General features: G+C 45.3%; 1 long non-coding RNA gene and 1 pseudogene across 2 annotated transcripts; one reads left to right on the top strand and one right to left on the bottom strand.

Annotated features, from left to right (window-relative positions):
- The first annotated feature begins 28735 nt into the window (after nt 1-28735).
- Nucleotides 28736-30826, top strand: LOC123191661 (uncharacterized; annotated as a pseudogene).
- Nucleotides 30827-44848: 14022 nt separating this feature from the next.
- LOC123185243 (uncharacterized) lies at nt 44849-48406 on the bottom strand. Of its 2 annotated transcripts, XR_006493253.1 has the most exons (4): nt 48008-48406; nt 46098-46206; nt 45362-45482; nt 44849-45250 (listed from the first exon to the last, which is right to left on the bottom strand). It is a non-coding gene; the product is annotated as an uncharacterized lncRNA (long non-coding RNA). The 2 variants fall into 2 exon arrangements; XR_006493251.1 differs by having other exon boundaries at nt 46098-48405.
- Between the last annotated feature and the right edge of the window lie 23683 nt (nt 48407-72089).

Below are 72089 nucleotides of genomic sequence, written 5' to 3'. Positions count from 1 at the left end.
CAAAGATTGAAGCTATTGAGAGTTGGCTGCAGCCCAAAACGGTCACACAAGTGAGGAGTTTCCTTGGCCTCGCTGGTTTCTATAGGCGTTTTGTGAGAGATTTCAGCACCATTGCTACACCTCTCAATGAGCTTACAAAGAAGGATGCGCCTTTTGTTTGGGGTAACGCACAAGAAGAAGCCTTCACGGTATTGAAAGTGATGATGCTGTTAATGGCACAAGAAGAAGCCTTTTGTTGTCGTGGATAGATTTTCGAAAATGGCACACTTTATACCATGTGATAAAAGTGATGATGTTGTTAATGTTGCTGATTTGTTCTTTTGTGAAATTATTCGCTTGCATGGTGTGCCAAATACTATTGTTTCAAATCGTGCTACTAAACTTCTTAGCCATTTTTGGAGATGTTCATGGGCTAAGTTGGGGACTAAACTACTTTTTAGTACTACTTGTCACCCCCAAACTGATGGACAAACTGAAGTAGTCAATAAAACATTGTCTACTATGCTTAGGGCTGTTTTTAAGAATAATAAGAAAATGTGGGAAGAATGCTTGCCTCATATTGAATTTGCTTATAATCGTTCATTGCATTCTACTACTAAGATGTGCCCTTTTGAAATTGTGTATGGTTTCCTACCTCATGCACCCATTGATTTGTTGCCTCTACCATCTTCGGAGAAGGTTAATTTTGATGCTAAAGAATGTGTTGAATTGATTTTAAAAATGCATGAGTTAACTAAGGAAAACATTGAGCATATGAATGTTAAATATAAACTTGCTGGAGATAAGGGTAGGAAACATGTTGTGTTTGCACCTAGAGATCTTGTTTGGTTACATTTGCGTAAGGATAGATTTCCTAATTTGCGCAAATCAAAGCTAAAGCCTCGTGCTTATGGTCCTTTTAAGGTGTTAGAGAAAATAAATGATAATGCATATAAACTTGAGCTGCCTGCAGATTTTGGGGTTAGTCCCACTTTTAACATTGCAGATTTGAAGCCTTATTTGGGTGAGGAAGATGAGCTTCCGTCGAGGACGACTTCATTTCAAAAAGGGGAGGATGATGAGGGCATGAATACCATTGTTACATCCACAACCCCTGCTGCTATACATACTGGACCAATTACTAGAGCTCGCGCACGCCAATTAAATTATCAGGTACTTTCGTTTCTTGGTAATGATTCTAATGTTCATGAGAATACACTACTAGGGAAAAGCCTATACATAGAATCTTACCAGCAGTGCGCTTTAAAATAAGGCGCTGCTGCTAACTAGCAGTAGCGCGCGCCCACAAACCTCGTTGCTGAAATAAATGTATCAGTAGCGCGCCCACTATAAGACGCACTACTGCTATAATTGCCACGACGCCGTCGCAAGGCTAGTTCTAGCTGTAGCACGCTAATATGAAGAGCGCTACTGCTAGGGACCATAGCAGTAGCGCATTTACACAATAACCGCTACTGCTAAGTTTACTAAAAAAATTAGTCCCACCTCGCTTCGTGAAGAGAGTTTGTACCACCTTAAATATGTTACTTCTCAAACTTTCACAGCCACTTGGTCTTCATTGAACTCTATGTGTAGAATTTGTGGCCGTAATATGAGTCTTCACCAGTTCCTAAACTGGTGAGGACTCATATTGACAAATCAGATTGTACACAAAAAGATCATTGATGACCAATGTATTTTTGATGTCTATTTTTACATGCTGAGACATAGTAGTAGCGCGCTCTTTGTGAAAGGCGCTACTGCTAGGTCGTTTAGCAGTAGCACCTTTTGCTATAGCGCGCTACTACTAATCCATTCCATCTCCCCCCTCTCCGATCTATCTAATCCACTCACACTCACACTCACTCGATCTCCCCCTCAACCCCCCACGCCGGTCCTCCCCCGTCACCCCTCCTCCAATCTGCGCCGCTGCCACCTCCTCCTCCTCGCTGGACTTGGTACCGGCCTCCTCCTCCGTCCTCCCTCTAGTCTCCGCTGGCCGGTCCCTCCTCGCTCCGCCTTCCTCCTCCGTCCTCCCTCCACTCGCCGCCGGCTGGCCCCTCCTCGCTCCGTCTTCCCCCTCCGTCCTACTCCCTTCTCCCTCCTCGAGTCGCCCCTCCTTCTCCCTCCTCCCTCCTCCATCCACAACCCCTCCTCCCTGCTACATTTTGATTTAGTAGGCTAGTTGATTTAGTTGATTTAGAACATTTTAATTTAGTTGATTTAGTATGTAGTTGATTTAGTTGATTTAGAACATCTTGATTTAGTTGATTTAGTAGGCTAGTTGATTTAATTGATTTAGTAGGCTAGTTGATTTAGTTGATTTAGAACATTTTGATTTAGTAGGCTAGTTGATTTAGTTGATTTAGAAAATGGCGCCGCCACCACCACTATGTCGACTATGCAAGTCAAGGTGCGCCAACAGCCTTGCAACTGGCAAGCTGTTCGGCATCTACTTCCAGCCGAGTTTTCATCATGCGGCGGTAAGAAATTAGATGAAATGTAACAACTATTTTATTTTTAGTGTTGGCATTACTGCATTGTGTCATTTTGCTTTTTTTACACAGATCGTCCCATGCAATGTGAGATTGAAATTCAACAAGCTGATAGGAGACACTTTGACATTTGAGGCTCCTGGGGGGGCGTACACTATGGAGGTTGAGAAAGGACGCAATATGTCACAGATTGGAGGAGATGGATGGGCCCGTTTCCTTTCCCACATGCGTCTTACTAGTGGTGAGTTGATCAACTTCTCCTTCAGAGTAGAAAGACCCAAGTTGGCTGTCATTTATCTCAACCTAGTGGAAGATGACGAAGATGACGAAGATGATGAAGATAATGAGGACCCACTCGATGATGATGATGAGAACCCACTTCATGAAGCCATCATAGCTCAAAGAATGAGGCTGAGCGAGGAGGAGGTGTGCAACCTATGGGACATAATTCCGCCACGTGATGACTTTGTCGGGGTGCCATTCGTGACCCGCCTGACAAGTACCATGGTCGACCGACCTGAAATGGTATGTTATATGTACTGCCTGTAGTAATTTGATGATATATATATGCTTTATTGTTATACTTACAAATGCAAATTAATCGATGATATGCTTAGTGAATCCGATGATATGCTTAGTGTAGAGTCCAATGATATGCTTTGTGGAATCTAGTCGATGATATGCTTTAGTGTAGAGTCTGATCACATGCTCTTATTAGTGTAGAATCCAAGGAACTATTAATAGTGTAGATAATCTATATATACTTATTAGTAGAATTCATGATTAGTTAGTACAAATGCGTAGTACTGTGTCTTTTGATAGTGTAGAAATCTAGACTTAATAGAAATATACTTGCAAGAGTATGTGCGAGGATATTTATTAATTGATATGTTTTTCTTATTCAGGAATTGCCAAAGAATCTATCTGTGAGTTGTGGTATCGAGCCTGATGAAGAAGGCTCAGCTGGACTATGCCTTACCGCAAGGGGCTCCGTCACCACCTATACTTACCGCATGGACACAGACGGTCGCACAGACTTAAACTCGGTTGGGTGGAAGAGATTCCTTGTTGGCAAGAATCTTCGTGTTGGACAGACCATCCTAATTACTATCAGGAACACCCATCGCCCAGGCTTGATGATGATGATCGTCGTCGATATCATCTAGAACTACATATGTGTGTGTGTGTGTGTGTGTGTGTGTGTGGCTATATCATCTAGAACTACATATGATGATCGTCGTCGATATCATGTAGAACTACATAAGATGATCGTCGTCGATATTATCTAGAACTACATATGATGATCGTCGTCGATATCACCTTGTACTGCTTGAGGATGCATGTTGAGTATATATGAAATTATTATCTAGTACTCCCTCCGTTCCAAATTACTCGTCGTGGTTTTAGTTCAAATTTGAACTAAAACCACGACGAGTAATTTGGAACCGAGGGAGTACTACCTAGTACCTATAATGCTTTATGAAATTGATATTTAGTAGTACCTAGTATCTGGAAATTGCTGTTTATTGAAGCTGAAATGGGGTAGGAAGCCAGGGGGAAATGATGAAAGATATAGCAGTAGCGCGGGGCCAGAAAATCGCTATAGCTAATTAATAGTAGCGCGTTCCGGAAACGCGCTGTTGATACAGTCCATAGTAGTAGCGCGGGTACAGACCACGCTACTACTAGCAGTTAGCTGTAGCGCCTTATTGGTAGCGCGGCTGCCCGCGCTACTGATAGCCTCAAAACCCGCGCTACTACTAGGGTTTTCCCTAGTAGTGATATGATGCTGCCTAAATTGGATAAATTTTTTTGCTTACAAATGCATGAATAAGAGGGATGAACACTGGAGCAAGACCAAGCATGGAGATGATGGCATGCGCAAGGGGATCAAGAACGGAGTTACAAGTGATGATTTCAGGACTTTGAAGCCACCATAAGGAGTGCATGAAGCCTTGGATGAAATATACAAGATGCCACTGCATAAATTTCGTCCAGAGGTTATTCTAGGTGTTGCGTCACCTTATTATTGGGCCAGGCCCATGTATTTTCGAAATACTTAAGTATAGGCTCTTTTTAGAGTCCGTATGTGTGGGGAAACAAGAGTTAGGGTTGGTTTCGGACCCCTCCTCCAAGGGCCACGAAATTTCCCCCCTCTTCCTCCATATATACAGCCCTTATGGCGTCATTTAGACTTTGGGTTTTGTTTAGATTAAAGTTCGCCATAGCTGCAACTTCGCGTACTTCGTTTGTGTTCAACAACCAGACAAAGGCGTCACAGAACCCCACCTTGATCAATAAAGCTTTCCTCTTATATTCGCAACATCCAGATTGCAATATTAGTTTCTTGTTTGTTCTTCATTTGCATGCAGGAAACAGACCTTCGTGATCAGGTTGATCGTGCTCCGACATGGTCAATAACCTCTCGGAGTTGGTTTAGCGATTGCTAAGGCGCGACGTCCTCGCACGTTTGTAGTCCGATCATCAAAGTCAACTTCCTCCAGAATGATAGCCACCATCTCATCGAAAGATGGGACACCTTTGCCTCTATCATCATTGGAGAGACGCGAAGGTAGACATGGTCTCCGATCTCAAAAGCCAAGTCACGGTGCTTGCTATCATAGTAACTCTTCTGGCGCGATTGCGCGGCTTTGAGATTTTCACGGATGACTTTACACATTTCTTCAGCTTCTATGATCAAGTCGTTGCCAAGAAGTTGGCATTCACCAGTCTCTGACCAATTGAGAGGAGTACGACACTTTCTGCCATAGAGAATTTTGAATGGGGCCTTGCTCGAACTCGCTTGGAAGCTGTTGTTGTAGGAGAACTCGGCATAAGGAAGACAATCTTAACACTTCATACCGAAAGAGATGACACAAGCCCTGAGCATATCTTCGAGGATTTGATTGACTCGCTCGACTTGGCTACTAGTTTGAGAATGGAAAGATGTGCTGAAGAGAAAGTTGGTGCCCATGGCCTTCTCGAAGGAGTCCCAGAACTTAGAAGTGAAAATGCTTCCGCGGTCTGAAGAGATCAATTGCGGAATACCATGCAAGGAGACAATCCTGGAGGTGTATAGCTCTGCGAGCTGAGCTGCTGAGATAGATTCTTTGATTGGAAGGAAATGAGCCACTTTTGTAAGCTTGTCAATGACAACGAAAATAACATCATTTCCACGCTTGGACTAGGGAAATCCAGTAACGAAGTCCATCTCGATATGGTCAAACTTCCACTCTAGAATAGCAAGAGGTTGGAGGAGACTAGCTGGTCGTTGGTGTTCTGCTTTCACCCTTCTGCAGACATCACATTCATTCACGAATTGAGCAATCTCTCGCTTCATTCGAGTCCACCAATACAACTACTTGAGGTCATGGTACATCTTCGTACTTCCAGGATGAATGGATAGAAGGGAATTGTGCGCTTCATTCATAATGACTTTCCTTAGATCACCTTTAGGAACCACAATCCGGTCCTCGACGAATAGAGTGTCTTTGTCATCAATGCAGTAGCACTTGTATTTGGGTTGGCTCTTGGCAATCCCATGTTTCACCTTTTTCACCATGGTATCCATGAGTTGTGCCTCACGAATTTGATCTTCCAAAGTAGGAGATACTTGAAGATTGGCAAGAAAGCCTTGAGGAACAACTTGGAGGTTTAGTTTGCGGAAAGCTTCACAAAGGTCCGGTTGGAAGGGCTTGAGAATTAAGTTGTTGCAGTAAGCCTTCCTGCTCAAAGCATCTGCAATGACATTGGCCTTGCCTGGAGTATATTCAATACTCAAATTGTACTCTTGAATCATTTCGACCCATCGAGTCTACCTGAGGTTGAGGTTGGGTTGAGTGAAGATGTACTTGAGGCTCTTATGATCTGTGAAAATGTCCACTTTCCTTCCCAACAAGAGATGTCTCCACGTTAATAATGCATGGACAACTACCGCCAACTCAAGATCGTGAGTGGGGTAGTTCCTTTCATTGGGCTTCAATTGACGAGAGGTATAAGCCACAACTTTCTTCTCTTGCATTAACACAACGCCGAGACCTTGCAAGGAAGCATCACAAAAAACTTCAAATGGCTTGGATTCATCAGGAGGAGTCAAGACAGGAGCCGTGACTAGCTTCTCTTTGAGGTTGTTGAAAGCAACGTCACATTCAGGTGTCCAGACATACTTGACATGCTTCTGGAGGAGGTTGGAAAGAGGCTTTGCAATCTTAGAGAAATTCTCAACAAATCTTCGACAATAGCTTGCAAGTCCAAGAAAACTGTGGAGCTGTTTGACATTCTGAGGAGGTTCCCAATTCACAATTGCAGACACCTTCTGGGGATTAACAGCGATGCCCTTGGCGGAGATGATATGACCAAGGTAGAGAACCTCATCAAGCTAGAACTCACACTTGGAAAACTTCGCATAGAATTGATGCTCTCTGAGCTTGTCGAGCACCAATCTCAAATGCTTGGCATGATCCTCCTTATTCTTGGAGAAGACCAAGATATTACCGAGATACACCAGGAGAAAATCATTTGTGTAAGGGTTGAAGATGAAGTTCATCATGCGAGAGAACGTTGGAGGAGTATTGACAAGGCCGAAAGACATGACTGTATATTCATAAGAACCATAGCTTGTTCTGAATGCTGCTTTGGGGATATCTTGTTCATGAATGCGAATCTGATGATAACCCATACGGAGGTCAAGCTTGGAGAATACTTTAGCACCTTTAAGTTGCTCAAATAGATCATTGATGTTGGGAAGTGGATACTTGTTCTTAATTATCTTCTTGTTCAATGCACTGTAGTCGACGTAGAGTCGGTCCGTTCCATCCTTCTTCCGGACAAAAAGAACACCACAACCCCATGGATATGAACTCGGTCTGATCAGACCCATACGCTCTTGTTCATCGAGCTGTTTCTTCAATTCCTTCAACTCCTCTGGTCCAAGCTTGTAAGGACGCTTACAAATGGATTCCATACTAGGCTTAAGATCGATAACGAATTCAACTGGCCGGTGAGGAGGCATTTCCGGAAGCTCTTCTAGAAAGATGTCTTGATATTCACAAACGACTAGTATTTGAGATATGGCATTCAACTCACCCTTCTCATTGAGAGAAAATATTCGAATGGTTTCGTCACGAGCGGCATAGATGATCACATCCTCAGAAGAGTGTGTCAATTGAATCTACCTGGCAGCACAATCAAGCTGAGCCTTGTGCTTAGAAAGCTAGTCCATCCCGAGAATTAGATCAATATCTGAGTCACCAAGAAAATTTGGAGAAGACAGAAACTTATAGTTACCCATCTTGATAGAAACGTCCGGGACGCAATTATTAGAAGTCATTTGCTTACCCGGGGACACAATCTTCAATGGGAAAGGAATCTTTTTGGTCACAAACTCATGCTTGGCAACAAAAGGTCTTGAAATGAAAGAAAGCGATGCACCAGTATCAAACAATACTTTTGCAGGAAAGGAGTTAACTGAAAGGTTACCCATGATCACTTCTGAAGAATCCTCTGCTTGAGTTGCGTTCATCATGTTCACCTTTGCAAACTTGGACTTATGCTTGACCACTGCATTGCTTGAAGATCTCATAGGAGGAGGAGGCGGAAGGCGCTTTTGGTTGAAGCACTTGTTTGCATAGTGCCCTTTCAGCTGACACTTGTTGCAAGTCACCTCTGAGAGCGGACGATGATAAGGAGCACTTGACCTTGGAGCTTGAGATTGAGCTTTGTTCTGATAATCTAGTTTGGGTGGGTGGGAAGATCCATTGCCACCTTTGCTCTTCTGTTGGTAGGGATGAAGAAACGGAGGAGGAGGCAACCAGAACTTCTGTTTCTTAGCTGCCACTTGTGAGGAAGAAGACTGAACTGCATCCCTGACTCTCTTCTTAGAAGCCTCACACTTGAGCTGAGCATCTTCTTGCTTTAGTGCCATGTTATAGAATTGATCGAACTTAGTCGGCTCAAGAAGCACGAGAGCTAACTGCAGATCTTCTCTGAGGCCATCAGGAATGTCTTGTTTAGCGAAGCGAGCAAGTTTCTGAAACTGGATATTGTATTGATACACAAACATGCTGCCTTGCTTGAGATTGCAGAACTCCTCATGCTTACTCTCAGCAACACTTGGTGGGATGTGATGAGCTTTGAAGTCTCGGCGGAAATCATCTCAGGTAATCACACGACCTCCTCTGGAATCTCTGTATTGTTGAAACCACTCAGCAGCTTGGTCCTTGAGTTGAAATGAAGCAAACTTGAAAAAGTCCTCAGGCCTGACATTGCTACATTCAAAATGCTTGCATATCCACGAGCCAATCGTCGGCGTCTATGGCCTCGACACATTTGCTGAAAGACTTCAGCTGGTTTGCGAGGAACTGGTTGAGGGTAGCAAACTGAGGCTGATTGTTGGAATTCCCTTGGCCTTGATTTCCTTGGTTGCCTCGACCTTGGTTGCGCTCTTTCAAGAGTTGCAAAAGCATCTGAGTGTTGGCGTTGGTGGCTGGCATGACAGCTTGCCATGCCTCCAGAGGTGGAGGTGCTGGCAGAGGGTTCGACTGATCCCCATCATTGCGGTCAGGATTCTGACGCGTTGGAGGAGCCATCCTGAAGAGGATGACATCCAAATAAGTGGTAAGGATTACCCAATCACAAACCAAATATCCGCGGGAAGAAATACTAGAGCTACTTGAATTCCCACCTATAAAACTCCCAAAACATTCCAGTTATGTAATCAGGTGTTGGGGATACATGGGAAGCATAATATCTCACCCAAAACTAACAATTCCTACGTCCAGCTATATCCATCCTTCAACACATAACCAAGAAACCTTCGAAAATCATGTACGTCAACCTTCAAAAAGCATCTGTTATACGACTTATGGCAATACTCCCGAACTCCCGCCCAATACTGGGTGGCGTCGAGGTTATCTCACCAACAACTGCATAAAAGAGATTTTCGATGTCGGCGAACTCATGTATTCCAGAACTGTAACGATAAAAATGTGACGAAAACACCTCGGAGCTCAACTCCCCGGGACACTGCCACAACCCCTAAATGTCAGGAGGCACCAAGAACAATGTTCTCGTCACAAGACTATCAGAACGATTCCAAGATACCCGCATGATCCTAAATAAAAATCGTGAAATTTGAGGAGAGAAAAGTCAAAACTTCTACGTCAGGAGGCCTCACTAGACCGACAAAGGGACTGAGGAGTAAAAAGAATCCTACTCTCCGATATATATAATCCTAAGACTCAAAACATTTTGTTCTAGACTCAACAACGTCAGTGATTCGATCAAGCAGGGGGGCTCCTAAGTCGGGGAAGGCTCTGATTACCAACTTATAACACCCACAGTGCGGCTATATCTCCCACGTGCCGGGGCACGACTTAGAGGCATAGCCGCATGGTAGTTTTGTCGCAAGAGGGGTAATCTTCACACAATCCCATGTATTGAATAAGAAAGGGATAAAGAGTTGGCTTACAATCGCCACTTCACACAATACATAAATAATTCATACATCATCCAAATACACTCAAAGACCGACTACGGCCAAATCCAACAGAAAAGGAAGATAAACCCCAAATGCTAGATCCCCGATCGTCCCAACTGGGCTCCACTACTGATCATCGGGAAATGAAACATAGTAACAACCCAGATCCTCGTCGAACTCCCACTTGAGTTCGGTGACATCACCTGCACTAGTCTCCTCGGCACCTGCAACTATTTGGAAGTATCCGTGAGTCACGAGGACTCGACAAACTCACACCCGCGAGATCAAGACTATTTAAGCTTATGGGTAGGAGAAGGTAGTGAGGTGGAGCTGCAGCAAGCATTAAGCATATATGGTGGCTAACATACGCAAAGCAGAGCGAGAAGAGAAGCAACACATGGTCGAGAAGCTAGAAGTGATCAAGAAGTGATCCTGAAAAACTACTTACGTTCAAGCATAACACAAGGTCGTGTTCACTTCCCAGACTCCGCCAAAAAGAGAGCATCACGACAACACACACGGTTGATGCATTTTAATTAAGTCATGTGTCAAGTTCTCTACAACCGGATATTAACAAATTCCCGCCTGCCACATAACCGCGGGCACGACTCTCGAAAGTTTATACCCTGCATGGGTGTCCCAACTTAGCCCATCACAAGCTCTCACGGTCAATGAAGGATATTCCTTCTCCCGGAAAGACCCGATCAGTCTCGGAATCCCGGTTACAAGACATTTTGACAATGGCAAAACAAGACCAGCAATGCCGCCCGATGTGCCGACAAATCTCGATAGGAGTCGCAGGTATCTCGTTCTCAGGGCACACCGGATGAACACTACGTACGGCAACCGAAGATACCCCAAGTTGCCTAGGGGCGGCACCGCAAGTGGCTCTGTTTTGGACCAACACTCAAAGAGCACTGGCCCGGGGGTTAAAAAAGATGACCCTCGAGTCCGCGGAACCCAAGGGAAAAGGCTTAGGTGGCAAATGTTAAAACCAAGGTTGGGCCTTGTTGGAGGAGTTTTATTCAAGGCGAAGTTTCAAGGGGTTCCCATAACACCGAGCGGCGTAAGGAACGCAAAATCAAGGAACATAACACCGGTATGACAGAAACTAAGGCAAGAAGAGTGGAACAAAACACCAGGCAAAAGGCCGAGCCTTCCACCCTTTACCAGATGCATTAATTAAAATAAGAGATATTGTGATAACCCAACATATCCATGTTCCAACATGGAACAAACTTCAACTTCACCTGCAACTAGCAACGCTATAAGAGGGGCTGAGCAAAAGCGATAACATAGCCAAACAACGGTTTTCTAGGAAGGTGGGTTAGAGGCTTGACATGGCAATATGGGAGGCATGATATAACAAGTGGTAGGTAGCGCGACATAGCGATAGAACGAACAACTAGCAAAGCAAAGATAGAAGTGGTATCGAGGGTATGGTCATCTTGCCTACAAAGTTCTCAGAGTTGTCGAAAGCTTGATCCTCGTTAGTGTACTCAACAGGTTCCTTGTTCACGTACTCGTCTCCTAGCTCTACCCAAGGCAAGAACACAAGCAATGAAACAACAATCAATCACGATGCAATGCACAAGCAACATGATGCAATACATGGCATGATATGCAAGATATGATAGGCAATGCATATGCGTGCTCAGGAAGGGAAAGAAATATCAAGGCATCAACTTGGCAAACCAAGTATGCCGCTATAAAGATGAGATGATTTCGGTTGAAATCAATATAAAGATCACCGGAAACGGATGCACAGTTTGCAAATGACAAGCAACACAAGAATGACGCAAATCTTCGATTAACAACATGATAGCACTTAGAATGCAACAAGAAACTTAGCTACTACACTCCTACATAGCAACAAAGCATATGAAAGTGATGTACAAGAGATTCTTGACAAAACATGAACACTGAGCTATGGCTAGATCCCACTAGAACATGTTCAAACGAGCATGGCAAAAGTGCAAAAGATATCAGCTTCACAGACTTGGTGAAAATACTAACATGTCAAAAACAACATCAGGAAGCATAGTTTAGAGCTAGCAAACAACACGCTACAGGGACATATCATAGCAAACAAAGGCATGTCATGCTTCTACTAAATGCATAGATCAAAATTCCCTTACACTACAAAAAAATACACTTCCGTGATGATACATGTTTGTCAAAGTAGGTCACTTTTTTTGTCATGCATGTACATCCATGACAAATTTATGACAGAGTCAAGATAGTCATACCTATGCTGTCGTAGAAGTGTTCCATGACATTACCAAAATTATCATTACGGAAGTGTCCACTTCCATGACGATAAATCGCGTGTCACATAAGTGCTTTCGTCAAGGGTGACCGACATGTGGCATCCACCGTAACGGAACGCTGTTAAGCTATCGGGTCGGGTTTTGGATCCTATAACCCATTAACAGCCCCGACCAATGGGGATTTTCCACGTGTAAAATCATCATTGGCTAGAGGAAACACGTGTCGGCTCATCGTCAGGACAGATGTCATCCACTCACTGGACAGAAGGCGCCTATGATACGTTGACACGTGGCACGGCCCAACAAGTTTAAATGGGCCGGCCCAACTAAAGGCCCACAAGATTTTGCGGACCATAATGGGCCGGCCCAGCTAAAGGCCCACGAGATTTTACGGACCATAATGGGCTGGCCCAGCTAAAGGCCCACAAGATTTTGCGGACCATAATGGGCTGGCCCAGCTAAAGGCCCACAAGATTTTGCGGGCCATAATGGGCCGGCCCAGGTAAAGGCCCACAAGATTTTTGTGTGCCATAATGGGCCGGCCTAGGTAAAGGCCCACAAGATTCTTGCGGGTCATAATGGGCCGGCCCAGCTAAAGGCCCACGAGATTTCGCCGATATTAATGGGCCGGCCCAGCTATAGGCCCACAAGATTTTGAGGACCCTAGTAGGCCGGCCCATTAACTGGATGCCATGTTTTGGGCCAAATGCCGGACCATATTTGATTCAGTCCATTAATGGCCTGCCACGCTCCGGGCCTAATAGTGGCCCATATGAGATCCGGCCTGTTAAAAGCCTACCATGTTCTGGGCCAAATTATGGCCCAGATCAGGTCCGGCCCTTTAAGAGGCTTTGGGCTCAATTATGGCCCATATCAGATTCGGCCCGTCAACTAGACACTATGCTTTTGGGCCCACTTGCTAAAGGCCCACTTAGTAATTCGGCCTGATATTAGTTTTGGCCTGTTAAGGGCCCGTTTAACATTTCAGCCCTATATTAATTTCGGCATGTTAAAAGCCCGTCATATAGTTGGGCCTAACTACGGCCCAGTTTGCATCCGGCCTGCTCGCAGCCGATATCTGATTGGGCCAAACAAGGACCCAGACAATTTTGGCCTATTAAAAGCCCATGATTTGATTCACACAATCATGGGTCGGGGTTCATTTCGGGCTGCTGCATAACTAGTAGGAATTAAGAACAAACCTACTCTATACAATAAAGAAATTACAACATAGTAACTAAGAATAAACCTACACTACACAATAAAGGATTTAAGGTATATTACATCCACTCGGCATCAAAGTTCGCCACCAGTGATCATAAAGCGCAACGAAGAAGCAGATTACAAACACTGGGCACCATTGCAGCGTAACACAATAATACTGAACCAAGACCACTTCCAAGACAGTTCAAGAAAGGTTAGCCTTGTGGGGGAACTGCTGCGCAAGCTGCTGAGCAAGGCTGTGAGACCGGCCTAGCATGTCGGTCATAGCTTCCAGGTGTAGCTATTTAGCGATGAGGTTCTCATTGGTGTTCTCCGCAATCTTTCTTAGAGATAGGACTTCAAGTCGAAGTTGAGTTGTTGAATGCCTTTCTGCTAGAACTTGGGACTGGAGAAGTCGAACTTATTCAGACAACGAATTCTGTGAGCTTGTCTGACTGTTAGTCTCAAGTAACTTGAACACTTCATCAAGACAAGACTTTGGGGTTGTCTCGCTATCTTCAAGATGTTTTGCCTTCTTTGTTGCAATATATGTTGGGTTTGTCTCACAACCTTCAGCAGACTTGTGCATGCCATCAGGCATATCACCCTGAAACAAAGCAGAGAGATGATAGGTTTTGCACGTGTACAAACAAATATGATAACTGCTCTATCAATTCTATCCAATTTCAAATTAGAAAATAAAGAGTATGTTCAAAATATCAATAGCATAATTTGGCATTGTTCATAATGCGGGGAGCTTCACCACACTACTGGATTACCATGTCAACATAACAAGCATAGATGAAGGGCAAAGAAAATCATTGTATCTATTTTGGATAATGTGCATGGCATGTTGTTCATATCATCAGCCACATCAGTAAGATAAAACAGGAGATGACAAGGTGCAAACGTGGGCTGCTTCACCACACACTGGATTATAGATCCACAAAAACAAGCATACATATAGGGAGTATTAAGTAATGTGCATGGTATGAATAAGGAATTTGGTTTTACAAGTAAAACTTAGAACTTACGGTTCTTACGAACATGCATTTTGGTAGAAACAGCAAACTAAACAGCAGTAAACGATAGGGAGTATGAGCAAATTAAACAGCAGTTGAGGATAAAGGCTTTAGAAGGACTGACTTACATTAACAGTTAACACCGGCTTTATAATGCCCTTCTCCATGGCAAGGGAAGGATAACTCAAGAATTTCAGCACAGAATCTTCTTCATAAGCATTGCCTGTACTCTACATTTTGTAGAGAGTAATTATAGATATGATAATACTGGAAGGGATAGAGGATAATGAAGATAAGATGCAGATTGATGCTACATAATCAACTACCAATCCCTGGAAGTACAAGCGTTACAGGACAAAATGTACTGACAAGAGCAATGGGCTACACTTCTGCACTGGCATTGTCTGTGTATTCTACTTGTTGGTAAGATTAAATATAGATCTGATCTTTTTTAGTAAATGGTGGGCGAGGGAGATAAGATGCAGAATGCTACAAAATGAACCAATCCCTCTTCCCATAATACAAGAGTGTTTTGAACACTGGTGTACTGTACAAAAGGTTCTTATATTATGGGACGGAGGGAGTAGCTGTTAATGTAAGTACAGTGATAGACCACGTCCAGTCCTTACAAGAGGAATGCAGAGCTAAACCTCTTCAAAAGCATTGGGTTGATTCTAAATTTATGTAAGAGTCCATACGGATCTTATAATGTCCACCAAATGGACGATAACGAGGCTAACATGTGCAGTGATGCTACATAATCAAACAGCAATGAAAGTAAGTATGGTCATACAGGGCAAGAGGTACTCACAAGAGCAATGCAGTGTGCAGTATAGTTGCAAGATTTTGTGGTCCCTTGAGAACGAATGTTCTTCTACTAACAGTTTTCGTACAAGTGAGACATTGAGGCAAATGCAGAAATGTAGTTCAAATTGTGATGTGATATCATAGACAGTACCTTACGCTGCAGCCGAGACCAATGTGTAACAAGATTATTCCAGTCACCGTCGGATAAATGTAGCACCGGAGACTTTACAAAAATTCCGTTCAGAGGCTTGCCATCGAAGTGCGCTTGCCTCAGGTAGGAACGATACTTCATCAATGAGTGCTTGAAAAGCGCAACCAACCCTTGCTCCTCATCACAATCCAGTTTACGCCTCGCCTATTTAAAGGAATGAAATTTTGTGTCTTTTGTTAGCCGAAACATATGTAGTAATGACCATGATTAACATTAGTACATTACTTACACGTAAGTTGCGGAGGAAGACTGGAAATTTTTCTGTGTCTGCGGTATAATCTTTCCATGAAGGAAAGATGCGCACAAAGTTCGTGACAACAACATAAGCTTCGTCTTCTAAACTGGGAAGAAATGGAAAAGGGGTCCTATTTGCTGCAATTGGGGCTCTCTCTGGTTCGAAAAGGGATTTGGCAACTAGATTTGGTGTACTCTTTGCTGGAATGGGGGTTTTGCGTCGTACAGCTGGTGCTATGTCAACTGGCATAATCATACTGTTTGCTGCAGTTGGGGTCTGCTAAGTTGGGGGATCAGAAATGACCAGTGTAGTAGGGCTAGAGTCTGCTAGAGTTGGGGTATTTTGTGGGTCAGGTGATATTGCAACTACACCTAATGGGCTATTTGATTTATCAGGTGCCACTACCTTTTCCAAATACTTTGCTTATGCTCCTCCACGATCAGCAATCACCCTCTTCCTTTTGAATGTCTGATACACAAGAACAACATTTGAATGGATAAATATGGTATGATGACAGCTGGAATATGTACTGAAAATGGATAGGCAGGGCGTATTCACATACACGATGTGTAAACTAAGCTAATGGCAGTTCAACAAAATAGAAGCAATGCAAAGCATCAGTTGCAAGATATGTGCGAGCAATGTAACCTTGGAAAGTTAGAGCAAGTACCTTGATGGGTGAATAAGATAGGGCATCTTCCTCTGACTCCTCCACTAGGGAGCTACATTGACTTAGGTCTCCCTCTAGCTCAGAATCATTGTTAGGATCATATTCTGAGCATGAATCTGTAGGTGGAGAGTGTTTGCATTGCATTGCATTCGGACTTGATTTCAGTCCATTAATGTCAAGTTTGACAGCCATGGCATTGTTCTGCTTTATTCTTTTCATGCGCGCAAGCTCATAATCATTATGATGTTGTTCAGAATCTGAGATTCATGAAAACATAAAAAGTAGTCATATTATCTATGGAATGCATTGCGGTTTCAACTCGGAGAGTGTCTCCCTATAAACCCCTGCATATGCAAAGTTCACCTCCCCAACCGTGCTGACCAGACCACACACAGAGATACACACCCGAGCGGCGAACATGCATTTTCGAAACTAATTTAGGAACATTTAGCTGACCAATTAAACAACTCTGTTTTAATAATATCAGATTCGTATTTGAACAACTAAGCTTGTTTAGCTTGATGGGTGGAGCAGTGTTATTATGACACGAAGCATGTATTCTGATCGTATAGTGATCATAAAAGGGGGAAACTCTAAACATATATTTTTTATCAAAAGAGGGTTTCCCCTTTGATTTCTATTAAAGAAACCACCACGGAACCAACAAGATCAATTAAACCCTAAGCATGATCAATTAAACCGTATTATGGCTGTGCCATGGCAGATTTGAAGCTGCAAACTGGAGAAATGATATTTAGCATCCATTGTTTGCTTCGAACTAAGAACTAAATTCTAAGAGCTGAAAAGAAGGCAGAGTAACCAAGTTAAGATCTATTTTCTGGTTGAGATCAAAAAGTTGAGGAGATATGAAGTACCACCTCTCTTGCGGCGCTGTGTAGGCATCGGGGGTGTGATGGCTGTCGGTGGCGTTGAAGCAGATCTGCGATGGTAGATGGGTGCATCGGGGGATAAGTCCCGTTGCGGTGGAAGAGAAGGTCGTGTGAGCGGCCCGGACAAAGAGGACGATGGCGCCGATGAAGAGAGAGGACGCGATGCAAGGTATTGGTCCGTTGCCGTGGATGAGAAACGTCCATCTCTGGCAGTGGACGACGCGGTCTTGGTAGGTGCTCCGGCATGGTGGAGGACGGTGGCGATGGATGGGGTGGCGGACGGAGGCTGGTGTGGGAATGGGGTGTTCTAGTGCGGACGGTGTATGAATGGGAAAATGGAGGGAGAGGTACGGGGAACCATGTTTTTGGGACGCGCCTGTCTGAAATATGGGAAAGTTACGAACTTATCCCCCGTTTCAAATTTGGACGTCTCGTCGGTTGGGGATAGGACGGTAATCTCGCATCTCCAAAATATTTGCCGATAACTATTTCGGGTGAGGAGAGGGTGTTTTGCCACCCACGGTTTGCGCCCACGGTGTATGAACGGGGCTGACAGGTAGGGCGGTTGTGTCACGTCTGATGGAAGTTACACATCTGTCCCTATTTAAAATATTAGCCTACATCTATTTCGGACGAGGAGAGGGTGTTTTTCCGCCCACCGTGTATGAATGGGGAATGGAGGGAGAACAGAGGTCTTTCGGACGAGCTTGAATCAAATGAGTTTTGCCGCCCATGTTTGACGCCCACCGTGTCGGAATGGGCTCAAAGGCGGTCATGTCACGTCTAATTGAAGTTACTAACCTACCCCTATTTAGAGCAGTGGAAATCGGGCCGATGGATTGTCCGTGTAATGGGTAGACAGTAATTTCCATCTCCCAAACACTTGGCTCGGGCAGCCGATGTGGGAGTGGACATTTTGCTGTTTCTTTCGAATTTTGGGACAATAAGCATCCACATTCACCCTGGCAACTAAATTCGAATCCATTTTGTATTCCTATATGAATCTTTATAAATCATTCTATGTGTTTTTATATATCTTCAAAAGGACGACAAAGATGTATTGCACTGTCATATATGAATATGGTTTACAAATGCCGATACTCAAATTCAGAAACTAGAATCCAGTTTAAGGTGAATTCAAATATTTGGAACACTTCATGTCCAACTCAAATTTCACACGCAGCATAATGTGTACTCCCATTTAGATATGTACACAAGCGATGTATCAAGATTCAAATACCGAGTCAATCAACCAAGAATGTACGGAACTAACAGACATATAAACACTTATAGAGTATATGGATCAATAATATCAACTAACATACATAAGCCAGGCCGCTGTACTTTTTTTGTCTACAACAACATCCTTTTTTTAGCCAGCATCTTGGCCCTTTTCGATGCGTGCCACTTATGGTCCATCTATACTACTATTGCTGAATGCACATTCTGCCCGATTGGCATATTTGTAGGTCTGGCACAACAATCCAAATGAAATGTCTCCGAGTCTTACCAATTAATACAGACTTGTGCTCAAATAAAATTACAAATAAAAAAACAAAAAAACAATTATTACATGATCTCTAAAACAAATGGTTTGATTGATTACATGAACAAACAACACAAAGATTATTCAACTATGGAAAGAACATTTCACCTATGATTTACCAAGTAGGAATTTAATTTCCTTTTTTTCCTTCAGGACCTTAACAATCTGGTCAGTCTCAACTTGCTTCGTTTTGAAATCCACCAAATATTTAATGGTTGTCTTGAGTACTGCTTGTGATTGTGTTGTTTGCTTCCTCAACATGTCAACTTCATCTCTAAGTGCAGAAGCAGAATCTCTTTCTACCACTAGTTTAGCCTCTAGAGCATCAGCAGTTGGCAATTCATAATGCACGATTGGGCCGGTGCCACTGCTATGGGATGATGCAACGTCCATGGGGACCTCGCTCTTTGATCTTGGGCTAACATGTTTTGCCATTAAAGTTCCGATTGGATTCAGAAAAGTTGAAGTTAGCAAAACATCTCAACTGGGAGTTATAACAGCAAACCACTTAAACAAACAAGGAATTAAAGAGTTTCAATTGGATGCTGAAAAGTAGTTATTAACATCATTGTAACCCGTTGTTGCAGCAACAAAGCAGTTAAACAAACAAGTAGATATTTAAGTTAAGGCAAACAGGTAATTCTTAACAGTAAGTATCAAACACATAGATAGGCCCAGTCTACAATATGATTAATAGGCTGTGCATTATGTAATCAGTAGCAAACTAAATTAAGCCAAGCAACGTAATTGAACAATTTTGCAATAAGTGGCTAACTAAAATTCCGAGAAGCAGGTAACTGAACTTACGCTAGTTCTTTGTACAGGCACACTGCAACTTCTTTTTCACTTACAAGGTTGTACGAAGGACTCCATGGCATCAATTGCTTGGATACGCAGTCCCAATACTTCTTTCTTCCCACACTGCATGGATAAGTCGAATGGTTAATCTGGTAAGATGGAGCGTCCTTGATATGTTATATGAGGATATGTAGTCAGACTACTTGTAGCCAAACACATCACACTGGCTTTTACTGTATATTTTATGTGATTACTTTTGGCATATCGAGATCTAAGCAATCTACAATAGGATGAAAAGACTGGCATCCTTCACATTATTGGCGAACTCAGTTCATAGAAACAAGCAATTCAACCATTCTGTGGGTAAATCAAAAGCGCCACTGGAATATTTTTCACTATCCAATCATACACGCAAAAAGGGGCGACGCCACCATAGGGGCTGGTATGGGCGGCCGCCTCAGGTGGCTGGAAAGTGTGCACCTAGTTTGAGTCATCCAGGTTGGCCCATGCTAGTTTTGTTCGTCCCAACGCACGAGCAGGCAATGTAAAAAATGAAGAAAAATGTTTCAATTTGGATGGGCCAATAACATAAGTGCAAGGCAGGCCCTATAGCAGGCTTGCGGCCCAAACGAGCGCCTCCCATATCGATCGACAGCAGGAAAAATCCCAATTCATTCACTCTAGCCTCCAGTCCGGTTCGCTCCTAACCTAGCCGCCGCTGGACAGACCGACACAGCACTTCCTCGCGTCTTCAAGCGAATGGAAGGACAAGAAGATGAAGTTCCAACCCTGGGTGTAGCCTGCGTGGGAGGCAGCGGCGGCAACACGGGCATGGCATCGAGCTTGTGCAAACGGACAGTCGCAACTTGCAAGAGTAGCATGCGCAACGGGCAGGTACATCACATCCCTGATTATATCTAATTCAACTCTTCAATTTTTGGCCAATAGTTAAACCTGACGGTGTTGTAAAACTGCTTGTATGTAGGGAATCTATGAGAAAATGAAACCAATTTCTACTTATTTTATAACTCCCCCAATCAATACTGAATTGACTGAATCTGATGTATCTAATCAAGTTTCTGGTGCAAACATACAAGCTCATGTTGTTCTTGAGCCTGAAGTGTCTAATGAATAGACTGCTAATGAAGGATTTTATGCAAACATTTTACATGCTCCTGGTGATGAACATATAGTGTCTAATGAGGGTTCTAATGCAAGCATTTTGCAAGCTCATTGAAGGATTTAGTGTCTAATGATGATCTACTATGTTGAGAGAGACAGAGATTTGCAGACATTGATGACAAGCAAATTATAGTGCATTTTCATAGCTTGAGGAAACATCGAGACCATCTATCAGAAAGTCCCTGTATCATGACAACATAGCATAAATACTTTTCTAATCTGTTGTTTGAAACTATTGGCATACTTGTGCAGGATAGATATATTGATATGCAGTTTGCGCACTGGTTATACATGCAATTACACTTCGATATTTTCAGCCAGAGAATGAATAATTCAAGCAGGTACAGACCATGTTTGTAGTCCTTGTACACCATGTTGCATTTTGTGTTTTTTGGTGCTTGCATCGTTTAGTGTTTATAATCTGAACTACTTTGGATCATTAGCTGGTTTTCAAAGTGCATGTAGCTTCACATTTCTCAAGTTATGTTGATCTCCGGAGTGCAAGTGCCTTCGTATTTTTTAAGTTAAATGTTCGCCCCTGGTAACTTGAATTCGTGGATCAGCCACTACACACAAATCATACACGAATGCCAGTACGAATTAAATGAAATGCAGGGACTTACGCTAGCTCGTTGTACAGGCTCACTGCAGCTCTGCTTGCGCTTGGGATGTTCCATGTACAAGTCCATGTTACCACTTGCTTGGATGTGCAGGCCTTGTGCTCCTTGCATACCCCTCTGCATTTTTGACATGGCGAATGGTTGATCAAATAAGAGGAATCGACCTTGATGTTGTACCGGAGGACAGATACTTACAAGGTTATACGGGTGTGCAGGATGTGTACCAGATCCCGTAGCGCCGTCATGCTTCGCTAAAATATGGATTTGCTTGTTTCAGATGATATCTCCAGAAGAAATAAGAGTTAAGGTCAGAGTTGCATAGGCGTGTAAGCTAAGAGAGCAGTGAAAGGATATCCAAACATCGTCGGAACATTGCACAAGGGAGTGATGTGTGGATACCTAGTTCAGGTCGGCGTTTGGGCTAGCTCGCCTAGCTAGAGTGCGGGTCACTTCAGAGCCGTTGAGGGTGATGCGCTGGCGTTGGCTGGCCATGCACGGATGCAGATCTTGAGTGGCAGCGGAGCGCTACGATGCGGTGGACGAGACCGTTGGTGAAGCCCCAACGGCCTCGGGGGGCAGAGGTGCGACGATGTGCTCGGTGAAGTAGCCCCGGTGAGCCGGGAGACGGCGTCAGTGAAGCGCACCTGATGCGGTGGAACTCGGTGTCTGTGAGGCATGTCGGTTGCGGCGGCCGATGTTGTCGGTGGACCACCCGGTGCGGTGGAGGAGGGCGTAGATGAGGTAGCTCCAGTGCGGTGGTGAAGCGCGACCGTCGTCTTCGTCGTCGTCGTCGTCTGGCACAGAGGTGGGGAATGGTGGGGAAAGAGACGAGACGAGGGGCGATTCAAGGGTTGGCGGCAAATTAGGGGTTTGAGCAATCTGGGCACGGAAGGGGACGGTGGAGAAGAGAGATTTTGCAGGGCTGGAATTGGGGCCGCCAGATATATCAATCCGAAACGTGGAAGCGCCAACTTATATTGTCGTCGTCCTTTTTGGGGGGGGGAGGGGGTGGGTGGCTGGGTGCTACGCGTCCGTCCGACACACGCGACCACCCCGACAGGACTATGCTTCGGTGCCTTAAGGCACCTGCCTTTGTGTCCATGACATATGGGCCCAACAGGTGGCTGGCCCACATGTTAGTGACCCAAAGGCAGTTGCCTTTAAGGCACCGAAGCAGCTTCCACCCCGACACGACCCTAGTTTGCCTGGTGCCCCTACATTTGAGAATGCAAACGAATCTTCTTTCATTTGCAAATGAATCTGTATGTATTACCATGCCCGTGTTTTCCTTGCAATAATTAGTCATTCGAAACGAGATACTCCATCCGTTCACTTTTGTAAGTCGTTTCAGACAACTTAAAATGAACTGTTTTGCACATTGTCTGAAATGTCTTCAAGGTCTTATAAAAGTGAACAGAGGGAGTACTATAAATTAATTAATGAGGAGTTATTTGAAAAAAATCGAAACGGTACCCACGCTAACGTGGATTAGAGTGTGTGTCACATAATTAGTTATTTGAATTAGAGTGTGTGTCACGTAGTTAGTTATTTGAATTAGAGTGTGTGTCACGTAGCGATCTCCAATTCTAACGTGGATTTCGCATTTCACTGTATCCACGCTACTTTTTTAATACAAATTCATATGTATATGATGAACACCATGGTAGTGAGAAAACTTTTGGATGGATTCAAACATATGACCTACAAAATAGCACAACAAACTGAGTCAATGTCAACTTTTCGAAACTTAGTATGGCACGAATTCGAAATAATTACCCGTATGCCTGGTCCTCGGTTCAAATCTTACAATGTACACCGAATTGAAACATCGATATTAAGTCTCGTACTATGTACATTCAAATGTTGTTTTTAGCCCCCCCCCCCCGCACAAACGCTACATACTTCCTGTATCGGTCAATCTTCCTCTCCTAACCACCTTAGGAAGCTATCGGTTTCCAACACACGTTCATTCTTTCTCTCCATGTTTCGATCTCTAAGTCTCTCAACTACACAACCCCTTTTCCACTCTGTTACCAAATGTATTTACCTCACACACCCGCCATTGCACCCCATGCCGAGCTCTCTCTCTCTCCCCCCTCTCCCTCTCACCCTCTCGCGCTAAATACATGCATTGCCTATCTAGCCCCCAACCTCTCGTGCATGCGCACGCACGCACGTTGTATATCTAGGTCACTCCCTCGAGACTGTCTCACTCTTTCTTCCGCACGGCGGGCCACACTCGCTCAATCTCGCTCTCTTTATCTGAGTCTCGTTTAACCTCGTTTTCTTTCACACACAAATGATATATCTCCCTGTTCGGGCCTCGATCGACACACTCTATACTCTCTCACGCAGATTGTCTATCTAGGTCAGTCCATCCAAGCCGCCACCACTCTTTCGACCTCATGGTGGGCCACGCTCACTCAATCTCTCTCTCTCTCTCTCGTATGTCTCGATTGACCTCGCTCTTTCTCGGACAAAAACGATATATCACCATGTTTGAGCCCAATTCGACCTATTCACATTGTATACTCTCTCACGCACATCGTCTATCTAGGTCACTCTCTCCAACCCGTCTCACTCTTTCGATCGCACGGCGACCCTATGTGATCGGTTGACCTTGCTTCCTCCCACGCACAAAATATATCTACACGTCTGTGACTGGATCATCTCTCAAGCTCTATCTTACAGCCCTCACCCTTGCCAAAAAGCTCAATCGGACAATATCTCTCCAGAGCATATATATTTGTTCAATGAATGTCGGACCACACTCACTTTGTCTCTCTATCTATATGTCTCTCGATTGACCTCGCTTTCTCACACCGTATCTTCCACGCGTTGAAGCTACTACCTCTCCATCCCTCGCAAAGCCGGAGCTATTTACATTGCGAGGGGCACTCCAACCTTGGATTAATTTGTGTAGGCATTTATTCCGGTCGGTTTAGATTATATTTTCGTAGCATTCGGCCCACAACTACTCCAATCACCGTAGCGGGTAATTAAGCTACGGGGAGCACCTAATATGAGCACCGGGGAGCCGTTGGATCGAAGATGCAGCGGCACACACGAGGCCTGAATGTTTTATTTGCAAAAAAACCTTTGGAGAGTTTGGAAATTGCGCATAATTACAAAGACTACTCCCAAGCCATTGGATCTCACTTCCAACGGTGTAAAAACTCGTATCACCATAGTATCTAAGCTGCGGGGTGGATGTGATATTCTATGCCGCTGTCATTTTTGTTCGTAAACTTGCAAAAAACGTGTAACTCGTGCCGTTACTTGTCTAACCGCGCAAAGTGTTTGTTCAAAAAAACCATCCTACACTGAAATATCGGAACAACACACGGGGGTCCCACTTGTCATTAATCAAATTTGGACCTAAAACTAACAAATCTGAAAGACGAGATTCGAACTGGCAACCTGGACTACAAAGCGTAAGTCGATAGCCTGAAAAAACGAACGGTTGTTGGCTTTGTCCCATAACTTGATTTTATACAGTACTTGCGTTGAGTAGAGTAGAGGGAGTGCCTCGTCAACACGTGCATGACCGTTATCTCACTTACTGGTGGGTCCCAGGTCTGCGATCTCAATCTCTCTTCTCTCCATCGTCTAACCTTTGCACGGGCACACACGAAGAGCGGCGCTAGCTTGCCGTGGTGTTATTACAACTAAAAAAACTTGGAAAATAGAAGAATCGCCTAGAACAAGAGACGTTGTGGCTGGTCGAGACGGAGCTAACCACATCTATCCTCCGTGCCACGTTTGCATGATGAAGCTGTGTGGCTAGTGGGGTGTTTTCAACCGACTGGCTGGGTCCCGAGGTCGAACCATAGGTACTACGTCTGATACAGTATATTTTTACACGCACATTTTTCCTCCGTGCCGAGACGTGGCACACCCTACCGCGCGGTTTCAGGGTCCTCCCGGGTGGTGCACGCATATATTCTTCCTGACGTGGGACGCCCTACCGCGCGTTTTCTAGGTCCTCCTCGGTCGTAGCGCCGAAGCAAGTAAATGAGTCATCAAATCACGAAAGACCACCTTTCCCGCCGAGTACATCAGTGAAGCACGGTGGCTAGCTAGTTGGGCTAGTTCGACCGATTAGCTAGGCCGCCGCCACATTTGTTTTTTCACCCCTTTTTTTATCTACTTGCCGGCAGGTAAATTTAAATATCCACCGCGGCGTTGCTCTGGTGTTTGGGTGCGGCAGGATTTTTAATTTTTTGATTGACGGGAGCAGGCGCGGCAGGATTTTTAATTTTTTGATTGACGGGAGCAGGCGCGGCAGCAATTAGTCACGATGACTCCGCCTGTACCCACTGCTCCCTGATGTGAGAAGTCATCGACTGGTGTTTTACCGTGGTGAAAACCAAAAGATTCCCCGCTCCCTCCGCCTTCCCGTAGATTGCATTGCCTTTCAGCCGTTTCGCCCCCTTTGCTTCCTCTCCCCATTGCTTCTACCTGGTGCCATGGCGGCGCAGCAGATCACGGAGTCCGAGGTGAGGCTCCTGACACAGGAGCTCCATGCCAAGGATGCGGAGCTCAGGGCCAAGGACGTGGAGCTCCGTGAGCTCAAGGAGGAGAGGAGTGCCATGCTCCTCCGTTATGTGCGGGAGTTCACGGAGCTTCAAAAGCGGCAGGCGTCCACCACAAAGATGCTCGAGGCGTCGGCGGCGTTGCTGCAGAAAGCGGGAGATACGATAGGCCATCAGGGGAGCCGGCTGGAGCGCGAGCGGGCCGATCGTGACGAGGTCCAGGATCGCCTCAGCCACTTGGTGAACCAAGTTGCCACGCACGTGTTGCGGCTGCGCGATGCCTACCGTCGTGCCAGCGCGACGATGCCGGCCGTCGGGCTAAACCCGTTCGACCACCCGGTCGACTTCAACGAGCTGCGGCTTCCTGACCTGGTCTCCTTCTTCACCTATATCTCCGAGGAGCTGAGCCGTCTCCGCGCGATGGTGGGGGCTGAGCTGGACAAGGAGGGGTTGCAGGCTGCCGTCGCCATTGCTGGGCGAATCCTTTCAGGGCTCCGTCATCGGAATCCATTCATGCCATTGGACGCCGTCTTTGACGAGCTGGCTCCCGTCGACCGGGAGCGGGCTCTGCGGGCGGTTGCACCCTGCATCACCAATGTCGTGCGCCTCGAGAAGCAGAGGGACTTCGGTGGTGTTTAGGCGCCCTCTGCATGGGCATGTCCATGTCTCGGCGCAACATGACCGTTGGATCAAACTCAGACGGTGCAGATCAGTCACTGTAGCACAAAGCGTGTGGGTGTGTTTGGTTGCATTCTCATCTCAATATAGTTGTTTCCTCTTCGTGTATTTTTGTCAACCTACTAGTGTGGACTCATGCACCCTTCATGCACTCTGCCAAACACCCAAAAGTGGGTCGAGAAGGGAACTTTTGCTCCCATCCCGTGCACCCTTCATACACCCTGCCTAACACTATTCGTGCTTCATATGGTTCATGTTTCGTGGAGTACTGTAGCACCATACTCTCCGTGCGCTGTGGACCTAGTTCTGTTAACATTGATCTCACCGTCCATTCTCGACCGGACAGTCGAAAAAGCGGTACTATGTTACATATAGGAGTAGTTGACATGCGCACAACATCATTTGTTATCGTCATATCTTACTACACTAGCAACAAGATTGTGTAGTACTGACGTATGAACCACTGCACATGCCTAGTAGTAGGAGCACTATGTATGTTCAAGTGGCTGCCGTGTTTCGCACTCCTCCGTCGTAAGAGTGGAAAGGCTTGCTGTAATCATTTTTTTCTTCTGAAAAACAGTGGACACGCTCTACCATGCAGATCCTCCTCCAGCCATGCACTAAATTACTCACTTTCGCCGACGTGTGGGACAGCCATCATCGGGGTCCACCAGCCATGCACTAAATTAATCCGTAGTAGAGTGACGGTAGACTACCCCGATCGAAGCGCCGCAGTAATGCCCAATGAGCCGTCAAATCACAAAACCCCCTCCTTTCCAGCAGTAAGTTGGACGGACGAAGCAACCATCATTTCACTCTTCTCTCTCAGCTTCATCTCTACCCAACCCTCACTTCTGCCTCATCTTGTTCCTCATTTCTTCAAGAAAACCCCGACCTGCTTCTGCCATTGTTCTTCTCTCCGAAAGAAGGAAAGGTCAGCGCATCAATGGTGTTGATTCTGGCCAAGGCCCGGTCTTGCAACCCCGAGACTGATCCTATAACTCCCTCTCTTTTCTTCTTTTGGGTTTGTGATTATGGTTTCTTTTCTTTTATTTATATTTGATAGTTTCTTGATGGAAGCTAGAGCACCGGTCGAAGTGATGTCTATGGCTCCGGCCAAAACCGTCGAGGCTCATGGTATGAAGAAGCGCAAGCACCCCGCTGAGACTACCGTAGACAAGCTCAAAGCCATCACCCTGTCCAAGCCCCCCTCTCCGGGATCCCTCATTAAGCAAGTCCAGGCAATATCTCTTCTTGACGATCTTTTTCTCGATCTTGATCGTGTTTTTTCATCTAACACGCAGTACTAGTACTAGTAGTACAACTTTCTGGGTGATCTTGCATGTGATTTTTGTGTGCCAAATGATGGTTCTAAATTCCTCTTTTGACCAAAACATGCGAGAGGTTGACACTGATTTCTTATAGATTACTTTCAACTACTCCCTCTGTCCCAAATTTCTTGTCTTAGATTTGTCTAGATACCACTACTAGGGAAAAGCTTATACACAGACGCTTACTAGTAGCGCTCTTTATTTACCCATGCTACTACTATTTACTAGTAACGCGCTATAATGACCCGCGCTACTAGTACTATTTACTAGTAGCGCGTGGCAAAAAATAACACGCTATTAGTAAATATTCTCGACCGTGCCCAGCGGACATACGTAGTAGTAGTGTGGGTTTTAAACCATCGCTATTGCTAAGTGGATATCTGTAGCGCCGGTGAGATACCCTACGCTACCGCTAGCCTTTCAGTCCATCCCCCAGCCCGTCAACCGTCCTAGTCCACCCACTCCCGCACCCCACCCACCCCTGATTCACATCCCCTCCACCTCCTCTCATCTCCTCTGCCGACGGGATCTCTTCCTTTCTCCGATCCATGCCGGGATCCTCCACCGCCCAGTCGACAAGGCCCATCGCGACGGCCAGCCCGGACTGCTCCCTCCCGCGGCATGGAGGTGGGGCGGCGCGGCGGCCCCGAGGGACCGTCACCTCATCTCAGCCCCCTCCCAAAGTCCCAAGCGCGCCAGGATTCATGCCCCTGCACCGGTTAGACCAATCGGCGGCGACGAGGAGAGAGAGAGACCTTCACTTTCCACGACTGACGACCGCCAGAGATGGGGGACCAGGAGGAGGAGCCGGCCGGGTTCGCGCACGCGCGCCACGCTACGTTCTTGGAGGTCATGTCGTCCGAGCTCCCCGACGGCTACGCCACGCAGGAGGTCAACCACCTCACCCTCGCCTACTTAGCCGTCGCCGGCCTCTCCCTCCCCCGGGAGCTCGACCGGGTAAGCTGAGCCGAGATCTACCCCGCTGCCCGCCCTCTGGGCGTGTACTCTGTCCACGGTTGCACAAATTTCACGGAATTCTAGGGAGTTTCCTGAGTGATCTGTCATGTTCTAGATGTGGCTGTCCTCTGTTCATAGCTTTGGATCTCGCGTGGGTGTACTGATTATACCAGGAGATTGTATGCTTGTACTCAGTTTATTCAAAAATTGTCAAGCATGCGCATACACATTAGTAGATTTCTGCGCTACGATGTAGAAGAAAAGGGTGGCAAATTTTTGAAAATTTTGGTTGTGGCGACTGAAATTAAGCTGCCCTGCTTTTATTTTTGAGTCAAGTTGCAAGGATATGTACAGGTTCAAGGCCTACTGCCGTGGGCCTGCCCCTAAGCCGCTCCCAACTCAGGTCGTCAAGGTAGCGATTTTAATTAGTTTTGAGGCTGATTTGCCCTTGCCCTGCTCACTTGGCTTTCTGCCGATGCTACGTCGGCTGAGTCTCCTATCCATCGATCTGAGGACTTGGCACTTCCTCATATATGCCCATTCTGAACTCTGAGTTTTGCATCGGAAACATGCAGAACATTGATATGCAATCAGAGCGAAGTACACTATAAATTTGTAGCTGGTTTGAATTCGTCAAAAAATATGCAAACTCTACTACTCTAGCCTAGTTGCAGGAGACTAAATTAGGAACTAAGTAGTGCTAGTATAATGGTTGAAACTCAATGTTGACTGCTGCTGCGTTCTCTATTTTGCATACACTCAAGTACAAATTAATTTGTTGTTAGCTTTGGAATCAATTCATCTTCATGCCTTTATTTTGAGGATGCTATCGTTAATTTTCATTGGATAGCAGATGCCAGAGTCCAGTTTAATTTTGATAGGCCTGTTATAGACAACTTTCTTTACATTCTTGTAGAGTTTTTTCGTATCAGTTATGCAAAGGAATTGCACACTGCCATGGCCATGGTGTCCTTCATCGGTTAGACCTTTGTTTTCTGATTTATGTTGCTATATTTATCGGCCCATACAACATATTGCAATTGTTGCTAGTGTGATTTACGATTGTTCCTCTTTGATATCATAGGGATTTAAAGCCCCAAAATCTATTGGTTGACAAGGAGAAGATGATACTGAAAATTGTAGATCTTGGGTTAAGTAGAGCTTTTACTGTTCCTATGAAAAGCAGATCTTGGGTTAATGTACAGCGACGGTGCCGCTGCACTTGTGCTAGTCAGTGGGGAGAAAGCTAGAACCTTGGTCTTCAAGTTCTTGCAAGGACCAAAGGGTATGCTGATGCCGCGTAGGTAAATCTTACATGCCTCGTCATTAATCATTGTTGGTGAAACAAATGTGACTTGTGAAATCTCAGCCCATTTTTCTTATTAATGAATACTGTTGCCCACATTATCTTGACTCACATAATGATCTTTTTCTTTAGGATTCATGATTTTTTCCCTTTTTCTTGTTATTATGCATTACTATGAGTTCATTGTATTAAGATTCCTTGCAACTTCACGCACTTGAGCTATTTACAAAAGGAGGGGACCCGGCCTTCTTCATGTCTTGTGGCAGTGTCTTCCTTTGATTCATTCGTGCAACAAAGAGGGGACCTGGCCTTCTTCATGTCTCGTGCAATAAGTAAGGACTAGCCTCCGGCTGTTACTATTGATGCATGTGCATGTGCTAAAAAGAAAGAAAATACCCTACCGGATTTGAACTCTAATGCGTACTAACAAGTTTTCACTTTCCCGATGTGGTCGTAGGGGTGATTGACACTGACTACGACGACCTGGTGGGCGTCCATGTGATCGCGCCGCACGGATGATCGTCCATGTGATCACGATGCCGGATGTCGCCAAGGTGGAGGACCTCGATGCCATCTTTCGGGGTGAGGGAGGATTCGGGTCCTCCGGCGTCTGAACTCCGAGCCTTGGTAGATAAATGTAGAGAAGTGGTCTGTTTAGGCTGGTGGTGGAACACTAGGGAAGGTAGCCACCTTCGGTTGTGTGTGTTTAATTTATTTTGCACTGGACGTGTCCCTGATTTCTATCTATGAATAATGCACGTAATTTTTATTTTTTTAATTTATAGTTTATTAGTAGTAGCGCTGGGCAAAACTACACGCTACTACTATCTAGCATAGTAGTAGCGCCTAGTATACTAGAAGCGCTACTACTATTTTGATAGTAGTAGCGTGGGTTCAAATAGTAGTAGCGCGGGTGTGCACCAGCGCTACTACTAACTTTTTAGTAGTAGCGCGGGTGCACCCACGCTACTACTAACTATTAGCTGTAGCGCGATACTAGTAGTGCGGGTACCCGCGCTGCTAGTAGCCATTTTACCCGCGCTGCTAGTAGCCTTTTTCCTAGTAGTGTACGGATGTATCTAATACTAAAATGTGACTTGATACAGCCGTATCTAGACAAATCTAAGACAAGAATTTTGGGACGGAGGGAGTACTTTATGAACATCAATGCTACCTTTTAAGAGGGTATATTTGCCTCAGTAACTTGTGTTATGGATATTGCATGTAATCCCTCTGCTCTCATGCCTTTGAAGACATGTTCTAGTGTCTTTGTTCACTCATTTCTGTGCGTATATGTAGTCATATATGGAGTATAATATCGAAAATCATCTTATATTTCTGAACGGAGGTAGTAATAAAATATGGTTTCTGTTTGAATTAGAACCAGGTCCGCGGTGGAGATGAAGTTCTCAAAGTCATGCCGTGTGAACTGGAAGACCTGATGATGAGTTATACTGCTGAACTATCCAGCTGCTATGTCCTTGTCGCCACGTGTCCTGAACTAGTGTTTTCCTGTAGCATTGTTGTCAGGCGTGTTCTCGAGGCTGTACTTGACCACAACAATTTCCTGCTGTGCCTTCGATTACGAAGGGTGTGGTTCTTGTAAAGCTTCCCTACAAATCTGATACGTCCTGTCTTCATCATCATGTTTATGAGTGGAAAGATCACTCTGTTAGGTTCTCCAAGGTTGACAAGATGGTGATGGTGCAAGTAGACATCTCACACGAAGTCCATGGCCTAGTCAGTTATGCAAGATTCATCCCGTAGGTCGGTGGCAAAAAATAGTCTGCAGAGTTTAGTTAGTGCAACTTTGCTTGTCTATAGTAAGTACTATTGTTGAGTACTTGATTTGTGTTTGTGAACCCTGTATTGTTTATTAGTACTGCCGCTTTTGGTGTGTGGTCAGTCCTGAGAACGGTCTATGTTAATGTCTGTCCACTCAATTCAGTCTGTATATTTTGAAGTATCCATATCATATTTTTTGTGAGGACGGTCTATCAATTATGGTTACACTCCAATATCTGTATGCATTGCAGGGTTTATCGCACCCACCAGGATTTCCAGCCCCATAGATGTTTGGTCCATACGATTTGTCACGACCTTTGGACTGTCCTGCTTGTGGGAGTAGGTGGGGCCCCTGCATGCCACGCGCAGTTGGACGATCAATCTTCTGTTTAGTACTTCAACATAGTGATTTCCTGGTAAGGATTCACTCGTGTCACATCAAGTAAATCTTATTGATTTAATGTCACGTTTTCTTTCTTTTCCTGCAATTTTACGATGCAGGTTTTGCCATGTGACATTCATCACAGAATAAACCATTTGGTTTGCTCTACGATGGCTATTTTTGCAGGTTTCTCTTCTTATGCCGTGTCAGTGACGAAGGCACTGTCCATTATATTACTGGAAAAAATTGGATCAGTCTATTGTCTGAGTACAAGTTGAATCCCTATGATGAACTACAGTTTGGTTTAACAAAAATGCAACAATTAGTCCTTCTCGCGTTTAAAAGAAATGAAGAAAAAAACTGGATCACGGTCACGGATCCTAGTCAAGTTAGAAAGCTGATCATAGCAGACCAGACACGATCGCCGTTGTCTCGCACAGATCGAGCACCGACAGTTGCTCTAGCACTGACAGCGGCAGCAGCTCAGTCTGATCCAGCTGAGGATTGGGCAACGACCGCATCAGTGGATCAGTCTGATCTAACGGAGGATCGGGCATGGACACCGCCACCTGCTCCAACATCGGCACCAGCTTTACAAGGAGCACCATCTCCGGCAGCAGCAGCGGCTTCGGCACCTGCACCAACACTTGCACTTGCATCTGCTCCGGCCCGTGCAGTTGCACCGGCAATAGACTGGGCTGCAGTTCACACTTCATATACCAAAGTCCTTACAAAAACCGACATGTCCACCTTCTTGGTAAGCATTGGCCGCCCAAGTGCTTCATTCTTTTTTCTTTCCATGTTGTTTCACATGATTCACTGTGTTGATCTAACTGTTTGGGTATGTCTTCTTGTTTGCAAACAGAGAATTCCTATAGCAACGAGGGAGTCGTTCAACAATCCGGGCGACCGCGGACAAGTTTCTCTTACCATGCGCAACCTTGGTGTGAATGAACCTGCTCAATATATCGTAAGTACAAAGGATGGTCGCATGATGATTGATGCTAAAGGATGGTCAAGGTTCAAATCTAAATCATATCTTGCGGTAGGGGATGATGTCAAAATCGAACTTTCTCGGCAAGGAGAGCTGGTCCAAATCAACTTTGAAATTCTTCAATAGTAGCACGCAACTGCCTAACTGATCTATCCTCCGAGAGATTTTGATGTACTAATCTGGCATGGTGAAACAAGTGTCCTGTGTGTATAAGTAGTACGATAGTATTATTTATCACATGGTATATCGTTGATAGAATTGCAAATCTGATTGCTGGTTAGAAACTGTCGTTCGATTTCATTCCAACAGCTGTCGTGCTTTATTCAATTTTGTGTATTCGCCTTGCGACAGCATCTAAAACCAGCGCTGTACCGGTCGCTTGCAATATGAAAAGCATTGAGGTAGAACACATGGGCCCCCAAACATGCAGGGTCGGCCTGTGGCCCAAAGTCCAGAATCTGGTTTCAAGAAGCACTAGCTCAGTGCAGAAGTGGCATCCTCCTCCTGCTATGGGTTGGGCGACGATGAATGTTGATGCTGCGTTATCTCGCAATGGTGAAAGGGGAGCCCTGGCAGTTGTGAGCCGGGATCATACAGGCTTCTTCCTTGGAGCATCGACACTGGTGTGCGAAAGTGTTACTGATCTAGAGATCCTAGAGGCAATGGCATGTTGCGAGGGGCTATCTCTGGATCTTGACTTAAACCCGCAACAAGTTCAGATTAGCACCGATTGTTTAGCAATAGTCAAGCATATCGGAGAGGCATACTTGGGGCCTAACAAAGTTATTATGGACAAGATCAAGATGAAGAAGAATATGTTCCAAACCATGGAGATCATACATGAAAAACGTGAGTGTAATGTTGAAGCGCATGTGCTCACAAAAGCTGCTACTTCTTTGCCCTGTGGATGCCATCTTTGGCTCACAGGAACCCCCGAAATTATTTGTATACCTATGACTGTTAATCTTCAGTAAAGCAGCTTTTATCCCTCAAAAAAAATCTGAGTATTATATTCTCAGCTAAACCCCCATAATGCCCGTGTGTTGCAGAGGGAGTATATTTCTCGGCAAGGTGAGCCTGTGATATAAAAGATTTGTATATTTCTTTACAGAGGGAGTATCTCTGTGTCAAAATATATATTTATGTGTAACTAGTTACTCATGTCTTTCTACTTCCTTTCGCTGATATGTGGGGCAACCGGCAACGGGGTCCACATGCCATATGCACAAATTAGAGTGCACAACTTCACGGTAGACACACCCCGGTCGTAGCGCTGTAGTAATGCCCAATGAGCTGTCAAATCACAACCCCCTTTCCAGCTTTAGCAGTAAGCTGGACGGACGAAGTGGCAATATTTCACTGGGCCTGAATCCCCTTCTCCCTCGTTTGCTTGTTCAGAGAAAACCCCCTCTCGACAATTGCATAGGGTTTTATCATGGAGAACCAGGTATGAATTCTTCATCCATCCCCGATAAACCCAAGTCCCTTGGTCGCAGGTAATCCTAGGATGGCAGCCGCCGTCGTTGATGCATTTTTCTTCCTACCGAATCTAGTGTCTTTCATTTGCAGTGCCCAAAGTGCGAGTACCCTACAGGTTTCTGCGCCCTCGGCGAGACGCCACACTTGTTCCTTATCATCCTAACACAACATTTTGAAACGCGCACATTATGTTCCTAGAATCCTCTTTTCTATCCGGGAGGGTGGGTTTTTTTTGAACATGCTGTGTTCTCATATTATTTTTCCTGCAATGTATTATTTGCTCTGCCAGAACACATGTACTCAAGATGCTCGGCCTTGCCATAACTGAATACACTAGTTTAATGGTCATAGTGAAGACAATCCATGGATATAAGTTCCGAGTTGGGTTCATGAACCAAGAAGATCGCTGCTTTTTTTATGGCCGAACTTGGATAAACTTTCTCAAGTGTTACGGACTGAAAGTTGGCGCACGAATGTTGATGGAAATAGCAGAACCTGGTCTCATCTTCACTGCGATCTTCCACCCTGACGTCGCTCCAATTGTTCATCCATGTTAGTTTTGTATCTGGTTCTTGCTTGTTGCCTCGATTACTTCTTAATCTACCTATTCTGTCTAACTAATCACAATTTAACTTTAGAAGTAGCAATGAATCTCTCACGAAGATGCTACTTCTAACTAATATTTTCTTATAATTGGTGGCACGTGTAGGTTTTTTTAGAGTTAAGCAGTCTGCTCGTTTGTTACTCTGTAATAACTCGGCTGTTACTAATGGCACTGAAGTTGACTGGATCGACATCCACAAGTTCCTACACTTTATTGATCGTCTTGAGGTCCTTGTGGGGCGTTTCAATGGTGGAAGACCACGTGGGATATGTGCGCCATTGCTGCACTCATTGAACAGGTCCAACTGTGTCGAGAAACTTATGGTACGAGCTGTTTTTCGTTATATATTTTGTTCATAAACTATTGCTTATACACAGTTTTACAGCTGTGATCTTCTTGAAACAGGAACTGCCGAGTTCTATTGTTCCTATACAGATGCCTGACCATGGTCGGGTCAGACTTGCGCTTGGTCACATAATGATGTTTATGTCGACCTACTCAATTCCCCTTGGAGGTGAAAAGATACTTATTCATGGGTGGTCTCAAATAATGAAGGCCCGTCCATCTTGGAGAATAGGACAAAAGATTATGTTCATGCTTTTCCATGGCTCTAAAGCGAATATCCTGTTTATTGACCACGTTGCGAGATGAAGCCGCTTTCAGAAGGTTGTGGATGCGCGGGGTGGCGCCTAGGCCTTGTCCTGGGGCTTGGCGGCCTCACCCTTGGTTAACTGTAGGCAAAGTAGCACTGTTCGAGGCGTGCTTTGTACGGTTGAACCTGTATAAGTACTCATACTGCTTTCAGCTTTGGTTGTTAAGTGCCCCTGCTGGTTTCAGTTAAGGTTGTTAAGTACTCCTGCTGCTTTTACAGTTTGTTGTGTTTCTTCAGTCCTGTCTTCCTCTAGCCGCCAAAACCAAACCAGCACCGGCGGGGCCGCTTGCTTCCGCCTCCCACGGCTGGCTGCGCCTCAGCGCATGCATTGCCGCCCCACCGTCTCCTAAATCGTTAACGCCGACGTCCTCCACGCGCTTTGGTGCACTCGCCGCGGCACCGCCCTCTCGTGTTGTCAACATGGTCAACAAACAACAGGAATCGACAGAAGTACGTGGAGAGGATGACAGTAGGGGCCCACCACGTCAGTGTATGGAAAAATAAAATGCTTCCTCCTAGTGTTTTCCTGACATCTGGGACCCACGACATTGTGAGCGTATATAGTCAATATACAAGAGAACAACACAAGATCGGTTGACACCTGGGACGTAGCTACTCGAGCAGTATTTTTTTTGTTTGGTATTGTTGAGACGGAGCAGGGTTTGAACTGGGTTGTGGCCCGTCTAGCCCAGGCTTATATTTTATGTTCACCATGTGACCAACCCAGCTATTTTTTCTTTGTGAAAATGAGCCCAGTTTATTTTTTCTGAAGAATACCCAATCGAGGCCTACTTATTTTCTATGCCCTGATGGGCTGCAACTCTTTCAAGACGCCTGCAAATCTTGAAAGTAATATGAAATGGGTTGTAAATATAAAAACAGATGACAAATTGGCAATTACTTTATAATTTCTGATTTTTATTACATTTTCAGATTCCTATTTCACCGGGCATTAACCTAATTTAAATATATCTTCAAAGTACTTTAAATCTGGCTGGACATTTCGGTATTAAAAATAGTTTGGAACCCACAGAAATAAGCGAAATTGGCCCTGGCCAACCAAAAAAAACGACTGCAATAAATTGCATAAGAAGTTGCCATGAGCTATATATAAATTATCAAAAAAAGAGGGAGTGGTCTGACCTGTGGGCCTGTTTAGTTGACGCGTATGCAAGATTTTTTTAGTTATTATATACGTCAACAAACGATTCTAGCAGACGTAACCGTTGGATGTCAATCCAACGGCCGTTGTGTTTCTTCAATCTTTGATCTTCTTGCTCCAGCCGCCAAAGCAGCGCTGGCGGGACCGCCTACTCCCGCCTCCCGTGGCCGGCTGTGCTGCCGCGCAGGCCTCAGCGCACCCTACTACTCCCACCGCTGGCCAGGGCATCCCTCTACTCACCCACACCCCTGTTATTCTACGGCGACGGCAACCTCACACCGCAGCCGAACCGGTGAACGCTCGTACTCCTCTCCGCGTGGGCATCCACTGCTGTGTCTTCCCCTGCTCCGCGTCGTCCCCTTCCTATGCCTTGCTATCGTCCACCGCCGTGGTGCCCTCGGTGCGGCGTGGTCAATGTGGTCAACGACCGACTTCCATCGGAAGAGTACTGTACGTGGAGAGGCTGATAGCTGGGTCCACGGCATCCTCAAGGAAGTGCCTCCTTATTACGCGGAAAATAATTATTCCTCCACCTGACAGCGGGGACCCACCGGACGGGCCACCAGTATTTTGCGAAAAAAATCGTATCCCCCTGACTGCTGGGACCCACCGGATGGGCCACCGTATTTCGTGAAAAAAATGTTCCCCCTGCTGTCAGCTCGGACCCACTGGAAGTGCCTCCTTATTACGCACAAAAAAATGAATACTCCCCCGGCTAGCTGGGACCCACCTTGGTGGGAGGCTGACTTGTGGGCCTACTAAGTTGACGGGGACGAAGGGCTTTGTCAACTTAGTCAATATGAACGATTCTAGCTCCAGTGACCGTACGGTGTCCATCCAATGGCCGTAGTGCTTCTTCAACCTCTGGTCTTCTTGCTCCAGTCGCCCAAAGCAGCGCCGGTCGTGCCGCATGCTCCTGCCTCCCATGGCTGGCTGTGCTGCCGCAGAGGCCTCACCGCCCCCTACTATTCCCACCGCTGGCCAGGCCCTGCGGCGACGACAACCTCACACCGCAGCCGAACCAGTGAACCCTCGTACTCCTCTCCGCGCGGGCTTCCACTGTCGCGTCTTCCATGGCTCCGCATCGTCCCCTTCCTAGGCCTCGCCGTTGTCCACCGCTGTGGTGCTCTCGGTGCAGCGTGGTCAATTTGGTCAACGACCGACTTCCATCGGAAGAGTACTGTGCGTGGAGACGCTGACAGCTGGGTCCACAACCGTAGCAAGGAAGTGCCTCCTTATTACGCGCAAAAAAAATTATTCCTCCACCTGACAGCGGGGACCCACCGAACGGGCCACCTGTATTTGCGAAAAAAATCGTTTCCCCTGACTGCTGGGACCCACCGGACGGGCCACCGTATTTCGCGAAAAAACGTTCCCCCCGCTGTCAGCTCGGACCCACCGGAAGTGGCTCCTTATTACGCACAAAAAATGAATACTCCCCCGGCTAGCTGGGACCCACCTTGGTGGGAGGCTGACTTGTGGGCCTACTAAGTTGACGGGGACGAAGGGCTTTGTCAACTTAGTCAATATGAACGATTCTAGCTCCAGTGACCGTACGATGTCCATCCAACGGCCGTAGTGCTTCTTCAACCTCTGGTCTTCTTGCTCCAGCCGCCCAAAGCAGCGCCGGTCGTGCCGCATGCTCCTGCCTCCCGTGGCCGGCCATGCTGCCGCGGAGGCCTCACCGCCCCCTACTATTCCCACCATTGGCCAGACCCTGCGGTGATGGCAGCCTGACACCGCAGCCGAACCAGTGAACCCTCGTACTCCTCTCCGCGCGGGCTTCCACTGCCGCGTCTTCCCTGGCTCCGCGTCGTCCCCTTCCTAGGCCTCGCCATCATCCACCGCCGTGGTGCTCTCGGTGTGGCATGGTCAATGTGGCCAATGACCGACTTCCATCGGAAGAGCACTGTGCATGGAGACGCTGACAGCTGGGTCCACAGCCGCAACAAGGAAGTGCCTCCTTATTACGCGCAAAATAATTATTCCTCCACCTGTCAGCGGGGACCCACCAGACGGGCCACCAGTATTTGCAAAAAAAATCGTTTCCCCTGACTGCTAGGACCCACCAGCTACATCTTCGCACGCAAGGTAGTGCCTGACAGTCGGGACCCACCTGGTCGAAGCGTACATAGCGTTGTCATTCTGGTCGCGAATGTGTACGTACATATATACTGGTCGATGTAGAGGCGTGCACGTGTCGTTGTAGAGGCGCGCACGTAGCATGTACACGTACGTATAGCGGGCAGGGTGCAAGAAAGAAAATAGGCCACGTATGTGTACATACGGGCGGGGTCTCGAACGCCTACTCACGCATACGTACGGCCATGGCTCATGTACATGGCTGGGTCGAAACGGAGAAACAACATCGTCGTCGTGTTCATGGGGAGGCAACGAAATGCGTCGTGTTCATGGGGAGGCAACGGAATGCGTCGTGTTCATGGGGAGGCAACGGAATGCGTTGTGTTCATTGGGAGGGCCTGGACGGAATAGGCGATGGAAACGAGGCCTGGCGTATTGCAGAACGGAGGAAACGACCTTGTGTTCAACCGGTCACGTTCGAAATGGGATCCTGTTGATCGGGAGGGGTCTGGCATACCGCAAAACGGAGGAAACAGACCTCCTACGGTCGAAACGGGGGTCCTGTTGATCGGGAGGGGCGTGGCGTACCGCAAAACGGATGAAATGGACTTGTGTTGGAGCGCTACGGTCGAAACGGGGGTCCTGTTCATCGGGAGGGGTGTGGCGTACCGCAAAACAGGACTCCACGGGATACTGTTCATCTCCACCGTCGCCCCCCTCCAGCCTCCACGAGCTACTGTTCATCCACCGTCGACCTTCTCCAGCCTCCACCTACAACTGTTCATCCACGGGCTCCTGTTCATCCAGCCTCCACCGCGCGCTACTCCACCGGCTACTGTTCAACCAGCCCTCTCCATGGGCTCCTGTTCAACCACCCCTCCACGGGCTACTGTTCATCCTGCCCTCCACCATCTACTGTTCATCCTGCCCTCCACGGGGTGGTCCTGTTCATCTAGCCCTCCACAGGGTCCTGTTCATCCAGCCCCAACCGGCTCGATCGATCGGGGTCCTATTCATCCAGAGGCAACACCACGGGGTCCTGTTCATCCACCCCCACCAGGAACTGCTCATCCACCCCCCGCAATGCTCATTGTTCATCCAGAGGTAGCATCGATCGGTTTCAGTTAGCAGCAGTAGCGAAGGAATCGCTCGATCGGGTTCAGTTAACAGCCATCGATCGATCGCTCGGGTTCAGTAACGCGTAGCCTGCAGTGCATTCGCTCGGGTTCAGTTAGAGCCCAACGCCTCGCTCGGGTTCAGTTAGATCCAACGCCTCGCACGCACACACGTACGTGTACGAGAGAAGCGCACATCGCTCGGCCCCCGACCTCCCACCATAACCGGGAACTCCCCGAAATTTTCCTCGCCCTCGCTTCTACCATGATTTTTTCCGTCATGGACGGCCCAAAGAATGTCATGCAGCTGCGTCTCCGGCCCGCCCAGGACGAAAAGCCCATTTTCTGTCATGATTTTTTGTCATAGAAGTAGGAGCCCACCACATCTATGATGATACCGGGTTTTGTCACAATTATCGTCATAGAAGTGTCATATGTATGACAAATTTTTTTTCGTTCGGCCCAAAATGTCACGGATGTGTCTTTTTTTTGTAGTGTTACTGAACATGAGCCAAAAAGGCACAGAAGATATGATGGCACCCATGTAAACATAGCAAGTTTTATAAACAGATTCAGACTTAGAAGAAAAACAGAGCATGGCATAAACAGATTCATGATAGCAACTTTGCAAGCTCATGCCACTCACCACAAAGCATTAAATGACAAAATAAGCATACAAATAGCAAGATGGCATGGTCATGAAGCTAACCATGGCAAGAGCAAGTTCATAGGATGCATGGATCACTTGAAACAACCATGACAATATTGATTAACATGTTAACAATCTGCTAGGAATAATTTATAGCGAAAGTAGAGCATGCAAATGACATGCTAGAGCACTCCATAATTGCAACCAGGGGCATCAAACGGCCTCCAAATGGAACGAAATTTGACAGGCAGTCTACCGATGATGTACCAAGGCCACTTGGAAAATCTCGGCCCATTCCGAGAACATTTTACTCCCGCTCACGAAAAGAGACAAGAGGGGTGCGCCGAGTGCGTGTGGGAGTGTCGGATTGCGAAACGGACAACGGGGAAAGAGATCGGATGCATGAGACGAACACAAATGCAAATGCGACACACATGATGACATGATATGAAATGCATGACATGAACAAAATGCAAACAAAAATGAAAACCCAACCACGAAGGGAATCTCATAACATAAAGCCGAAAATGGCAAGAGTCGGAGTTATAATTAAGGAAAGTTACATCCGAGGTGTCACAACTTCGTTCCCGTCTCCAGTCACGACGACATCGCTACTCCCAGCAGCCACGCGTGAGCTCGTCGCCGACCTCGTTTGTCCTGCTACAAAAGCTATCAATTCGATTCAGTCGTTTCGGAAGCATGACTTGGACTTCTCGCCACACACAAGCCACAAGGACCTGGGGCATGGCCGATGTCGTGGCCATCATTGCGGGCAACTCATATTGCAGAGGGAATGGAGACTCGACCCATTCTGTGGCCTTCGTTTACAATCGATGTGCCATCAGAGGTCTATCATTCTAGTGTTGCCCATTGGAACCTCTCGGTGACTACTTCTGTTCATGGCCTTCATACATGGACATTCAGGGCACATCCATTTCAGTTTGCCCAAGTGCTTGACATGGGTTTGACTAGTAGTAGCTTTCCAATGGAATCATGTCATGTTGGAGATCTTGTCGGCAATCATCATGGACACTGCATACAGAAGAAATTTTCTGGTGATCCAAAGCTCGCGAGAGAATCCTGGAGGTATCTACAAATTGTACAGCGGAAACCATGTCAGCCTGAGCAGGAATGGAGGTTATCTATTTCAACTAAGCTACAAGGTTATGACATACCAGGCGCAGACCGTGAGCTCCAAACAAAGGCATAACCACAATTCGAGTTCAGTCAAGAGACAACACAGCTGAAGCATCTGTGGCCATCATTGTCATGCAATTGCCGAGCAGTATAGGTTTTGAGCATGTCAGTGTTGTATCTCTCGAGTGTGCAGTTGAAACTATCTTCCTCTAAGAAGGCCTTTTCTGCATTTCGTGCCCGAGATGTACATCCGAGGTTTGGGTTCAGTCAAAATGTTTAGCTGAAGCTACAATAGTTTGCCTACGATTGTCGAGCAATGATGATGCGGTGCTTGGTTTTACTATCTCCTGCTGACATTGATTATGACTTGTGGCGTTGACCAGATCAAAATGAAAATTGTGGTGTGCTTGTGAAGTTCGGAATATTGCATATTTTTTAGCCCCTTCCGTCAACCCGCAACCATGGCCTTCCTACAGACTATCACCAATTCCTCTAGCTAGCATATCTGAACAATGGATATTTAACTATGACAAACATGTTGTTGTATCTATTATTCCAGGGCATGAGAAATTGCACAGGGCCATGCTTGCCCAGGAGAATGTTAGTGCATTGATCATTTTTGAGTCGAAGGGAAATTAAGTTTTGATCTGAAGTGGACTATCTTGAGGAGCTATGTTCAATTTGGTCTGACTGCCACCATACTGCAATTATTTACTTGAGGGAAGAGGGAATTATGAAGAGAAAGATTACCACCGTGCAAGCAACTTCTAAGGGAGTGGGAATGCAGGCAACAAGAAGGCTCTGTGTCCCTAGACCACCTGCCAAACCTCCTGAAGATTATGATAAGTGCATCCTTCTTTTCGTAAGAATGCAGACTATCACTACAACATCATCTCCAAGCTATGTGCTGACCACGTTGAAGCCACTGTTTGAGATGCTACATCTGCCGTTGCAAGGAAACTGCGGTGCACTGTCTGATTCTTCACGTTGTCCTCTGCATTCATAGTTGGGTAGTTTTTCCTTGCTTAAATGCACAAAAGTACTATATTTCATAGACTTTGCCAGCGGAAGTCGACATATGTCCTAGATACATTTTCAAGCTTGTCATAGTGGCAGTCGGACAGTGACTCGGGAAACATCTTCTATTGGCACATTGCATACAAATGCAGGTTGTATGGCCTATCTGAATCTTATCAACATTACTTTGAGGTGTTCAGAAGCAATACATGGGGTGCAGGTGACCTACAAAAGCGTACAACCTTGTATATCATATATGGTGCAACAACTAGTAAGTGTTGAATACCTTACCTATGGTCTTGACCACTGTGAAATTTATTTGGAGAAGTTTGCACTGCTGTGGAAGATGAAGAAACATGGTTCAAATAATCCAGTTGTTACTGTCACTTCTTCTTTCAGACATAGAAGCAACATTTGTTCTGTTCAGAACGTCCTATTACTTACCTGGGTGGATTACTTGGAAGCTTGCTCTGTCCTAGCACGTTTGAATCTGGATACTCATTAGTGCAGGGGAACAAGCGTTGAGCCCAGTACAGTTGATGTGTATCAAGCTGGACATCAGTCCTATGAGCCCCATTCGGATTATCATCTCTTTTATGCTATCGAGTTGTTGGGGCCTCACTGGGGCATCTACCAGCTGGTAACACCTTAGGATCTTGGATGAATTGCATTGTGGCTGTTATTGAAATGGACTCAACAAACTATTCTTCAAGGAGGGTGAGGTGTCATCGCTATCACTGACGGCTTCCTGCAAGGCTCCGTCGACCACAACTGCCCCGGCTTCGACAATGACAACTTTGGCATCTCATTTGATTGGGTCGCCACCGGCCACGGCCACTACAACCCTGTCATTCAAGTCAACCCCGATTTCGGCTACCACCACTACTTCAAGGTAGTCAAGGAACATCGAGTGCAGTGGGATCCAGACGGCCCTTGGTGGTTTCGGCTTGGGGGCAAGCCGAATTTTAAGGAGGGGGAATATTAGGAGCCCTCCTAGCATGTACGCACATGGGCTTGCCCACTGGGCCGCTCATGGACCTGGCCCGCCCACTACCCCGTCGCTGCAGCTACAAGTACCAGATCGAAGGCAAGGAGCAAACCATCCAAGGGATCACCGAACGAACCGGCGGCGGCTACCTCCTTCCCTTTCCTCTGTTCTTCCCCTACCTTGTTTCCCTCTGTTCCTGTAATCAAATTCGCATCGAAGCTTGTATCCCAAACTAGTGAGAGATCCACTACTAGGGAAAATGCTACTAGCAGCGCGGGTAAAATGGCTACTAGTAGCGCGGGTACTCGCGCTACTAGTATCGCGCTATAGCTAAAAATTAGTAGTAGCGTGGGTCGAACCCGCGCTACTACTAACTTTGTTAGTAGCAGCGAGGGTTCAATACGCGCTACTACTATTATGAACCGCGCTACTACTAATGAAATAGTAGTAGCGTGTCTATAGTCCCAACGCTACTAGTATCCTAAATACTAGTAGCACACCATTTTAACCCCACGCCACTACTAACTTATTAGGAATTAAAAAAAATCAACCAAATTCATTCTATCACACAGTTGTTGTATCTTCTCCAGTTCCTCATTATAGCAGCAACTCATGTATAATTTCATTCTATTGCACAGTTACATAAGCAACTACATTCCTCCTTGTAGGAGCAACTCATGTATAATTCCATTCTATCTCACAGTTACATAAGCAACTACCTACGTAAGTTGTTATGGCCCGATCCGAAAATTGGACCACTCATCAATGTGCGGCGCCTTCCCGGCCTGATCTCGTGGCCTGCAGCTGCGATGAAACACATTGGATAGCCTCGAAGAGCCACACCTGACTAACGACAGCCTCCGCCTTGAGTTGCGACGCAGTCACGTCCTCACTCTGGCACTCAGCTCCAACTGGACCGGTCGATGTCGTCCTTGTGCCTCGCCACCAGCGGATGGAGGAAGCCATCGTACACGTGCCCCGCTCCCCGCACTCTGAAACCCAAACATCATTAAGATTCAGATTCAGAATTGGCCACATATCGAATCAAATATATCTGAATGTTGATCATCTCTCGGGCTCGGGGTGTCTGGTCGAGTTCTTACCCGTGTGCTGGGGTAACAGAGGTAGAGAACGAGCAGCAGCTTCGCTTCTCTGTACGTCGGCAGCCACGACACCGTCCAGTCCACGAACCTCTCGACGACCGTCATCATCGCTACCAGAACCCTGCAGCATTACAAACAAAGGTTCAGAAACTTCAGATTCTTTAGAAGAATGGCATGAAAAAACAATGCGGTAAATGTAGATGCCAATGTGCAACTTTTTTTCCAGAGATTCTTATTTAAGCCGTAATGCACAATTGAAGCTATAAGCTATTTCCTAGTAGTGAAAAGTGTAGAGAATAGTTATATAAGAACGCGTATAGATTTGACAAGTGCATAGAAAAACATAAAGCCCAAAAGAAACACAGAATCAGGCAAATCATGCAACCACATAATCAGGTTAACTTCTATTTACTCACAAATCAAATGACATCAAAATCAACATACTGGCATTGGTCCTCGACACAATGGGTGCGAAAGAGGCTGACTAAGATCATAAAAAATAATATAAGAAGGACCAAGACAATCATATTTCAGTCCAGACATACACGAGGACATATCATAAGGCACATACAAAGTAGCAATGAATAGATAAGACATGCTGGATCGGTTTTCCTCAGTTAAATATAGTAACTGTTATGGAAGCAGTCATAGTGTACATTTTACACTAAAGCAATCATTTCTTTCAGCTTGAAACAGAGACACCCCAAAAAGGAGGAAGTATCAGGCACACATTTACCTTGTCAGAAATCAGATACTCGGCATGCAAGCAATATGAACAATTTCCTTATCAATGCCAAGTTCCTGCCCACCAAACTGGTTGCATGGGAAAGCAAAGATCTCAAAACCTGTAGTCCCATAAAATTGTTAGCATAACATATCATAACTCAAAATCAAGGACTAATCATATGCAGATAGATCATCCCCTAGTCCTTGTACTTCTCGTAAGTTGCATGTAACAAAACGCAATTGGTCAGAATCGAACCAAAACCACACGTGTTGCACGATGGCGTCGAAAGCTCACTTAATGGATCACCAAATGTGAAATCCCTATAGACTTGGATGTAAATGTAATCATTTCTAATTACCTATTTCTAAAGTCCAAGACACATGACATCCATTATGAATTCAGAAACCATAACATCAGTTTTTTTCTTCTGAAGTGCACATCTTTCACTTATTTGCATGTAGCAGCTGCCATGTGTCCATTGTGAATTCAGAAACTATAACATCAGTTTGATTGTTTTTTTGCCATGACAAAAATATTAAATAAGATACAATACAGGTTCATCTCCTCAACCTGAGTATAATTCAGAGATGTCACAAAATTTGAACTGATAATTTGATGACAAGAGTACTCCATCAGTATCACAATTCAGAGATACTCCAGTGATTCAATAGATGCACTGATGGAGTATTTACTGCAAATAATTCAAGACAAGAGTAATTCAAGATATTTGTTGCCAATGATTCAAGCGATAATCCATTAGTATTTGTTCAAATTATTGTACGGTGTACAGACTTGCTACTAAATTTGGCAGAATTTTCAGTGCAAAATACTCCCTGTAAAACTGTATATCAACACTCCCAAATGCCAAAATTCAGAATGTGTGTATACGGAAGAATGCCAAAATGCCAAAATGGAGTACATAAATATGCCAATATGATAAGAGTAGAAGAATGCCAAATGTGTGTATACAGAAAGAATGCCAAATGGGGTAAAACTGTAGTTCTTGATTCCTTTTCAAAATTTTAGAAAGGTACTCCAACAATTTGCATCATAATGGAGTACTTACTTTGCTTAAGAGGAAAGGAGACCCCTGTTTCATGCTTAATATTCACAGCCCATGGCTCCATGGCCAGGAGAGAACCTGAAGCTACCCTTGTGTGTGTGCGCGCGCTCCAAGTGCAAACAAGTGCAAGCAAGAAGAGTAGTGCACTACTGATGCAAGCAAGTAGTATACACCAAATTTTAATTAACCGAAAAGCTCAAACAAGAGCAGTGCACTACTCTACTCCAGGAACTCCAGGAAATTGATAGGGGTAGCAAGTTAACAGGAAATTGACAGTAGGGCTACTACAGGAACTCCAGAAACTTGACAATAAACTTGCACATTCTTTACTTTAAGTGATGTACTCCTAAATCAGCTTGCATCAGCTACTGCAATACTTTAACGAGTACAAATACTGAATTCTGAGACAGTACAAATCTTACTGAATTTCAGAGCTCAAGTACAGTACAAATCTTACTAAATTTTGAGACAGTACAAATTTCAGAGTTCAAATACTCCATCCATTAACTTCAGAGATCAGAGTACAATACAAATCTTACTGAATTTCAGAGGTGGACTTCTTAGATTTTGAGACAGTACACATCTTACTGAATTTTACTCCTAATACATCCACTAACTAATCTGGATCTGATCCACTAACTAATCCTACTCCATCCAGCCTCACTAACGCATCCACTAACTAATCCTACTCCATCCAGCCTCACTAACACATCCACTAACTAATCCTACTCCATCCAGCCTCACAAACGCATCCACTAACTAATCCTACTCCATCATTCATCCAGCCTCTGGAGTACAGTCAAGCTGAAGTACAAGAAGAATCCATTCATTAGAGCAAGCTCAAGCATCAACAAACCTCACGGCGTCGGCGTCGTCATGGTCGGGGAAGTCCAGCTCATGGCGGCGTCCAGATGAGGCTCCAGCTCCTCATCACGATGACATCCAGATGCGGCTCCAACTACTCCCGCTCGGGCTCCAGCTCCTCACGCCGCCGGCTCCAGTCCCACGCCGACGCTGATGCCGCGGGGGAGGAGGCCGCGGTGCAGTGGTATGCCGTAGCGGAGGAGGAGTTGGCGCCGCGGAGGGCGGGCACGTGCGCGGGGGAGGGGGGCAGGGGCGGGCAGCGGCGTGAGACGGGGAGCGGCAGGCGCGCGGCCGCCGGCGTGGCGCATGCGGCGGGGGGCATGGGGGCGGACGGACGGAGAAGAGGAGGTGGAAGGGAGGCCGGCGGCGAGTGGGTTGGGAGAGGAGAGGAGGTTGGGGATCTGGACCAGGTTGCGTGGTTTTTTTAGACAGACGGGGGGTGGGTGGTGTGGGACGGTTGGTGGGGTGGGAGTGTGGATCAGGCCGGGGTGGACACGCTTAGTAGTAGCATGGGGGTTTTACCTGCGCTACTACTATTTACTTAGTAGTAGCGCCAGTTTTATACCCCTCGCTACTACTATAGCCTATCCGAGGGCATTGTTGGAGACCATTTAGTAGCAGCGCGGGTTTATACCCCTCGCTACTACTATCAACTTAGTAGTAGCGCGGTTTTTACACCCCTCGCTACTACTAATTAGCAGTAGCATCCATTTTTAAACCACGCTACTGATAAACTTCTGTGTATAAGATTTTCCCTAGTAGTGATCGTAGTAGATCGAGTGATCCCCAACCTGTCCCTTACATGTGATGTGTGAGGGAGGTATTGGTCACTTAGCTTTGGCGGCCAAATTCACTATTCTGACCCTTCTGTCAAACTTTAGCATGATTTGATCCCGTTTTGAAATCTTTTTTGAATCTGACCCTTTTTCTACCATCATCGTTCTTGGTGGTAGGTTTACACTACCTACCGCCAAAATCAATGACGGGAGGCTTTGTTCTATGTTTAAACAGACGTTTGCTAACTGCGCGAAGCCTACCGCCATAGCCGGTGGCGGTAGCTAGTTGTGGCTTAACGGCAGGCGTAGTGGCGGTAGACTTCCATCGATTGCAAGTGTATGTCATTGTATGCATGCAATACAGAGCACTCCATCACCTTGTTGTGTGCACGCACGTAGCCTCACTATGTAAGCAGCAATGCATGCACATACTATGTATCTAAATACGTACACCGGTCGGCCGCAGATACATATGTAATATTTTCGTCTCCTCCATACACGGGTATTCAGAATGTATGCGTATGTGGCCAGCTTGTGCGGTTATTTGGATATGCATTTTTATTTGTTGCAGACTTGGCCTTCAACAAGTACAAGTATTTGTATGTAATCCAGAAAAATAAAGCAATCCAAACTTAGTAAAAAGTGGAAGTGGTTACAGGTAAATCGACCCATTTTCCAAATCGGGTCGGTTAATTCATGCTAGACGTCGAATGTAGATCTAACAGCCCGTGGCCCTTCTTCTTCCTCCTCCCAGCGTTCCACTGGCCGAACCGCCGGCCACCACCACCCGCGGTCGGCGGCGCTCCCGCACCGCCTCGCCGCCCTCCCTGGAACCACCCTCCCACTGGTCATTCGCCGCCCTCGGCCATCCCTCTAGGCCCCCCGCATCGAGTTTTTTCTTCAGTGAAGCCCCACACCACCGCTCCCACCCTCCACCCTAGGATAGATAATGGGGCCCAGCGAGCTTCTTCCTCCCCTCCAGCCGTTCTTTCTTCAACCAAAATCGATTGACCCAAATTCAAAATTTAGGCGATTGACATGTAGCTATTGTAAAAAAGTAAACACCTTTGACATGCATGTACTTGCAAGCTAATCAATAAATCAACTAGTGCATGCATGTAGTACTACATATACTTCCATGATTAAAATGTATGTGCATGTACATATAAGAGCATTTGCAACCACGAACACTAAATCTGGCCTCACAAACGGCCCGCGGACGCGACCGGGTGCAGTCGCGAACAGTGTCCTCCTCTTCCTCCAGATCCGCCGCATTGGGAGGTAGGCCCATGGTGATCTGGGCTTCGGCCTTACCCGGATCTACTCAAGGAGCTAGAACCGCGCATCGGTGTTAGATAAGGGTAGCTCCTAACCCATCAGCGTGGTGGCATGACTTCTTGATTGTGGTGGCGGCCGGCGAGCAGCGACGAGTGAAATGTGGAGGTGGACGGGAGGGGAGAACACTAGTAGAAAAATGGCCATTTGTCCCGGTTCCTAAGTGCCTTGTGTCCCGATTTTGGAACCGGGACTAAAAGGTCGTTACTAATGCCTTTGGCCTTTAGTCCCGGTTCTTACACGAACCGGGACAGATGGGCCTCCATGTGGCCGCTGCGGCCAGCCCAGGCTGGGGGGGGGGGCTTTGGTCCCGGTTGGTGACATCAACCGGGACCAAAAGGCGAGTTGAGGTTTTTTTGAAAGGGGCTGGTTTAGGGGTTTTGGGGGTTAATTTAGGTTGTTATTAGCTAGCTAATAGAGAGAAGTGTCCTCTCTTATATCTCAGTGCTTGGTTTACCAACGCTACTGCTGTGCCTAAACATGGCTTATATTGAAGTGAAGGCAACATGTGGTGCATGTCGAAAGTAATACTAATCCTAACTTGATCAAGTTTGGATTGTACTACTTTCGACATGCACTACATTTATGTTGCCTTCACTTCAATCCAATCCATGTTCATTTCACCCGCTGATATATAATAACTCTTCATGCTCGCATCATGCATCATCATATATAATAACAAGTCTACTAATCATCATCATACAACTTGCGATCATATATAATAACAAGTCTACTAATCATCATCATGCATGTACTCGTTATTAATAACAAGTCATACGATCATCATCCTCATAGTCATCAAACCAACCCTACTTAATTGTTCTTAGCACATGATCATCAGTATTAGGTAGGACCTAAATACCCTCTTTAAGGTAAAATAGCATAAAACAATATAGACCCCGACTCTCCATTATGGAGAATGGAGATTATCATGTCTCCAATTCTTGCGCTTCGCTTCCTTTTGTTTCCAAGAACCTCCTTATGACTGTCCATACATTTTTTCCATCCTTTGATTTGCATGTCTCCATTTCTTTTAGAAATCTGGTATGGACAGTTGAGATTCGTAGGATGACCTGGCTGTATGTTCAAGACATTAAGGCTACCTTTCTGATACATCAAATGAGGCACACAATTCTCTGGGATCATCTGTTGAAAAACATAGTAATAACTTCATAGTTAGCAATGATGTACTAGTTTTAGAAGTATGCAAAAGATGCACGAATGTCGTAATAGTAAAAAATCTTACCAGGGTATCTCCATGGTAGTTACCGTAGTTCAACACGTGCACTAGTGGAACGTATTGACCATAATGTTGAGGAGTTTGATTGTAGATATTGTAACTCTCAATATCAGTACAAAATCCGACCAGATGATTTTTCTCCTGATAAATTAATTCGGAGCCATCGGTGTAGTGGGTTTTGTCTACCATCTTCCGCACATTCTTTGAAGAATGAAAATAAGCTGTCAATGGAAATAAGATGTCAACTATTTTGAAATAAACAATATAAATTAGCTAATAACTATGTTTGAGAAACTCACATAGTGGTAGAACTGGAGGCGTATCAACAAGGACCCAAATGTCCATATTGTCTTGCTCGATTTCAGGATCGCCAAGATCTGTGGTGAGAAGCATACCCTCATCAAAACCATACATCTTGCAAAGTGCTTCCCATTTTTTGCAATCAAAATGGGTTATGCTCTCAGAATTGTACAACTTTACTTCAAAATCCACACCATGATGGGCCCTTAGGTGAATTTTCTTTGTTTCGAAACTTTCATGGTCTTCAAAACCCATCCTCTCCAAGACATAGCGTCTTGCATGGCATGGGATAAGCTAGTCGAATTGTAAAATATGAAAAGTACACATTGAAATATTTGAAGTCGCGCTTAATTACAAAAAAATAACACTTGTCGTCGTTGCGTATCGTTTCAACATCGAAGGTCTCCTCCAGCTTAATGCTGAAGCACCGATCTTCGTCCAGGTGAGGCCTATCGCACAGACCTCGGTCGTTGTGGCACCAGCCGCACTCCCCCAGAGACTTTCATCGTCCAAGTACGACATTTCCTATGTTCATAATTCAAATATTAAATGTATACAATTAAAAATATGTACTAAAAACCTAAGTTAGATTATTATTATTCATCATGGGTTGACTATTGATCTGTCTAGTCTTTTCTTGAAAACTCTCAACACAGGAATGAAGGAGAAGCTACCCCCATATATGGTGGAGACTCGACAGACTTAAAGTCAACCCGAGGACTCATATTATAGGACTCATATTGACATGGAGATTTGGCTTGTCTCACCTCGAGGTCGGAGGGGGGTCGGTGACGGGGACGACGGTGTGGATGATGGAGGGGGCTCCTAGATTTCTGTAAAAACAAAAACCCTATAAGCTATCAAGTAATCAAATGCATACGCCTTGCATAGTGCTCTCCAATTTTAGCATTCAAAGTAGGAGTACTTTTCCAATTTGAGCATTCAATAAGCAAAACCAAATCGTAAAATAAAGTAGTATTCAAATTAGCATGCATTCAATTATAAGCAAAACTACATCATATTTTGCGTCCGTACATCGTCGAATATTATCACTAATACTCCTCGAATACTATCATACATATAGCATCGCTAATACAACTAGAACTGTAGCGCCCGACGGATATCGGCGCGGGCGGTGGACACCCCAAAATAAGGAACCATCACAGGATCATAGGTCCAGTGAGATCCTTGAATAACCTACCAGGTATTGTCAAACCTGCCCTCCAACGCAACCATGTAGTGACGGACGTGCTCGTCCTCCTCGCTGACACGGTGACGTACCACCTCCGCGGTGTCCGGAAGCCTCGGCACCGTCACTGGCCCACGCGACCGCCACCAAACAAGGACCGGGTCAAGACGGGATGGCTCCTCACCAACCTACGCCCCCGGAAGGTAGCACCTCCCAATACCAGCCCGGTGGAGCCCAGTCCCGGACATGGCCTCTCTGATCAAGCCGTCCTCCTCCGCCGAGTCGACGACGAGGATGCGGGATAGGCATCGTCGACGCCGATGCGGGAATAATTGCTTGAACTAAAAAAATAAACTATTTCTATTAATTTTCTTGCTAAAAATAAACTACTTCTATAGTAAAATAAAGTAGTTTTTATTAAATCAACTAGTTCAACTACTAAGCACTTACTATAAATAAAATAAAGTAGTACTTACTAAAAATAAACTACTTCTATATATAGTAAAATAAAGTAGTTTTATTAAACTAACTAGTTCAACTACTAATTAAGCACTTACTATAAATAAAGTAGTTTTATTAAATCAACTAGTTCAACTACTAATTAAGCATTTACTATAAATAAACTGGTTTAATTAGTTCAACTACTAATTAACCAGCTCTGCGGTGTCCAGAAGAAGAAGAAAAAAGGAGAAGAAGAAAGGATTAATAGAGGAGAAGATCGAAGAAAAAGAAGAAAAAAAAGAGAAGAAGAAGAAAGGAATAGAGGAGAAGAAGATTTTCTATTTTTCTTCTTCTCCTCTTTCTTCTTCTTCTTTTTTCCTCTTCTTATTTATTTCTCCTCTTTTTCCCTCTTCTTCCTCTCCTATTCTTCTCCTTCTTCATCTCCTTCTTTTTATTCTTCTTCTTACTTCTTTCCTTCTTCATCTTTTCTTCCTTTTCCTTATTTTACTTTCTCCTCTACACTAACCTAAAATGCACTAACCTAAAATCGGTATCTACTAACAACCTAAATAAAAAATTAGTACATATATGAAAAAAACATATATAAACAAAAAATGCTATGAACATTATATTCATACATACATAGCCACATCCATTCATCATATAGCTACCACATACATATATACATTATATATATATGAAAAAATGCAATGAACAAAAAACAATACAAATTATATGGAAAAAATGAACAGAGCCGTGGCGGCGGCTCACATCGGGGGCTGCAGACAAGGGCGACGGCGGGGGCGGCGGAGGGCGACAGCTACGACGGCGAGGGGCGGAGGGCGACGACGACGGCGACGAGGGGCGGCTCGGGGGCGGCGGAGGGTGACGGCGACGACAGCGGGGGGCGGAGGGCGATGATGACGGTGACGTGGGGCGATGGCGTGGGCGGCGGAGGGCGACGACAATGGCGGCGGGGGGGGGGGAGGGCGATGGCGATGGGCGACGATGTGGGCGGCGAACGGTGGCGTGGGCAGCCTGGCGGCGTCGGGCGGGGGGCAACTGACGATGAAAACTGGAAATTTTCACAAGTGTTTCTTATATAGTCGAAGCATTGGTCCCGGTTCATGGAACCAACCAGGACCAAAGGTCTCTTTTCAGCAGCCCAAAGGGCGGGAAGTAGAGGCCTTTGATCCCGGTTGGTGGCACCAACCGGGACTAAAGGGGGGCATTGGTCCCGGTTGGTGCTATGAACCGGGACCAATGCACCCCTTTCGTCCCGGTTGGTGCCACCAACCGGGACCAAAGGTCGTGTACTGGAATTGCCGCGGTGTGGTGGGATGTTTAGTCCCACCTCGCTAGCCGAGAGGGGCTCAGAGTGGTTTATAAGCCCTGCCGAGCCGACCACTTCGAGCTCCTCTCTACTGTACGCTTACGGGCCTAAATCCACTCTCTATGCTTGTGGGCCTACTGGGCCTACTACGGGCCTGCATCCTGGCCCAACTAGTGGGTTTCTGGTCGTATGTAGGCCGTGGTGGCCTAGTAGGCGGCATTTTTTTTATTTTTTTCCAATTTTTTCTTTTCTTTTTTCTTTTATTTATTCTATTTTTTCTACTTACAGCAAAATACTTACTAGTTTTTTCAATTATTCTTTTTGGTTTAGGTAATAAAAATTATAAACTTTCTGTTAGTGCCATTAATTTTCCAATTTGAATAGTTTAAATTTGAATTCTTTGAAATTTGTGTGAATCACTAGTTTGTGATTAACTTTACTATAAAAATAGAATTTGGAGTGATTCTTTTTCCTGCTATTTAATATTACTGTGTTTTATCATTATATTCAAAAACAGTCTTCGTTATTTTAGTTTCTAACAAAAGAAATATTTATGATAATTCTTTTTGCTATTAAAGTTTCTAACAAAAAAAGTTCTTTATGAAAATTCTTTTTGCTTTTAATGATTTTGAACAGAAAATAGTTTGATAATTTTAGTTGCATCAATTTTATATAATTTTAGTTTCAATAATACTAGAGGTTGCTTATAATGTTTTGAACAGAAAATACTTTGATAATATTAGTTTCATAAATTTTATTTATGTTATTAAAGTTTATTTTATTTTATTTTATTTCTACTTATATATTTTATTAAAGTTTATATTTTTTTTCTGATTACTTATTTATTTTATTTTATGATAATTATTTTTGCTATTAAAGTTTGTAACAAAAAAGTTCTTTATGAAAATTCTGTGAACTCCTGACTTTTTGTGTGTTCAAAATGCACCATTCAAAGCAACATCATCAATTTTCAACCCTTTCTGACTTCATTTGTTATTTTTCATGCATTTACTGATTATTTTGAGCTATAAGACCCTGAAATTGAAAAGAATTTCAAATGAACTCTAAAAAGGTTGAAAGTTGGCATGGTATCATCATTTCATCCACATAGCATGTGCAAGAAAGTTGAGAGGGTTACGACAAAAACTAGATACACTTCGTGTACAAAATGGGCAATCTCTTTCGAAGTATCAGGATTTCATACAGAAACTTGTCTGTTACAACAGGCATTTCAAATGAATTACAAAAAGGTTGAAAGTTGGCATGGTATCATCATAATAGTTGCGGAGAGAAAGTCCTCATTTTTTCTTCGCTTGTGTCCTTTCCTTATTGCGCCGTAACCATGGATAATCTTCATCATTTATCAGGATGCATGGGTCAGCCTTGACTTTGAAGGGAGGAATTTCATGAAACTTTTCATAATCTTTGGACATGTCTATCTTGCCCTCCACTCCCACTCGCACTGCTCCGGATGTTTGGAGCGCAGACTGTTCTTGTGTTCATCGACATACGGGGTCACCAAGGTAGAGTTCTATAGAACTGTGTAGTGTGCTTGATACCAAGAATATCCGTCCCTGCATATTATTGAGTCCCCTCCAAGCGTGCCTTTTCCAGTTAGTCTCCCCTCATACCGCGATTTAGGGAGACCTATCTTCTTAAGGCCAGGAATGAAGTCAACACAAAACCCAATGACATCCTCTGTTTGATGGCCCATGGAGATGCTTCCTTCTGGCCTAGCACGGTTACAAACATATTTGTTTAGGACTCCCATGAACCTCTCAAAGGGGTACATATTGTGTAGAAATACGGGGCCCAGAATGACAATCTCGTCAACTAGATGAACTAGGACGTGCATCATGATATTGAAGAAGGATGGTGGGAACACCAGCTTGAAACTGACAAGACATTGCACCACATCACTCCTTAGCCTTGGTATGATTTCTGGATCGATCACCTTCTGAGAGATTGCGTTGAGGAATGCACATAGCTTCATAATGGCTAATCGGACATTTTCTGGTAGAAGCCCCCTCAATGCAACCAGAAGCAGTTACGTCATAATCACATGGCAGTCATGAGACTTTAGGTTCTGGAACTTTTTCTTTGGCATATTTATTATTCCCTTTATATTCGACGAGAAGCCAGTCAGGACCTTCATACTAAGAAGGCATTCAAAGAAGATTTCCTTCTCTTCTTTGGTAAGAGCGTAGCTGGCAGGACCTTCATACTGCTTTGGAGGCATGCCGTCTTTTTCGTGCAAACGTTGCAGGTCCTCCCGTGCCTCAGTTGTATATTTTGTCTTCCCATACACGCCCAATAAGCCTAGCAGGTTCATGCAAAGGTTCTTCGTCACCTGCATCATGTCGATTGAAGAGCGGACCTCTAGGTCTTTCTAGTAGGGTAGGTCCCAAAATATATATTTCTTCTTCCACATGGGTGCGCGTCCCTCAGCGTCATTCGGAGCAGCTAGTCCGCCGGGACCCTTTCCAAAGATTACGTGTAAATCATTGACCATAGAAAGTACGTGATCACCGGTATGCATGGCGGGCTTCTTCTGGTGATATGTCTCGCCTTTGAAATGCTTGCCTTTCTTTCGACATTGATGGTTGGTCGGAAGAAACCGACGATGGCCCAGGTACACATTCTTCCTGCATTTGTCCAGGTATATACTTTCAGTGTCAGCTAAACAGTGCATGCATGCGAGGTATCCCTTGTCTGTCTGTCCTGAAAGGTTACTGAGAGCGGACCAATCATTGATGGTTACAAACAGCAACGCGTGCAGGTTAAATTCCTCCTGTTTGTGCTCATCCCACACACGTACACCGTTTCCATTCCATGTCTGTAAAAGTTCTTTAACTAATGGCCTTAGGTACACATCAATGTCGTTGCTGGGTTGCTTAGGGCCTTGGATGAGAACTGGCATCATAATGAACTTCCGCTTCATGCACATCCAAGGAGGAAGGTTATACATACACAGAGTCACGGGCCAGGTGTTGTGATTGCTGCTCTGCTCCCGAAAGGATTAATGCCATCCGCGCTTAAACCAAACCATACATTCCTTGGGTCACGTGCAAACTCAGCCCAGTACTCTCTCTGATTTTTCCCCACTACGACCCGTCAACGGGTGCTCTCAACTTCCCGTCTTTCTTACGGTCCTCACTGTGCCATCACATCAACTTGGCATGCTCTTCATTTCTGAACAGTCGTTTCAACCGTGGTATTATAGGAGCATACCACATCACCTTCGCAGGAACCCTCTTCCTGAGGGGCTCGCCGTCAACATCACCTGGGCCATCCCGTCTGATCTTATACCGCAATGCACCACATACCAGGCATGCGTTTAAATCCTCGTATGCACCGCGGTAGAGGATGCAGTCATTAGGGCATGCATGTATCTTCTGCACCTCCAATCCTAGAGGGCATACGACCTTCTTTGCTGCGTACGTACTGTCGGGCAATTCATTATCCTTTGGAAGCTTCTTCTTCAATACTTTCAGTAGCTTCTCAAATCCTTTGTCAGGCACAGCATTCTCTGCCTTCCACTGCAGCAATTCCAGTACGGTACCGAGCTTTGTGTTGCCATCTTCACAATTGGAGTACAACCCTTTTTTGTGATCCTCTAACATGCAATTGAACTTCAGCTTCCCCTTTTGACTTTCGTATTGCGTCCTTGCATCGACAATGACCCGGCGGAGATTATCATCATCGAGCACATCGTCTGGTTCCTCTTGATCTTCAGCAGCTTCCCTCGTTGCAGGATCATCGGGCACATCGTCTGGTTCCTCTTGATCTTTAGCAGCTCCCCCTGTTGCAGCATCACCGTATTCAGGGGGCACATAGTTGTCATCGTCCTCTTCTTCTTTGTTGTTTTCCATCAAAACCCCTATTTTTCCATGCTTCGTCCAAACATTATAGTGTGGCATGAAACCCTTATAAAGCAGGTGGGTGTGAATGATTTTCTGGTTAGAGTAAGACTTCGTATTCCCACATATAGGGCATGGACAACACATAAAACCATTCTGCTTGTTTTCCTCAGCCACTTCGAGAAAATTATGCACGCCCTTAATGTGCTCGGAGGTGTGTCTGTTACCATACATCCATTATCGGTTCATCTGCGTGCATTATATATAATTATGTGTGTCAAAAGTAAGAAAACCAGACAAGTATCTATCTAAAGTAAGAAAATCATACAAGTATCTATCTAAAGTAAAAAAATCAGAAAGAAGATAAGAACAAGATGCTCACCACGGTGGTGCCGGCGACGAGATCGGCGCGGGCGATCAACCGTGGTGAAGATGGGGACGGGGTGTGACGGACCGCTAAACCTAGACAAATCTCGGGAAAAATGGAGCTCGGAGGTCGAGCTTCGAGAGGAGAAAACTTAACTGCGTGGCTCGGGAATTTCATCGAACACCTCATGTGCGTAGGAGATGAGCTAGAGCACCCAAATGCCATCCCCTCACTGGCCAAAAAAACAAAGCAGTGTGGACTGCTCTACTGGCCGGCGAGGGGGTATATATAGGCAACTCATTTTCCCGGTTTGTGGCTGGAACCGGGACTAAATGCCCCCCTTTTGTCCCGGTTCTAGGCACGAACCGGGACCAATGGCTGTGGGCTAGGATCGAGGCCCATTGGTCTCGGTTCGTGCCTAGAACCGGGATAAATGGGTCCACATAAACCGGGACAAATTCCTCCCGAGGCCTGGCCGGGCCCCTGGGCGCACGAATCGGGACGTATGCCCCCCATGGGTCTCGGTTCTTGACTGAACCAGGACTAATGGGCTTGGCAGGCTCGAACCAAAGCCCTGTTTTCTACTAGTGGAAAATGTGGATGGGTAGGATGTCGGTGCCAGCGTTCGCCTTAAATAGCTGGGCTAGGGGCCTTGCACAGGCGCACAGGAGCGCCAACACGCGGCGCCATCAGTCCGACGGAGGAGACGCATCAGACCATTGGATTCTGGGCGACTTTGTGTGGGACCTAGTTGTCAGTGATACGTCTCCAACGTATCTATAATTTTTGATTGCTCCATGCTATATTATCTTCTGCTTTTGATGTTTATGGGCTTTATTATACACTTTATATCATTTTTGGGACTAACCTATTAACCTAGAGCCCAGTGCCAGTTTCTGTTTTTACCTTGCTTTAGGGTTTCGAAGAAAAGGAAAACCAAACGGAGCCCAATTGACCTGAAACTTCACGGAACCCATTTTTGGAAGGAAATAAGCCCAGAAGACTTGAAGTGCATGTAAGGGAAGCTTTGAGGAGGCCACGAGGTAGGGGGGCACGCCCACCCCCTGGGCGCGCCCTCCACCCTCGTGGGCCCCTCGTGGCCCCCCTGACATACTTCTTCTGCCTATATATCTCCATATACCCTAAAAACATCAGAGAGCACAATAGATCGGGAGTTCCGCCGCTAGAAGCCTCCGTAGCCACCGAAAGCCAATCTAGACCCGTTCCGGCACCCTGCCAGAGGGGGCAATCCCTCTCCGGTGGCCATCTTCATCATCCCGGTGCTCTCCATGATGAGGAGGGAGTAGTTCTCCCTCGGGGCTGAGGGTATGTACCAGTAGCTATATGTTTGATCTTTCTCTCTCTCGTGTTCTTGAGGTGATACTATCTTGATGTATCGCGAGCTTTGCTATTATATTTGGATCCTATGATGTTTCTTCCCCCCTCTACTCTCTTGTAATGGATTGAGTTTCCCCTTTGAAGTTATCTTATTGGATTGAGTCCTTAAAGATTTGAGAACACTTGATGTATGTCTTGCCGTGCGTATCTGTGGTGACAATGGGATACCACGTGATTCACTTGATGTATGTTTTGGTGATCAACTTGCGGGTTCCGCCCATGAACCTATGCATAGGGGTTGGCACACGTTTTCGTCGTGATTCTCCGATAGAAACTTTGGGGCACTCTTTGAGGTTCTATGTGTTGGTTGAATAGATGAATCTGAGATTGTGTGATGCATATCGTATAATCATACCCACGGGCACTTGAGGTGACATTGGAGTATCTAGGTGACATTAGGGTTTTGGTTGATTTGTGTCTTAAGGTGTTATTCTAGTACAAACTCTAGGGCTGTTTGTGACACCTATAGGAATAGCCCAACGGATTGATCGGAAAGAATAACTTTGAGGTGGTTTCGTACCCTACCATAATCTCTTCGTTCATTCTCTGCTATTAGTGACTTTGGAGTGACTCTTTGTTGCATGTTGAGGGATAGTTATGTGATCCAATTATGTTATTATTGTTGAGGGAACTTGCACTAGTGAAAGTATGAACCCTAGGCCTTGTTTCAACGCATTGCAATACCGTTTACGCTCACTTTTATCATCAGTTACCTTGCTGTTTTTATATTTTCAGATTACAAAAACTATTATCTACCATCCATATACCACTTGTATCACCATCTCTTCGCCGAACTAGTGCACCTATACAATTTACCATTGTATTGGGTGTGTTGGGGACACAAGAGACTCTTCGTTATTTGGTTGCAGGGTTGCTTGAGAGAGACCATCTTCATCCTACGCCTCCTACGGATTGATAAACCTTAGGTCATCCACTTGAGGGAAATTTGCTACTGTCCTACAAACCTCTACGCTTGGAGTCCCAACAACGTCTACAAGAAGAAGGTTGTGTAGTAGACATCAAGCTCTTTTCTGGCGCCGTTGCCGGGGAGGTGAGTGCTTGAAGGTATATCTTTAGATCTTGCAATCGAGTCTTTTAGTTTCTTGTTTTATCACTACTTTAGTTTATAAAAGAAAACTATAAAAAAATGGAATTGAGTTTGCACTACAAGAAATATGTCAACTTATGACCTTCTGTCAGTGACCCTCGAAGAATTGGTCATAAATTTATGACCACTTTAGACCAATTGGTCAAAAGCTGTTCAGGGGGCTCCAAACCCTAAACCATTGCGACCATTTTGGTCAGAAAGGTCGTAATTTCCTTACACGAAATGGTCACAAAGCAAACAGTGCTAGTCCGCTGCCTTATTTCTAGTTGTTAATGACCAATATAGATGGTCATAGCCTTGTAGATTGTGGTGGGTTGTGATGACTAGGCGCCATCTCATCAGTTTTGCCTATGTGTCATGTCCATGTGGCAGTTTTTGCCCTAGGTTGTGAAGCAACCTATATTTCTATCATTCCCAAAATTCCCAAAAAAATCTCATAAATTCTTTGGGGCATATCTTCATCAAATATGTAAAAATCCTTCCTTGCCTAGTTCAAAACTAATTCAACAATATTCATTTTCCTATTCTGTTCACAACAACACTTTATGAAGGAAGTGCTATTTATATATTCTTGATTGCCCTCGGAATTTTTGGGCACTCTTTCCTATCCAAATCATTACCGCATGACAAAATTCAGCTCCATTTGCCTAGCAAATATTCCTCGGCAAATTTCCAAAGTTTTTGTCCACCTAGAAGCATTGTGAAGGAAGTACCTTTTTTATATCTCTAAATGACATGAAATTTATACAGTTCCTTCATATGCCCAAATTATCACCCTCCTCCAAATTGCAGCTCAGTCAAATCATCTATGTGAGCCCAGGTTCAATTTATATTTTATGGCCAAATTGGCACGTTGCAAAGCAAGTGTTATATAGACCCCTCCTATTACCCTAAAACTTTTCGGGCACTATTCCATACCCAAATCATTGCCACATGATAATATTCAGCTCAATTTTCCTAGTAAATCTTTCTCAGGAAATTTCCAAAGTTTCTACCTCAAGAGAAGCTTTGTGATGTAAGTACTATCTAGGCTTACCCAAATGATCTGAAAATTTACCAGCGCATGACCATACCTAAGTAACTTACCTACACCAATTTTGAGCTCATTTCATTCATCCAATCTCTCTCACTAGTTTTCCCAAGTTTCTGTCCATAGAAGAGCATTGTGAAGGAAGTACTACTTTGGCATGTCCAAATGGTATCAATTTTCTACAATGCTTTCCTATGCCCAAATAACCATCCTCCACAAAATTTCAGCTCACTCAATTCATTATTTTGAGCCCAGCTTCAACATTCATATTTTTGTCCAGCGTGGTACTTTGCAAAGCAAGTACCACCTAGGATCCTCCTTTTGAGCTAAAAATTTGTGAAGACATTCTCCTTAGTAGATGATCATCCTCAGCCAAAACTCAAGCCCATTGGCCATGTGCATTTCCCGTACCGCTAATCAAACACTTGGCTGCTAATTCATGTTTGAGCATCGATCGGTCTCCTCGTGAGAATCTTATGTTGTAATTTTCTTCCTAGCACCAACCTGGGGAGTGCCCAACCCACTAGACATGCCTAGGCCGCCCAGAACACATGGCAACATTATGGTCACGCGGTGACCACGCGACGGGCATGCGAGTTTACGCGCTCTAGAGTTGGGGCCCTCGGCCACCGCCCAAACCTCGACGTATCGCCACCAAACCATGTATTTATGATTAAATAGGTCCTTATGTAACTAGAAATGATTTTTGGAAAAATAAATAGCAAACTATGAGGCAGCTGCAGTTCAAATTTGACCCGCTTCCAACTGAATCGGCGGAAATTTGTCTTTTTCACGAGAGGTGGATCAAAACATTTTACACCCAACCATTTTGTCAATTGTGCATTAAATATGGCCTAGTATTTTATAAAAATGATTTGGTCCAATTTTGCAACAATTATTTGGTAGTTCCTTCACAAAAAAACCTCCTTTCGGGCACTTGAAAAATGGAAAATGGTTTTTTCGTCCAACGAAAATGAAAACTTCCTTAGGCAACATTGTTTGCCATTCCAATATGCACCCTTGTGCACAATATGAGATCATTTGAACAAACTATGCCATGAATGTGGCCATAAGATTGATCATTTGGCTTGAAAGCCATTGATCTCCACACGTGATAGCTCGTTTCTGAGAACACTTTTTTAAAATAATTGCCGTATTACAAGTTTGTTATTTTTCCTGTGAACTTGGCCACATATAATGACACAATGCGAAGGTTTCCCAATTTTTTGATTTTTTTGAATTTTTATGCCCGTTTCAAAATGCGGTCAAAACGGCGGGAATGACCGTTCCTAGCTAGTGGTTGAATCTTGGATTTTTTTGGTGTTTCTCTGATTAAATAGGTACTTATGTACCTAGAAATGATTTTTGTAAAAAATAAATAGCAAACTATGATGCAGCTGCAGTTCAAATTTGACCCGCTTCCTACTGAATCGGCGGAAATTTGTCTTTTTCACGAGAGGTGGATCAAAACTTTGTACACCCAACCATTTTGTCAATTGTGCATTAAATATGGCCTAGTATTTTAGAAAAATGATTTGGTCCAATTTTGCAACAATTATTTGGGAGGTCCTTCACAAAAAACCCTCCTTTTGGGCACTCAAAAAATGGAAAATGGTTTTTTCGTCCAAAGAAAATGAAAACTTCCTTAGGCAACATTGTTTGCCATTCCAATATGCACCCTTGTGCACAATATGAGACCATTTGAACAAACTATGCCATGAATGTGGCCATAAGATTGATCATTTAGCTTGAAAGCCATTGATCTCCACACGTGCTAGCTCGTTTCCGAGAACACTTCTTTAAAATAATTGCCATATTACAAGTTTGTTATTTTTCCTAGGTACTTGGCCACATATAATGACACAATGCGAAGGTTTCCCAATTTTTTGAATTTTTTTGAGTTTTTTATGCCCGTTTCAAAATGCGGTCAAAACGGCGGGAATGACCGTTCCTAGCTAGTGGTTGAATCTCGGAATTTTTTTGGTGTTTCTCTGATTAAATAGATACTTATGTACCTAGAAATGATTTTTGGAAAAAATAAATAGCAAACTATGAGGCACCTACAGTTCAAATTTGACCAGCTTCCAACTAAATCGACGGAAATTTGTCTTTTTCACGAGAGTTGGATCATAACTTTTTGCACCCAACCATTTTGTCAATTGTGCATTAAATATGTCCTAGTATTTTAGAAAAATGATTTGGTCCAATTTTGCAACAATTATTTTGGAGGTCCTTCATAAAAAACCTCCTTTTGGGCACTCGAAAAATTGAAAATGGTTTTTTCATCCAAAGAAAATGCATACAAGTTGGTTATCATCCATAAAATGTGGTATAACTTGAGTGAAAATTTTAATGGTTCCATTTTGCAAAATATTGTTGGTAGTTGTTTCATAAACCCCTTTGTTTTTAGCACTTAGAGACTATATTTTAAATATTGTTGGTAGTCTCCAACCAATAAGGACGTCTCCCCTGGATCACCCTACCGTAGACGATCTAAACTGTCTGATCGTCCCGAATCCAACGGCGGACTTGACCCCCTCACCGTCTCACCCAATGTAACACCCTGGATGTAACTTTCCCAATTTGTACTCCAACTCTTGCCATTTCCGGCGTTAAGTTATTTTATTTTCTCGGGTTCGGGTTTTGTGTCCGCGTGTTGTTGTCGTTGTCATGCATCTCATATCATGTCATCATGTGCATTGCATTTGCATACGTGTTCGTCTCATGCATTCGAGCATTTTCCCCGTTGTCCGTTTTGCTTTCCGGCGCTTCGTTCTCCTCCCGTGGTCATTTCTAGCTTTCTTTCGTGTGTGGGGATTAAACATTTCCGTATTGGACTGAGACTTGCCAAGCGGCCTTGGTTTACTATCAGTAGACCGCCTGTCAAGTTTCGTACCATTTGGACTTCGTTTGATACTCCAACGGTTAACCAAGGGACCGAAAAGGCCTCGTGTGTGTTGCAGCCCAACACCCCTCCAATTTGGCCCAAAACCCACCAAAGTCTTCTCCATCATCTAGAGCGTTCGATCACGATCGCGTGGCCGAAAACCGCACCTCATTTGGACTCTCCTAGCTCCCTCTATGTCTATTTAAAGACCCCTTCCCCGAAATCCGGATCTCCCTCTCCGAAACCCTAAAAACTGCACCTCCCGCCAACGGACACATCCGATTCGGGCCGGACGTGTCCGCCGCCGCGCCCCAACCAACCGCCGCCCGCCACGTGTCCACGCCGCCGCCTCCCACCGCTCCGGCCCGGGGAGCCCGACCGCGGCCCTCCAGGCCCGCGCGCCGCCGCCGCCCGGCGCCCTTGCCCGCGCCTCGACCCCGCCGCCGTGCTCGCCGGCTGGAGCCGCCGCCACCTTGCTCGCCGGCGCGTCCCGCCACCGCACCGTACCGCCGTGGCCACCGCGCCCTCCGGCCGCTCCGCCGCCTCCCCGCCTCGCCTCCGGCCAGATCCGGCCGCGGGAGAGCCGGATCCGGCGCCCCCTACCCCGGCTGCCACCGTCCTCGACTTCTCCGGCGAGCCGCGCCACCGCCTCGGCTTCCGTGTCCCGAGTTCACTTTTCTCGCGGGTTGATTTTCCCTCTAAGTCCTAGGAATTCCAGATCCATGTGTCCTTCTTCCTAGCCCCTTAACTTTGCATCCGTAGCTCCGATTCATGCATATAGCATATCAAAATGTTCATCTCAGAGAGTACATCATTTCATTCCATTGCATCATTTTCATTTGAGTTCATCTTGATGCCCTAAATGCTGTTAGAAGAGGGCTACGTGAGTTAATTGTCAGATCTGCTACGCCATTTAGGATTTTGTCATTTTTGCCATGATTAATGTGTGCATGATATGCCCTGATGGTCTACATGTGTTTTGTTAAGGGTTTTGTCATCTTTCCAGAGGTGCAACCCATGTATTTTTGTGATGTGTGTGGTGTCTTGTGCAAGCTTGCAAAGTGGTGCACTTGCTAATTCTGTTTTCAGAGACTTAGTAATTTCACCAAGTCCTGGAGCTGTTTATCTCATGATGCCATATGTTCATGTTGTTTCCTATGGATCCGTGCCTCTTTTGAGGATGATCAGTAAGGATGTTTTGTTATTATTGTAGTGCTCTATCCATCCATGCCTTTGTTTGCAATTATGGATTACCCTAGCTTGAGTCAATCGAGCTCTACTTTTGCTACTTTGTGAATCTGGGCAGATTGTCAACTTGTTTGCAATTTTGCCGATGATGTTGTAGTTGATCCGTGCATGCTATGCTACTGTTCTTGCCATGCCTAGCTTTCATTTTGTGCCTTCTTGTTGGGTGTATGATTGTCTTGCCTTACTTGCAACGTAGTGAGTGCATCGAGCTCGTAAACATGCCTACTTGAGTTATATTTCAGCATGTGCCAGTTTTCACTAAGTCTGTGATCTGATTATGTTTTTGCTATGTTCACATGCTTGCAATTGTATTTTCTGATACCTTTTGGCTCAAGGTCACTAAGGGACTTTTGTTAAGCTCTTTGAGTATCTCCATTCCATGCTTTACTTTGCCATGTTCAGGTCCTGTAGCATGTAGTTTTGTTGCTCCGAAGAGGGCTACCTGGTCTGAAATTCCAGACAAGTGTTAATTTCACTAAGTCTGAGATCTGTTTGCCATATGCATTTTTGCCATGCTTGTTTGAACCTGTTATTGGATGAATTGGCCGTAGCTCAGTGCTAGACTTTTGCTAAGCATCTTGAATGCATCCCTGCCATGTATTTTGTTGTCATGTCTGGGTGCTGTATCATGTTCATTTCATTGAATTTAGATGCCTACTTGCTGTAAATCGCAAACCGGTGCCATTTTTGAATCGCTTGCCATTTCCAAACCGTAACTCCGATTCCAGCGTTTTTTATATCATTTTCAATCGGTTTCATCTCATCTTTCCAGTGGCACACTTGGATTTCCAAGTTGAGGCCAGGTTCATGCATTCCCTGTCATATCTTGCATTTTGCATCCCGCATCGCATCCCGCATAGCATATCATCATTGCATCATATTGCTTGATCCTTGCACGTGGTTGATTGTATCCTTGTTGCTTGTTTGTCTTGTTTGGGTAGAGCCGAGATACGAGTTCGCTAGCGAGGAGCCCATTGAGTTTGCTTTCAAGGATCCAGTCAACTCTGACAACTGTGCAGGCAAGATGATCATACCCTCGAAATCACTACTATCTTTGCTATGCTAGTTTGCTCGCTCTTTTGCTATGCCATTGCTACGATGCCTACCACTTGCTTTCAAGCCTCCCAAATTGCCATGTCAAACCTCTAACCCACCATGTCCTAGCAAACCGTTGATTGGCTATGTTACCGCTTTGCTCAGCCCCTCTTATAGCGTTGCTAGTTGCAGGTGAAGCTCGGAGAGATTAGGAATTCTTTTTACTTCCCAGTCTCCTCATCGCTCTGGTAAGGCATCCTGACGTAGAGTTTTGACTCTTCTCTTCTCAAATTTCACTAAATTTTTTTTAGGATCACGCGGGTATCTTGGAATCGTTCCGATGGTTTTATGATGAGAACATTGTCTTGGTGCCTCCTGTCAGGGGTTTAGTGGAAGTGTGCCGGGGAGTTGAGCTCTGAGGTGTTGTCATCATAATTTTATTGTTGCAGTTCTGGAATACCTGAGTTTTGTACGCCGACATCAAAAATCTCTTTTATGCAGTTCGTTGGTGAGATAACCTCGACGCCACCCAGTACTGGGGCGGGAGTTCGGGAGTATCGCCATAACTTGTATAACGGATGCTTTTTGAAGGTTGAGGTAGAGGGTTTCCGAAGGTTTCTTGGTTATGTGTTGAAGGATGGATACAGCTGGATGTAGGATTTGCTAGTTTGGGTGAGATATTATGCTTCCCCTGTATCCCCAACACCTGATTGCATAACCGGAAAGGTTCGGGAGTTTCATAGGTGGGAATTCTTGTAGCTCTAGTTCTTCTTCCACGGATATTGGTTTGAGATTGGGATTTCTTACTGATTATTCGTTCTGGATCCGTACCTTGTTGAATTATTTGTCTACCTTAATTCTACGCGGCTTCTCAATTTATGGATATGTGACCTCTCTCAAGAGGAATGCATTCGTTCATTTTGTTCGGATGTGAAGACTATATGTTGCAATTTTCATTCCATTGGATCCAGCTTCAATATTTGTCTGTCTTTGTGCTAATGGTGGTCAACCTCTTCAGGATGGCTCCTCCAATGCGCACGACTCCGAATCCTGATCCGCCACCACCTCCACCTCCTCCGGAGGCATGGCAAGCTGTGATGGCCGCAACCAATGCAAACACACAGCTGATCATGCAAATTCTTCAAGAGCGCAATCAAGGCAACCAAGGTAATCAAGGCAGCAATCAGAATCACTTTGCTTCACTCAACCAGTTCCTTGCTAACGGGCCAAAGACTTTCAGCAATTGTGTTGAGGCAACCGATGCTGACGATTGGCTAGTGGATCTGTGTAAGCATTTCGAGTGTAGTAACGTCAGGCCTGAGGACTTTGTTAAGTTCGCTTCCTTCCAACTCAAAGATCAAGCTGCAGAATGGTTCCAGCAGTACAAGGACTCCAGAGGTGGACGTGTTATCACTTGGGACGATTTCCGTCGAGATTTTAGAGCTCATCATATTCCTCAGAGCATGGTTGAAAGTAAGCGTGAGGAATTCTGCAATCTGAAGCAAGGCTCTTTGTCTGTCTATGACTACAACAAGTTGTTCCAGAAGCTCGCCCGCTTTGCCAAGCAGGACGTCCCTGATGAGAAGAGCATGATATACCAGTTCAGGGGTGGTCTCAGAGAAGAAATTCAGCTAGCTCTTGTCCTCTTTGAGCCCTTGAGATACGATGAGTTCTACAACATGGCACTGAAGCAAGAGGCTGCTCAGTTGAGGTGTGATGCTTCCAAGAAGCGAGCCAGAGATGTTACTCCTTCTTCCTCTACTCAAGTGGCCAAGCAACAGAAGTTTTGGCTTCCTCCTCCTCCGTTCTGTCAGCCGTATCAGCAGAAGAGCAAAGGTGGCAGTGGATTTTCCCACCCACCCAACCCTGGCTTTCAGAACAAGACTTCATCTCAAGCTCCAAGATCGAGTGCTCCGTATCACCGTCCGCTTTCAGAGGTCACGTGCAACAAGTGCCAACAGAAGGGTCACTATGCCAACAAGTGTTTCAACCAGAGGCGTCTTCCTCCTCCTCCTCCTATCAGATCGGCAAGTACAGCTATGGTCAAGCATAACCCCAAGCACGCCAAGGTCAACTTGATGAACGCAGCTCATGCAGAGGACTCGTCAGATGTGATCATGGGTAACCTTCCTATTAATGATATTCCTGCAAAAGTTCTTTTTGATACGGGTGCATCGCATTGTTTCATCTCAAGACCTTTTGCATCTAAGCATGATTTTGTTACTCAAGTGTTGCCGAAACCGTTGGCTATTGTCTCTCCGGCCCGTCAAATGACAACTCGAGTATGCGTTCCGGATGTTACAATCACTTTGGGTGACTATAAGTTCTTGTCCTCTCCAAATGTTCTTGGTGACTCGGATATTGATCTTATTCTCGGAATGGATTGGCTTTCTAAGCACAAGGCTCAGCTTGATTGTGCAACCAGGCAGATTCAATTGACTCATTCGTCTGAGGATGTAATTGTCTTTGCCGCTTGGGATAATACCATCCGTCTGTTTTCTCTCAATGAGAAGGGTGAACTCGATGCCATCTCTCAAATTCCATTAGTTTGTGAATATCAAGACTTCTTTCCAGAAGAGCTTCCAGGAATGCCTCCGCACCGGCCAGTTGAATTCGTTATTGATCTTGAGCCTGGCACGGAACCTATGTGCAAACGTACTTACAAGCTCGGACCTGAAGAGTTGAAGGAGCTGAAGAAGCAACTCGATATTCAAGAGAAAATGGGTCTCATCCGGCCTAGTTCTTCTTTGTGGGGTTGTGGTGTTCTTTTTGTGAAGAAGAAGGATGGAACGGACCGACTTTGTGTTGATTACCGTCCAGTGAACAAGAAGACCATCAAGAACAAATACCCACTTCCCAACATCAATGAGCTGTTCAAACAACTCAAAGGTGCCCAAGTATTCTCCAAGCTTGATCTCCGTATGGGTTATCATCAGATTCGAATCCGTGAGCAAGATATTCCCAAGACGGCTTTCAGGACAAGCTTTGGTTCATATGAATACACTGTCATGTCTTTTGGCCTCGTCAACGCTCCTCCGACGTTCTCTCACATGATGAACTTCATCTTCAATGCCTACACCAATGACTTTGTTTTGGTCTATCTCGACGACATTCTGGTTTTCTCTAAGAACAAGGAAGATCATGCCAAGCACTTGCGTTTGGTACTCGATAAGCTCAGGGAACACAAGTTCCACGCCAAGTTCTCCAAGTGTGAATTTTGGCTTGATGAGGTGCTTTATCTTGGTCATATCATCTCTGCCAAGGGTATTGCCGTGAATCCTGAGAAGGTGTCTGCAATTATGAATTGGGAACCTCCTCAGAACGTGAAGCAACTCCGTAGCTTCCTCAGTCTCGCAAGCTACTGCCAAAGATTCGTTGAAAACTTTTCTAAGATCGCGAAGCCTCTCTCTAATCTTCTCCAGAAGCACGTCAAGTACGTTTGGTCTCCGGAGTGTGATATTGCTTTCAACACTTTGAAAGAGAAATTGATCACTGCTCCAGTTCTCACTCCGCCTGATGAATCCAAGCCGTACGAGGTCTTTTGTGATGCCTCTCTCCAAGGTCTTGGCGCAGTTTTGATGCAAGAGAAGAAAGTTGTTGCTTATACCTCTCGCCAGTTGAAGCCTAATGAGAAGAACTACCCCACTCACGATCTCGAGTTAGCGGCAGTTGTGCATGCTCTTTTGACTTGGAGACATCTTCTATTGGGAAGAAAAGTGGACATTTTCACTGATCACAAGAGTCTCAAGTACATCTTCACTCAGCCTAATCTCAACCTTAGGCAAACTCGATGGGTCGAAATGATTCAAGAGTATAATCCGAGTATTGAGTATACTCCAGGCAAGGCTAATGTGATTGCTGACGCATTAAGCAGGAAAGCTTACTGCAACAGTCTGATTCTCAAGCCTTATCAACCCGAGCTTTGTGAAGCTTTCCGCAAACTTAACCTGCAAGTTGTTCCTCAAGGTTTCCTCACCAACCTTCTAGTCTCTCCTACCTTGGAAGACCAGATTCGCCAAGCCCAGCTTCTTGATGCTACGGTGAAAAAGGTGAAGATTGGGATTGCCAAGAGTCAGTCCAAGTGCAAGTGCTACCGCCTTGATGACAAGGATCCTCTCTTCTTCGAGGATCGTGTTGTTGTACCCAAAGGTGACCTTCGTAAAGTGATCTTGAATGAGGCTCACAATTCTCTCCTTTCCATTCACCCTGGGAGCACGAAGATGTATCAGGACCTTAAGCAGGCTTATTGGTGGACTCGAATGAAGCGCGAGATTGCTCAATTCGTGAATGAATGTGATGTCTGCAGAAGAGTGAAGGCAGAACACCAAAGGCTAGCAGGTCTCCTCCAACCTCTTGCCATTCCAGAATGGAAGTTTGACCACATTGAAATGGACTTCGTGACTGGGTTTCCAAAGTCCAAGCGTGGCAATGATGCTATATTCGTTGTCATTGACAAACTCACCAAAGTGGCTCACTTTCTGCCTATCAAAGAGTCGATCACTGCAGCTCAATTGGTAGAACTCTATA

This window comes from Triticum aestivum, chromosome 2A (assembly GCF_018294505.1).
Source record: "Triticum aestivum cultivar Chinese Spring chromosome 2A, IWGSC CS RefSeq v2.1, whole genome shotgun sequence".
Classification (NCBI taxonomy): domain Eukaryota; kingdom Viridiplantae; phylum Streptophyta; class Magnoliopsida; order Poales; family Poaceae; genus Triticum; species Triticum aestivum.
This window is presented reverse-complemented; position numbering and strand designations above follow the sequence as displayed.